The sequence below is a fragment of the Glycine soja genome, chromosome 11 (genome assembly GCF_004193775.1).
Source record: "Glycine soja cultivar W05 chromosome 11, ASM419377v2, whole genome shotgun sequence".
NCBI lineage: Eukaryota > Viridiplantae > Streptophyta > Magnoliopsida > Fabales > Fabaceae > Glycine > Glycine soja.
This window is the reverse complement of record NC_041012.1, coordinates 35,077,879-35,149,967: the sequence shown is the minus strand read 5'-3', so window position 1 is coordinate 35,149,967 and position 72,089 is coordinate 35,077,879. Positions and strand designations below refer to the sequence as shown.

The following is a 72,089-nucleotide window of genomic DNA, read 5'->3' as shown; positions in this document are numbered from 1 at the left end:
TTGCCATTTTCGTTGCTCTGTCTTTGTCACGGATCCGCCATTTTCGTGACTCGCTCTATACAGATCCGCACTCCATGCATTTCACATCTTCTATGTTGACTTCTCCCGTTGCCACCATGACCACCTTGGCCACACGGTAATGACGCAAGGCACCATAATCGTTGTGGCACGAGACATTGTAAACGCGACAAAGATCTCGACCTCATCGAAGGAAGAGGAAATAAATTTTCGAGCACATATCTTAAAAGAAGAAGCAATATGATGCTTGCATATTTATTGTTCGAATTCTGGGACATTAAAGAGAAATGAGGGTTCTAATCTTGTAATGTGATGAAAGATATGTGACATGAATTTCTTCATGATAATCTACGGTTCGTAATGGGTTGTTGGATGCAATTAATGAAGAGGTGAGGTTGTTCGTAATGTGTTGTTGGATGCAATTAATGAAGAGGTGAGGTTGAAAGGATGTCTATGTTGAATCGATTTGGAGAAGATGTGAAGGAGCTTAGTTTGTGGCACGGAAAAAAGAAGATGTAGTGGCGGTTGGGATTATCAGTGACAATGGCGGTGTTAAGGAAGATGATGGAGATATCTACGCCAACGACAAGAGATCCACTGACATCAGAAGTACAATGAAAATTAAATTTTATTGAAATTGAATTACTTTATTCAAACAAGAAAATTTAAATACAAGAAATTAAATTATTTCATTCAAACAAAATATTTATAAAACAAAAAAATTTAAATCAACGCAATTAAAATGTTATGTATTTAAATTTCTTAGAAATTTTTAAATCCTGCATCCAAACACATGGTACTGTTATTTCAAGTGGGAGGAATGTAATATACTACTTCATAACACATTTTTTTTTCCATCACACTATTATATTATCTATTGAAATTTATCTGAAACGCATTATTTGGGGTCATGAGGTCAGACCTGCTCCCTGTTCATTGGAGTCACATTCTCAATTTATTGAATCAGTATCTTACTACCTCAAATTAATTTAAACTTAATTTGGTATCACGCTAAATACAACATGATTTGATATGTTAAAATGCATGATTGTTTATTGAGTTTCTATGGTAACCCAATAAATTTGGGAGTTTTAATATTCTTAATTTTTTTAACCAATCAAATTACATGTCATCTTCTTATTACTTTTTTTTTGTTTTTTCAAATTAGTCATTGATTATTATCTTTTAAAATTTTAAACTAGCAACTTTTCAATTAAAAGTGATTAAAAATAACTTTAGAAGTCTAAATCCTAAAATCTTTTTAGTTACTTTTAATACTTTTTATAAAAAAAATTATTTCTTTTGTAAAATATTTAGATGAGTACTCTTCTTTGTTATTTTCTTTAACCTTAAAGATGTTTTTATTAATTTATACATAATTCACTATGTATTAATTACATTAAGGGGAGGACGAAATTCAGTGTTTTTTTCTAATTTCTCACTATGTATAAAAAATTTTATTTTGAAACCATTTTATTTATAATAACATAGTGTAGAAAGAAAACCAATAAAAAAACAATACAGAGACTTATTGAATACTAATGCAGATTGGATCACCACACAAAAATGACAGATTCAATCTTCGCATCAGGTGACAACTCTTTTGTCTCATAACAAACATGATCGCTCGTTACGCATTTGAGTTGATAGAAACTTGTCAAAAACAATAGTGGCGGCAGAAAACACCAGCAATAGACAGTTAGACACAGTCCTAGATCATCCAGGGGCTTACATGAAGCATGCCAAATCAAAATTCTAACACATCGAAAATATTTATCACATGGGTATCAGCATCAAAAGAGCTAATAATATATGGGAGGACCAATTTTTTTGCCACATCCACGCATCATTAAATAGTATAAATCTTCAATATCCACCATTAATTAAAAATGTGGAGTAATATAAATTCATTACCTCGTTTCTTCTTCAATCATGATTATTTAAACTACAGAAACAGCCATGTTACCTAGAAAACATCGGGATGAAAACGGCCAGGGATGGAACTACTTTGTTCAGCCTGCTTTAGGTGCATTGTCAATGCATAATTGTTTACCTCTAAAGCTCTTACCTGTTCCTGGTACTGCGACACTAATTGCTTCAAATGCTTCAACTCTTGATTTCTGTCTTCATATTCTTTCTGGCGTTCGTGCTGAATACCGACAGCACGCTTCAGAATCACGTTTTCTTGAATAAGGGCCTCCACTTGTTCCTTCAGCATCATATTTTCCTGAATTCAGTAAACCAAACAATGAGTACATCATATCACACCCTATGACATTTATTAAAAGGAATTGAAAGTGCATATTTGCTTGGTATTTGGGTTGACAATGACAATGCTGAGAAACATATACGCATAATAAATAACCTGGTGAATGTTTCGCTCTGTTTCAACACTTGCTCTTGCGCAAATGGACTTCTCCAATGCCTCTAGCATTCTTGAAGCTCGAGATTTGGCATCATCCATGTTTGAAGCATTCATCATTTCAATAACAAAAAGCTCTACCCATTCGGCACCGCTTGTAGGATACTTTAGTCCAGCTGCTGGATCATCAGAACCTGAAACTTCTGCATCACATTTTGCTCCACCTACAACAAAAAAATAGCCACCTATTCCCATCAATACCCCAAAATTTCAGTGGTATATATATAAATTCATACAGATTGCATATTTCTTATCCACATTTCTACTTTCTAGAATAAACACTTAATTTAATCCCTAAAGTATTATCCTCTTTCCTTAATTATATTTACAGTAAGCAATCTTCCAAGTAATAAAAATAATGCAAAGTAGTCTCCATTGAAAAATTCTTCAAATTGGTTCTAAACCATAGTAAAATATATCAGTTTAAGGACTAAACTGATGGACACTTAATACTGGATAGATTATTTAGAAGTGAGGGTCTAAATTAGTAATTTATTCCACATTTGACATACTGAGTGGCAGCACTAGTAGGATGTTGTTAGATATATCCCGCGTATTGATGAAAAGTCAAAACAGTGTATATAGGTGAATTGACAAGTTAGTGGACTTCTGGATACCAATTGGGAGAGCTCAAAACAAAACTATCAAAATCGTCGTTGTAGCTTGGAATTCAAAGAATGAGCATCGGAATTCCCAAGCTAGCGCATGTTTTAGAGTTGAGTTAGGCAAAAATTTAGAGTTTAAGAAGCTTAACAGATTCACCTTGCAATTGAGGAGGAGCAATATCAGATGCGATGGGAGTAGAATCAAGAGAAGGAGGCGGTGGTGCTCCTAGTCGGAGCTGGTTTAAGCTTCTGATAGCGGAGTCGATGTCGTTGCCGCAATCTTGGAGAGCTTTCTCGAGAAGGTGGTGGTCCATGTCAGGGAAAAGGGCGGCGAGGTGGTGGAGGAGGGAAGAAGGAGGAGGAGAGAGGTGAACGGGAGAAGAAGAAGAGGAACAACGGATCCTCTTGGGAGGAAGGTCTTGGAACAGCGCTGATCTCTTCCCGCACACTATGATCGCAGACATCTTTCGATCCTCTGCTCACACCGCCTCCGATCCGCCGCTCATGCAATCCGCCGCTGCGATCTCCGATTAAGAATAACAACAACTGGATCCCAAGTAACGAGCTCCTTCACACACCTGGCACTCTCTTTGTCGCTCTTGCTCTACTCACTACTTCATTTACACGCGTTAGCTTTTCTCTACTACTGTGCAGTGCCGCGTCAACTACTGTTAGTACTATTAGCTAAAAACTATGAAGACACACTTTATACCAAAGTTCCAATTTCCTAAGGTCGGAGAAAACACGCATTCGTGGGTCACATGATAAAAATTATTTGATAATTTATAAATCATTTAAGTAAATTATTCAACTTAAAAATACTTTTAAAATATCAACCGTCTGATGAAATCAAATATTCATATTAGATTTAAAAATAAATAGTTATTTTTTTCTTAAATATATAGAATATTAATAAATTTATTATTAAAAGATGAAAATTTAAATTTAGCTCCAAAAAGTAAAAAAAATACAACAAATTTATTTATCTTTTAATTTTCTTCCGCTGTCGGTTAATGAAAAAAGTAAAAAAATATAATCATCTTGTGTTGCTTTAAAATTTCTATTATGACAACATTCGATATTGACAAAATAAGTTGAACCTCATTTTTTTTAAGAATTAACTTAATAATGGTTGTATATTTTTGTTTGAGTCTCATAATTTGGGTAAGGTACGATCACATTAAAAATTTTAGAGCAATAGAGAAATTATGCTTATTAATCAATATTATTCTTATTATTATGTTTGTTCTATATGTTTGTTTTCCTATTTTTTTAAGTGTTTATTGTAATGTTATGCTTGTAACGATTAAAAAAAGAGAAAAAGATAAAAATTAAATTATATTTTAGGTAAATAGTCATTTTTATTCCTGAATGTATAGAGTGTGTTCCTTGAGTGTGTCATGTAGGTTTTTTCATTAACGAAAATGGATGAAAGTTAACCAATGGATAAATTTATCGCATTTTTTCCACTTTCGGAGATTAAAATTTAAATTTTCATCTTTTGAGGATGAATTTATCATCACTCAACACATTCAGAAATAAAAATGACGATTTATCCTAAATTTAGGGAAAGAATTAGTATCTCGTGCTATGATAAATTAAGATTTAAATCTCGAGTTTATATTTGGTGTAGATCTCAAATAAGATTACTTCGGATAGAAGAGACATGTGGAAAAAAATTAAAACATTTTATTATTATTGGTTAGAATTTACTAATAAAAAAAGAAACTTGCTTTTAATAAATAATAAAGTACGGATAAAATTTTATGCTTTCATAAGAATGTTATGTTAGTATTTCATAAGTATTAAATATATCTTATGTTTTTATTAAACATTTTTTTTTGAAGATATGATATTTTAAATAATTTGAATAATAGAAAATATTAAATATTTTTAATATAATCAATATTCTTTTAATTCCTTTTTTTATCATGTATTCACAGACAAGTATTTTTTTTTTAGTTTTGTGCCACTTCATCATTTTATTCTAAAATTGCAATCTGAATCATTTTTTCTATTTCGCCCATTCTTTGTGGAATATAACTCTCTTATTTCTTAGCTTAACCATTTTTGTCTGTAAAAAAAACATAGCTTAGCCATTTTTGTTTTATTGTAAGTTTGGTGACATTTCTGTTGGGCCGAAGAAAGACAGATGTTTCTTTTTCTTAAAAAAAAAAAAGAAGAGAAAAAAGGATAGAGGTTTTTTTACAAAAATATTTTATTAGAAAATGACTTTATGAAGATCAAATTACGTTACTTTTTTTTCTTATGTCTGGTATTCTTAACCGTTAAATTGCTAATATAAAATATTTACAACATGTTTTCCTTATTATTTCTTAAAGAAATGTTTGACTTAATGTTAATCCATGGACAAGTGCACAAAATTAGTATATCTCCAATTTTCAAGTAATTAATAAGTTGAATTCAAGATTTGAGAGATGAAAAATTAAAAATAAATTCACATAAAATTAAATTAATTATCTAAAACAGACAAGCAAGAAAAACAAACACTTGAGAGGGTGTGATGTGAAGGTTCAAAATGTGAATAGCTTCCCAAAACTACTCTTGATGTAATATTAATGATTTTTCTCTATTTAATATTATTCCAAGTATCACCTACATCATCTACTCATAAGTGAAAGAGTTTAATTTACCTAACCTCTCTTCTAATCCCTCAAGAGAATAAACTAAGTAAATTGCATTAGGAATAGAGATGCGTAAAGCAGGCTAACAATATCATTCTACCCCTAGACATGAATCATTTAAATGTTCTTACCCAATTTTTAGAAGATAAACATTTCTCAATGCCTAAATCCTAAAACAAATACATGAAATATGAGTGATCAGACCACAATAAGTGAAATTAAGCACAGAAAGAAAAAATAATAATTAAAATACCATCAAATAGATAGTAGGTAAGAAATTACATCACGAGCCTTTGGTTGCTAGGCTCCCAACAATGGAGGGTTTAACCTTTCATTATCATGAGAGGCTTTAAAATTGCAAGGGATTAATATGGAGGGAAGGAATGACTCCTAGGGGTGGATTTTCCTTATTTATGCAATAATCCTAGCCTTTGTTTCTTATGGAAAGCTCTAATCTCGTGGAGCTTTAGTGTTTAGTTGTGTGTCTTTTTCATTTGCTTCCTCCTCATTTTATAGATCTAGTTAGCTTAATTTTTATGCAATCTCGTGTGAATCATGCAGGTTTTGATGATGTAAAAAAGAATTTACTTGATAATGATTGTCATCATAAAAAAGAGGGAGAATGTGAATGTATGAATACAAATTTTTGATGATGTCAAAGTATAATCAAACAAGATTGCTTCAACAAACATTCAAGGTTAAGCAAACAGAGATTGCTTCAAGATTAATTCAAGGTAAAGCAAATAAGATCAAGAAAAAGATAAGACCTTAATTTATTTGTTAAAAGAATCTCACAGATTGATCAGTTTTAGCCTCAAACAATTATTTTCAAACAAATCAAGGTACTAGTAATCGATTACCGGAGACAAGATTTCAAATGAATTTTTCAAAAAGGTTTTAAAATTTGAATTTTAAATCTTGTAATTGATTACCAAATGTTTGTAATCGATTACCAATAATGACACTTCAGAAAATACTTTGAAAAGTCATGACCCTTCAAAATATAACTGTGTAATTGATTACCAAAATTCTGTAATCGATTATCAGTGAGAAAATTTCAGAAAAACTTTTTGAAAAGACACATCTCTTCAAACCATTTTGAAAAGGCACAATGGACCTATTTATATGTGTGTCTAACTTCGAAAAGAAACAAAGAGTTTTAAAGAGAACTTAATTGTCAAATCCTCTCTAAACAACTATTGGCCTAACGCTTGTAAATCTATTGAGAATTCTTCTAGGAACTTCAAATTGTATCATCTACTCTAAAGGAGAGAAATCTTTCTATTAATCTCATAAACTCAGTTGTAATCAAGAGACTGTTTGTCTCTTGGATTGTGAGAATCTTGAACACAAGGGTGAGGGATCCCAAGGTGTGTTCAAAGTCTATAAAGGATTTACAGAAATAGTGGAAAATTTCAAGTGGGTTGCTTGAGAACTGGATGTGGGCACGGGAAGTGGTCGAACCAGTATAAATTGAGTTTGCATTTCTCTCTTTCTTTATCTCAGTTATTATTATACTGTAATTTACTTTGTCTTGCGCATTTAAAATAACATTGTTAAATTGATTGTTTCTTCTTCTTCTGCATTCTGAGCCTATCATATATCATTTAAAGGGGGGGGGGGGGTTAAAATTTGTTAGTGAGAAATTTTGTAAAACTTAATTCACCCCCTCTTCAGTTATTGAGGTCACTTGTCCAACACCTCGCCCTAAGCGCGCCCGTCGCGCTTAGCGAGTGAGTTGGTGGTCATGTGCTTAGCGTGTCTTCACGTAATATTTGGTTTTTTCATGTGACTTTTGTGCGCTAAGCGAGTACTGTGCGTTGAACGAGAGTCTCTAGATCTTCAACTTCTCTTCCAAGTCTTATCCTGTGTTTCTGCAACAAAATAACACCAAAACACTATAAATTTATCAATTTAAACACCTATTGGACAAAATTTTGAATGATGTTAAAATTCTCATTATTCACATAAAAATAAGCAATAAAAGAGAGAAAATTTAACAATTTTTTATGATTTAATCATATAATATACATGTGCACCGCAATTATTACTTAACTTATTTTTAAAAAAATAGTTGTTTTTTTTTTAATATAACCCATTCTCAAACAGATGTCCAACGCTATATTTCTATTTTTTTTATGTCAACGCTATTTTTCGATTGTGGACATGTCTCGAATTCTATTTTGGAGATCATTAAAATTAGGATTAAACTGATTTATTTTATTTTAAAACTATTTAACAGAAGCAAAATGAAAAATATATATTATCATTCATCAGTACCAATTTAGATATTGATTTTCTATCTGTGATTAATTTTACCCGTAGATACTCATGGTACGGATTTTTTTTTGTTATGTCTACAAAATATAGGTGCTTTTAGTTTAATTAATTTAGAGTTATTTAGAGTGTGTTTGGAAATGCTTTATTATTTTTTTCCTTCAAGATACTTATTTGTTTTTGAAAATAATATTTAAAGATTTACAATTATTTAAGCACGATGTTCAACCAAGTTGAACCCCTTAACCTTCGAGATACTTATGGCTCCATGCTTGTCTTTTTCTTAAGTTTTCTACACATAATAAAAATGCTAGCTGCGGATGTGACAAATTTTAGTTTAAAATAAATAAATAAATGCTGAGAGAAGAGATTACATGAAAAGTAATCGCTCAGATTTTTCGACAAAACTTATTTACAAACAAAGTTAATAAATACTTAACAATTATAATATGATAAAAAAAATCCGCCTGTAGAACTGATATTGCAGCTGAACTTGAATTAGCAGGTAAAGAGTTGGTGCTGGCTTAGGCTTAGGAACAATGGTTGGAAAAGTTGAGAAGCATGAAGCATCTGAACACAAATGACATATTCTTTTAAGATATCTTATCTATGTATGTGCCTTTACTACCAATGGCGCCCATATATTGCGTGCCTCCCTCACACTATTGGCTGAATGCATGATGTTCATGTTTTGCAACCTCTAGTGCTTCACCGTCTTTGCAATACTTTCATAAGCACACAATAAATTACTCATTTTATTATACTTTTATGTATTTGATTGTGAATCCAATGAGAGATCCCAAGCTAATAGTATGTATTGTAGGGATTTTTGGGCCCTAGATAATAATGTCCCAATAGCTGTGGAGTTAGCACTCAATCCAACTCGAAAGGTGAGGCACATTTAATCAACAAAAGTTGATTTAATGGGTAACGATTAAACTTATATTTCACAAAAATATGAATTCAAATGTGACTGCGGATATAAAAATCTTGGTAGTAGCTAATTATAAATATTTTTGTATATGCTTTATGAACATGAAACTTGTTCTAATTCTGATTAATCAGACTGAATTTACCTTAACTTTTAATTAAAAAAAAGTTGTGACACATTTATTATTTATATACTACATTATATCTGAAAAAATTATAGTTTTGAGAGATTTTTTTCTTCTTTCATGCCAATTATTTGGCTTGCTAACTTTATCCCTCCAACAACAGGAATTGTTTGCCCCTATGATGACCTTGAGTGCCATACACTGGTCACTACTCCAAAACCTTCCTCCTTCCCTCATCCTGTGCGTGTCTCTTCTATGTGTTAGGGAGTATATGGTGGGGGTCCAAAGATTAGGACCCACAAACTTAGTGGGGGCAATTGGCATCACTCCTTTCCAACAAGGTTTGTCAAGTTGCAAGAACAGTGTAGAAAAAAAAAAAAAGAATAGGATCTCAAATTGCTTTTCATCGTCCCAAGCATCATAGAATACAATTTTGTATATAGTTGGTTGATGAAATGACCTCTCACCAAGCAACCTCTCCCTCCCTCTTTCCCCACTCACTCTGTCTTTCTTTCCCTTCTCCCTTAAATATACTCCTTCAAGAGAAACCCACCTATGCTAGACCCATGCTCATGTATCCATGTAGGAATCTATCCCACCCCAATGCCTAGAGAGAGAGAGAGAGAGAGAGAGAGAGAGAGAGAGAGAGTGATGGGATTGCACTCAAATATGCTCTTGACCATCTTTCTATTAGTTTTGACCCAACAATAATATGACCCTAAATTGTTTAATAAGTGTAACTTAATTGACGCCTAATCATAAGAGCTTTTGGTGGTGATGGCTTACATATCGCAAACTCCTTTTTCGGATCTTTTGTGCCAAGATGCTGCTTATACAACTAACATTAATCTTTCCGCAGATGAAGAAGAGGAAAGTGAAAGCAATGTAGGGAACGAAGTTCCCTGTGTTTGTTCAATAACCAATAAGGAGTTGTATGTTGTATTGCAAGCCACAATAATGTACCTATCCTTTGTCTATTATGGGAAAATTTTTCTATTTTCGTTTAATTCCCCCCCCCCCCCCCAGCTGATGAATCCCATTTTATTTCCATATTATTATTTTTATCTATTTTACCCACAATAGTTGCACATACACTCAACTGTTTACACATGACTAAAAGAAAAATAGTTACTAAGTATATATATGCGTGATTAAAAAAACAGCATATATGTGCATTTTAACTGTTATAAAGTTAATTGCACATTTTATTTCTCAATTAATACTAAAAGTGCATACATGTATTAAATAAATAAAAAAATAATAAACTAAAACTGCCTTAGGTTGAGAGTGTCTTTCTTCCCCTGATAAGAATAAGAATAATAATAATCTGTAAGGACTCTTCTAGAAACTATAGCTAGTGCAATATAATTGCTAAATACCCTAAACCCATTGTTTCAGTTTTTCTACTTACCACCAATCAACAAGAATAATTAATGAATCAATGATGAAACCAAACAACAAAAAATCTTTATACTCTGATCAGAAACCCCAAACAATGTTCTGAAATGCGTTATTTTCATTATTTATTTATTTTACTCAATCTTGAAAACGTCGGGTCTAGATAATGGCTTTTGTAAAAATTATTTTCTCGCCTTTTTAAGTCTATGTTAGAATGTGACATGTGGAAATTTAAAGACTTCTATTCTCAAAATAAAATTTATTTTTCATTTTCAGTTTAGAAATTCAGAAATATGTATTGAAATTTTCAAAAACATTTTTCCATGCTTGTTATACATTTTCTGAAGAGTAATGTTATTTTCATATTATTTTTTATCATAATTTTTATAATAAGACGAGGTAGAAAAAGAAGAAAAACATTTGAGACAAGATAAGTAATATGATAGAAAAGGATGCAAAAACAAATATTATAAGAATCACATTCTTTTGTGAATTATTGCTTTTATGGTACTGTCAAAGGTTTTATGATAACACCAAATGACTTACAAAACCCACGGGAGTAATATATATCAATTTTAAAGAATGATTAAAAAATCAAGTCAATATAAAAATATATTCTCTTATATATATATATATATATATATATATATATATATATCTTATATATATATATATATATATATATATATATATATATATATATATATATATATGAAGTGATACTAGTGAAAATACTCTGTTAAGCTAAGGAATTAGAACTATATGATGACAACTTTTTTTATGTTAGAGTGGAAATAATAAATATTAACCAGTATATTATAAATAATCAAGCTTAAAATATACAAGTTAATCCTGTCAGTTTCTATTTTTAAAAAAATATTACATGATTTAGTTGAGTGATCACGTAACTTTTTTTTTTTTATAAAAAAATTCACTATTTATATATAGTCGTATAACTTCGTTGTTCCTCTCTCTCTCTTATATAAAAGACTCTCCTCTAAAGATATATATAGAAGGAACAAAATATATTGTTATAAGTAACATAATCTATTATATTTTGATAACTGTAATTTTTATTGCTTCAATTATTTTATAACTATTTATTTCAATGTATCAAATTTTATAAAAATGAATAACTAATAAATATGTATAATTAATATATTTTTGGATAAAAACATTTAGTAAAAAATTTATTCGATAACTATTATTTTATGTATGTGATAAACATTTATTTTTGTATAATATAATTTATTATAAATAAATGTTTTTATGATATTTTATAAATATATTAGAATTACATTTATAATGAATAAATATTTTTTAATATATAAATCATATTTTTAATTTATAATAAATTGTGATTTGAAATTTAAATGGACAGACGGTTAAGAAAATCAAGTACACAAATAAAAAGGATAAAAGTATGATAGTTTAAGATGATTGTATGAAATATTTTTGTTAGTTATACAGAAAGTGTGTAAATTAATTAAAGATTAAAAAAGTAAGAATATAATTAATAAAAAAATAATTAACATGATTTTAAACTTTTTGTAAACCACAGATAAATATTTTTTTAAACTTGACGGTTAAAAAAGAACTGAGACAGTAATATTTTAGTAAGTAGATAAATAGTAAAGAGGCTAAATTGTTAAAAAAAATGAGAAAGTAATAAATTAGTAAAATGCAAAGGTGAGAACTGAAGATAGACCATAAAAAATGTCCAAATCATAATATTAAAGAAGCATAAAGTAAAATACTACTTGATGGTTTTTGTTATGAATAAAGTATGCATCCTACTGGTGGTGGGTATAAAGGATTGATGAATGAATGGCGGTGGAAGGCATGAAGGAAGGAGGCACTCCAAAAAATGCTAAAACTTTGTTGGACATGAGGTTTTATGTTGTTGTGTTTTGGTAATTTCAATTCAAGCAGCACAACGCAAAGGTAAAAACAGAGAGAGAGAGAGAGTGTCCCATTCCCATCCCCCACACAAAAGGTGGTGGGAAAAAAGTTCTTTTTGTACACACTGCGATGATGGCGATGATGATGCCTGCAATCTCCAACACAAACACAAACACAAACACAAACACCATTTCCTCCTCCTCCTCCTCCTCCTCTTCTCTCTCTTTTATCACTCCCTCTACTTCTTATTTCTCAGCCAGCCATGGTTTGCTTCTTGTTCTCACTCACTAGAAGGAACCCATGAATATGAAAGTTGTTGTGAGCATGGAGAACGAGAAGAAGTGCGGTTGCTGGGCTGTCCTCAAACGCGGCGTTAGAGGTGCGTGCAAACCTTCAGCTTCCAGAGACTCTCCTAACACTATCCCTCGAACTAGTCTCGTTTATGATGCAGGTACATATACTCTGTTTCCACGCTGGAAACAAAATTCACTCTGTTTTCTCCCTTCTTCATTGTGAATCTCAAAAACTAGCGTGATGCCACCCTCTCTCAAATGCTCCATTTGAGTCTTTTCCCGCCATATGAGTCTTCTCTATTTCTCGAGCTTCCTTCTGAATCCGCAATAAGTTTGCTGTGATTCTGGGCTTACTTCAAATCATGGAGTTTTCTGGGGGAAGCTTTTTTTTTTTTTGAAAAAATAAATGAACCTTTTGTGGCAGGCATTTTTATGGAGTTTAATTATGATGTGGGTTGTTAAAAAGATGGATCTTTTTCAGCTTTCTCGCTGTGCTTTCTCAGAACCCTTTTCTCCATCTTCCTGTTTCAGCACTATAAGCATAGCTAATTTCATCATTCCTTTGAAGGAACGTGGGGTACAAAGAGGAGACTAAACTAGTTCCTCTTGTAAAATTCTACTTTTCAATCCCAAAGAATTTTCTGAAAATTTGAAGTTTCAAAGATTTTGTAGCTGAAATCATGGATTTTGTGTTATGATGGCGCTTCAATTGCATTGTCAGATCCAAAACCAAGCTAAATGCAATTATCATCTATTTTTTATTTATGGATTAGTTAGAATTTCAAGAAGGAAGCCTTCACATTCTTTGTATTGATGCAGCAACCGAGACAAGATACTTGAATGCTAGCAATCGAGAACTTTGTCCTCCAAATGAAGCTCGATTATCTTCTGATAATCCTGATCCCCCACCTCAAGAGAAAAAGGTTCCTTGCCAGCTCCTTCAATTTACATTTCAAGAACTAAAGGCTGCAACTGGAAATTTCAGACCTGATAGCATTCTTGGGGAGGGTGGCTTTGGTTATGTTTTCAAAGGTTGGATTGAGGAAGATGGAACGGCGCCAGCGAAACCCGGGTCAGGGATTACAGTGGCTGTCAAAAGCTTGAAGCCAGATGGCCTTCAAGGCCATAGAGAATGGGTGGTTAGTAAAATATCTTCTGCTTTGGGTTAGTAGATTGGTGTTGTAAAGAGTTGTTTAGGATATGCTGGAGATTAGATCGTAACATGGCATTTTGTTGATGCAGGCTGAAGTTGACTTTCTTGGACAGCTTCACCATCCTAACCTTGTGAAACTTATTGGTTATTGCATTGAAGATGATCAGCGGCTTCTTGTTTACGAGTTTATGACCCGTGGAAGTCTAGAAAATCATCTATTCAGAAGTGAGTTTCTGCCTTGCCTTGCCTTTCTACATAGGAATTGTATGGATTGTTATATCCAGAGATTATACGGTAACAGTTTCTAGGTTTCTAGCACAAGTCAGTTCCTGCTGCTCGAATAATAAACCAAACCCAATGAATTGTTATGAAGTGATGTGGTTTGGTTAATCTGTGACTTTATGCAACATTGTAGAATACTTTCTTCACCAACGTATATTTTGCATTTCTTTTTCCCCATTTAGGAATATTTTTTGGAGCAATTAGTGATGGCTTGTATCACAATTGATTACTGCCTTTTTTTAATACAAAATTATCATTATCCAGCAAAATGTGATGTCATTTATCATAAAGTATTTCTTGAGTAGTAGCTAATGACTGTAAGTAAAAGAAAGAATTTATACACTCTATGGTTATTGGAAATAATCCATAGAATTACCGCATAAAATATCAAGTACTCTAAGGATATGAACAAGAAATTTCATGTATCCTATTAAATTTCAGTATGCTTTGAGAAATTTGCAGAATTTGTTTTCCTTCTTCTTTTCATGAGTTCATACTCTTTCCTGAATGTTTTCTGTATCACCTAATAACTTTTCCTTTTCACCCTTTATTTGCCTTCTCATTGCTTCCATATTCTTATTGATGATGATAGATCTGGAACACCTTACAACTACAATGTTCTGGTCCCTTTCCTCTTAATCATTGTATCTAACAATAAAAGTGCTGATTTTGCCTATATTTGAAGGAACCGTACCTCTTCCGTGGTCCAACAGGATTAAGATTGCCCTTGGTGCAGCAAAAGGATTGGCCTTCCTCCATAATGGTCCCGAACCAGTCATTTATAGAGATTTTAAAACATCTAACATCTTGCTTGATACGGTATGTGGTTACTTGAATAAGGTTTTCAGAAGCTTTTGTTTTTTTTTTTTTGGATTACTTATTAACATGTAGTGTTTTATAGGAGTATAATGCGAAGCTTTCAGATTTTGGTCTAGCAAAAGCAGGGCCTCAAGGAGACAAAACACATGTTTCTACCAGGGTAGTTGGAACTTATGGTTATGCTGCTCCAGAATATGTCATGACAGGTAAGCATGTAGCAGTAAGTAGCTTGAAAGGACAAAAAAACTCTTTAGTATCCAATACAACACAAGAGCTTCTGTATACGCTATGCTAATATTTGTATCATGGATTACAATTTCTGCTACGAAGCAGCACATTATGTAAAGGCGGCAGATGCCAATCATTCCAAAAGGCATCTGAATCATGTGCTGAGCTGCAATGGATATCATCTCAAGATAATTGATCTGATGTGTTTAACTAGTTTGCTTCTTTGTTTACATATCTCATTTTAACTTCAATACTCCCAACATTGGCAACACATATGCTTGACCTAGAATTCAGTGTGATCTGAGATAAGTTGCTTACAAGGAAGCAAGAATAGTTAACTCTGATGATACCTTTTGACTTATTTCTAGTGTCACATACAAGTAAGAGCTTGCAAAGGGCATCAAACTGTTCAAATATGCTTAGACTTATTAACATTCTTATGATTTCATCCCGTGCTCATCTATCCAGGCACCACAATATGGTGTGGATGGCTTTCTAAGACCTATGAGAACTAACCAATTGTGTTTCTTTTTTTTTTTTTTAACCAGGACACTTGACAGCTAAAAGTGATGTTTATAGCTTTGGAGTTGTGTTACTTGAGATATTAACAGGAAGAAGATCAATGGACAAGAAGCGCCCGAGTGGGGAACAAAATCTTGTTTCATGGGCTAGGCCATACTTAGCTGACAAGCGAAAACTGTACCAACTCGTGGATCCTCGCCTTGAACTAAATTATTCTCTAAAAGGAGTGCAGAAGATTTCCCAGTTAGCTTATAATTGCCTTAGTAGAGACCCCAAATCCCGTCCTAACATGGATGAAGTTATGAAGGCTCTGACTCCATTGCAGGATTTTAATGACCTTGCAATCTTGTCTTATCACTCTCGCTTATCTCAACAAGGGAGGCGGAAGAAGAAAGATGGAACTCCACAGATCACATACACACAATCCAAGAGCATGAGGGCTTCTCCCTTGAATACTGGCAAGCAGCATCGATGATGGGAAGTGATCCTCTTCTTTATTGCTGGCTCAATCATTGATTGAAACCAAGGTTGGAAATTGGAATGCCTCCTTTGTTGTTGTTGTTGTTGTTGTTGTTGTGTGGAGATGGACATTTCAAGCTTACATAATTTTTGAGTGTTTAAAATATGTCAGGGCCAGAACAATGAGGGAAGAGTGATGATACATTGATTTTATTTGGGCTCTTTTATTAGAGAGCTAACCATCAATATGAAAGAAACTTGCCATTTGCATTTGCTAATGCTGTATTTGAGAATTCCCCTATATGTATATGAAAGGCCTCACATCTCAGAAAGTCTTGTGCAGCAACCTCAATCAATTGCGTTTGTCAGTGGCAATAACATTTTGCTACTTTAGTGGCCAGATTTTTATGCTTTATTTAACATATATTGAACCAAATCATACTTCTAGTGTACACAAAAACTTGATTGCTACTATTAGTATTCCATATCTTCAGCAGCGTCTTTAATCGTATTACGTATTATTTGTTAGGAAACTAAGGTCACTTAGCAAGATAATGTTAAGTTGTTCAATATCTTATATTGTTTGATCACATATATCCGATCCTATATTCTAATTGGGTAATGTTAAAAATAACTATCCACCCGAATCAGTATATATACTTGATACCAACATAGAGAGCATATGTCTTTATGCATAGCATAATTGTCTGTGGACTGTATTCTGTTAATATCTGTCTTCCTTGATAATTTAAATTGGAAAAAGGAATCTGAATTTGCTTTAATTTATTCGTTTATGTAAGAAAGGTAGTCACAAAGTTTCCTTTTGATATCAAAGCAGCAATTATACATGGTCTGCTTACCGTCAGTAATTGAAAGTTATGCCATTTCTAGCACCAATCATGCTGTAATCTTTCGTAAGCTCACTCCATTCCTTTCCAAGATGCCTAGCATGAGAGAATAGGCTTCTGATTTATTTATTTTTAACGGGAACATGATTAGGCTTTTTTCTTTTCATTGACTTGACATATTATAGATAATAAAAGTGTCCCGACCAAATTGAGCATATTTTGATTGGCTATGTTGCCCCCATCTCTATAGTTTTGTCACATGCAAGTCATCCATTGCTCAAATTAGAAAATTCAAGTTAAAATGCCGAGGCTTATTAGTGAGAATTCACCTTGGTAATGATATGGGATTTGAATATATGATTATGCATCTAATGCTAACCAGTAACCACACATGACTAAACTTCTCAAAGAACAAAACAATTTAGCCATTCAAACTTTGTACCAAAAGCTCAATTTAACTAGAAGAATGGTGATAGCAACAATCAAACTTTTATTCTTTGTCCCAGAAGATTTTGAAACACAATGCTCTTGCAACTTCAAGTTGTTAAGTTCATACCCTTTAATAATTATTTTTTGTTTTTGTTTCCACAGCTACTCTCTTTCATCAATATTTATACTCAACAAAGGGTCCACCACAAAGTGGATCATGGAGGTGTTTGTTTTTTGGTAAAAGAAATGGAGACATCTCTGTACTCCTCATCCGTGTACTTGGTAGCAAGATTCTTTCGGTTACAACATACAATATTTACCTCAGCAAGATTAGAAATCTGGAACAGGACGCATGCTTGGTGAAAAACAGGTAAACATCCTCGTTAACTGGGGAGAAATGAATAGTACAATGGCAACCCAATCACTGTTCTAGGACCTGCCAAAAGTCTGTGTTATACATATCTTTATTATAGTTGTTAAAGCTACACTTACAAATCCAATTCATTTCCCTGCAAGAAAGGAACCCAGTGAGTGAATACCACCATATCGTGACAAGAAGCTAGAAAAGTAAAAGGCAGAAAACCAGCAATAATGCCTTCTCAGTGGTTACTTAGGTGGCGACGAAAACCTTTTTCTTTCCCCTTATTATACCAGCATGTGCATATCCAAGATAGTGGCAAGAAGAATCAGTGGGCAATTATTTAACATGTGGGTACTCAAATCAGAAGTAGGCATGGTTTAAGACCAAAACACATTACCTAATCAATATCAAAGAACGCATATTATGATTCAAATATTGGACAAAATATCTAGCTTATATGTTTGACCTTACCTTATCTTGTCACTATTAGGATAAAGCAAAATCCAATGTACGGTTCATTTTTAACCCCATGGTCCTTCAGGGTAATGAAAAATTAGGTATCAAATACAGTTAACTGGGAGGTTTGGACCTGGAAGCAGTGTGACAGACCTAACACGGCAATCAAACACAGATGGAAAAAGTGTAACATAATGATACCAGATTCCACCCCTTGCTTTTCTGAAACAATGAGCGTCTGGTTATATGGTTCAATGGGCAAAACTCCTTATCTATTATTACTGTTCTTTCTTTTTTTCCCCTTTAAGATAAAAGTGTCAGAATAGTGCATCATTTCTCTGTTCTTGTAAGATAGTCAATATCCTCTAGTACGTACCAGTTTACCACAGATGAAATACGGTGCCAGTTTTTGAAAAAATAAAAGATCTACGTATATTGATATTTTGTTCCCAGAAAGTTCATTGGAATCTTATCATTTTGAACTAAAATTAGACCTTCTGTCATGCATGATTTCTGCAAGAACTTCCAAAGTAAATAGCAGCAACCTTAATGTTTTGGGTCAATATAGTTTATTTTCATGAGTAAAACTATGCTACACCATAATCAAATCATTTATTGGCTTCAATATGATCAGGTTAACTTTCAGGGTGATTAATCATTCGTAGAGTTTGAATTGAATTGGGTTTTAACAGCAGGAAGTATTATAAAATTCATTATATTTTAGAGCCAAAATCTAGGTATTCAACTATACGGTGATCATCTTTATATAAATTCCAAACTGATCAGAATTCTACCCGCCACATTCTGCTAAACCTAATTATAGCCACAAATGTTTACACCTAATTATAACTATTTAACCAGCTCCTAAGCACTAGCTAGGGGATTTCCGTGAAAAGACTTGAGATGTTTATCAATCGAAAAAAGTGGCGTCAGAAAGATTCAAACCCACACCTAATTGAGAAGGTAGAAGTTTGTATTTGTGTGAGTTGTGTCAACCCGCAGAAGCTATTGCAGGGAATTTAACTTACCTAATAAAATCAACTTGAATTATGTATTTACTATATTGAGACTAAAATCATGTGTAAATTAAACAGTCGTTTTTGCTTATACGAGTCCGAATAAAGAGAAAAAAAAAAAGAGTGTATGCATATGAGTAAACTCTGTTATTAGAATGCAATAGTTAGCTTTAGATTACACTCAGTACAACTTGGGATATTTCTTTTGTGAAGGAAATTGCACTTATTGTACGTTTGTGGTGATAAAAAAAAAAGAAGAAAAAAGTAATACTTATCGGCATATCTATATATTTACACGTATTTAAAATGGATGAATTTTATTATCAATTAAATCATTGTTTCATGGAGAAAATTTTCGAATTCTAAACGATAATATTCCCCCAATTTATGATTTACAGAAAATATTAAAAAATCAATTTTTTAGCACTCTCTAATTGTTTGAAGACATAATTTGACAATGGATCATACTAACAATGAAGAATGGTGTACAAAGTAAAACTATAGGTGAGACACAACTTTGTTAACTTATTATTTCTTTCGTTTCATTTTATTTATCGTTTAATATTACAGTACATAGTATTAAAAATATAATTAATTTTATCACTTTTATTAAAATTATTCATATTTAGAAAATAGTAATTAATATCATCTTAAAATTTTAAAATGAAAGATAAATAGAAAAAAAATTCTTTAAAACCGATGTTGAGGAGAATTCTGCCGTCGCTGGCGAGGACTGGCTCTGTTGGTGAAGAAAACGACGTTCGAGAAGGAGAAGACACTGTCAAGGTTCGCCTCAGAGATCAACAGTGAGTGCATGCCGATCACCACGTCCAATGATGCATGGCAGGGTTTACGCCACCTTCCTCCATTGTCATGCCAGACCCTTGAGTTTGTAGCAGGTTAAGAGAAGGCTATATTGTTATGTTTTATTTTTATAAATAAAAAAACTATAGTTGCGATTTGTAGCCGGCCACCATTATTTGTAAATGAGATCATTGGAATTTTCATGCTAACAACACTCATCATCCTTAATTAGGTATAAATTATCTAATTGAGATATTTTAAAAAATTAGAGAACCTAATTGGAGTAGTTGGACTGTTTATCAAATTAATTTATTTAATTGATAGTTAATTTTTTTATAAAAATACTTTTACTAAAAGAGTTAGAATGTAACTGTAAACCTATTCAATTATTTAAATAAATCATCAACAAATTAATAGGAATACTACTGTAAAAATAACACTTTTTAATTTTTCTTATATAAGATAAATTTAAATATCCAAACTAACATGTATATAATATGAAATAAGTGACATTTCTCAGTTAATTAAAGGGACAAATTGAAAAAAAGAAAGAAAGAATATATGAGTGTTTTGTTATTCGAACTAAAGGACTTCAAACTTTAACACGGCTCTTATTAGCATATGTTTTGCTTCTATCTTTTATAGTGTAATTTTATTTTTTTTTGACTGTTTCTTTTCCTTCATTTACCAAAAACAACAAAAAAACTTCAAACTTCAAAGTGTAAACGCCGCGCTTAATGTGTGTCCAAGTGTGGTTCATGTCCATGGTGTAGCCAGTCCACGAATGATTACTAGTCTCCCCTAAAGCCAACATCCCTCCAGCCACACTTGAGGAACTCAATACATGGAGACTTCGTCATAATACCACTTAATTATAAGATCAATCATTTATCATTAGCTCCAAAGTTGGCTCCAGGAGCTTCATTAATTTGCACTGCTCACAGCCTCAATATTGTGCAACGAATCTAATAAAGAGTAGTAATTGATTTTTGGTCTCCCAAAAAACCAACAGTTTGATCTCTTCATTTTCAAATTAATTTGCCTAAACCAACTCTATTAAAACAAAACAATACTGTGCTTAGTTCAACTTAAACAGTAGCCCGAATCAAACATCAAACAGCAAACTAGCTATGTTATGAAACTGTTTTTCACCCATGCGATTACAAACCCAGGTCTTTATAACAAATATTAAAATTAATAAAATAAAAAACAATAACTTTTTGAATAAATTAAATTGAAGACAATTGGTTTTGTATACAGTTTTTGTATCCCACTAATTCGTATAAATAAGCATTCCCCATTCAAATTACTATAAAAGGGTTTACTTTGGAAGTTGATCAAACGATAGGGTCTTGCCCATATATTCTTGTATTCCATGGTTCTCAATCTAACAACATTTTCTTCACAAATTGACACAAGCCTCTAAGTTGTCTACTTTGTCACTTGTTTAATATGTAAAATACGACGATTACAAACTGTTCATTTCTTTGAGTACGAAAAAAAAAAACAAATGGAATTGAAAACGTATGTAAAAGTTCACATGAAAGATGAGCATGAAAAATAAAATTGCATATAGTAATTAATAGTATATATTTTCCAACTTTTGGTCTTTAATTAACCAAACATGCACATATAGCTTCAAACAAACTATAATAATATGTTATTGAGAAGAAATTCATAGAGAGTAGTGTCTAATTAAATACTAATTAAAACCTTCGTAACCCAAAAATAAGGAAGGAAAGAAAAACTGGGATCATGAATATCTGGACATGGTATATACACTATATACATATGTATGGCTACACTGTACAGATCGAGATCACTTCCCCCATTTGACTTTTGTACGTCTCATACTTATGTCAGATCACCTTGATATCAATGCAGATGAGAAGAGACTACGAGGGAGAACACACAAACACACACACATATAGATGCAATAAATTTTGCTTTGTGATTTCATACTCAAAATCAAAGCATTATTTATAACCAGAACCAAGTGAGAGAGAGCATATATGAAAGTGTATTATTACCTGTGTTCCATGAGAAAGATCTGTATACACGTATGGCAATTCTTATATTGCACTTGAGCTTGAGCTTCTCTGGATTTGCTGGTAGCACCAACTAAGATTGGTCCAAGAGGGAAATGTTTGTTATGACAAGATTAATCAATATTATTGGAAACATTTTGAAAAGAGAATCTGATGAGTTGGGATGAGTTGGAAAGCAACCAATTGGGGGGGCTCATCAATGATAAAGTGATATTGGCGCGGCTCAATCTGAGATCGTATTTTACTGCTTCTACATGTAAATCCGTCTTCGGATTGAACCTCACCAACATCGCTTTCTCTGCTTCCCATATCCCAAACATTATCACCATTATCATCATCTTCATATTCTCTCTTATATAAAAGATGAAAAACACATGCACAAAACACAAGTTGATCCGATCGAGCAATAATATTACTCCTCTATGGATATGATCTCACTTATTCAAGATCCATTTTAGAACTACGTTAGAGGGGGTTAATGAGAAGTTCAAGTGGTTTTGTTTTCATGGATGGCTCTCTCTAGCTAGCTAATGGCCTATCTACCAAAAAGGAAGAAAAAGGCGTTTCAACATTAAACAATATCCCCTATGGTCCCATTATGCACCTAATCACAATTATTGAATGTCCTTGTTGTAAGTAAAGCATGAATATGAAATGCGACCATGATGGTGGAGCTGGAGGAAGAAGGCAGTGATATAAGGTTGGTTGATGTTTAGGAACATCACTATACTAACCACACAAATTTAAATTCTTGATGGGAGTCACTATCAATGCATTCAGGTGCAACTATATATGCGCTAGCAGCATGCCTAAATGAAAACTAATAAAGTGGAAAGCACAAAACCCATAAATAGATTTATATTCCTAGCAAACATAAGTGGGTTCTCCACATACTAAATCACGGGTAGATGTAGATCAAAAACTGGGAAATATAATAGACAAAAGACAAAGGCATTTTTTTGTTTTTTGTTTTGTTTTTGGTAATTTGTCGATATATATATCCAACATACAGCTTGAACATTACTTGTAGTTGTAATCCACACTAACAACTCACGTTGATGACGATCAGGTGGAGGGTTTCTTTCTTTTCTAAGGATGAGTGCTACTTATTAACTAGGTTTAGAGATGCCTAAATAGACCATGAATACATAAAACATATATTCATGCATGGCTTCCAAAATAAATAAATAAATAAAAAGGAATGGCTTAGTAATGAATGATATATGTGACTATATAACCAAATGAAATGTAGGAGGAATTCAAAGTAATACTAGAATTTTCTTAGAGAGAAAGAGAAGGATAGAAGATATGAAGTGAGGATAGAAGTGATGGAGAAGCAGAGAATGTATATACTGGTAGGTTTTGCCTCGGGATGGGAAGGTGAAGAAGGTGAGTGGAATGATGTCAAGGGGGAGCAACACTTACTTTAGGGTTTGTCATGCTTAGTTTGCACTCAATAAAATCAAGCTCTTCTGTCTTTGCGCATGCACCTGAAATATTCTTCACACACACACACACAAATGAAACACGTCCCAAACAACTCTTTTAATTGTGCCCTTTCTTTCTAACATTAATTATTGTTTTTAACTAGGACCCTTTTTAGATCATGCTCGTATTTGATTATGCTTTTAGCAAGAGAGAATAAGATAGTTGGCTTATATGTACCCTGGCTGGAGGAACAAATCATGGTTTCCTAAAAATATCCACCCACAAGACTACTATACCATATTTAAATGAGTAATTATAAATCAAATTGAATTCCTTTTAATGATCCTTGATCAAGGTTGTGTATATAAATGTAATAGTCTCATGTGTTAATTAATTTCTTGCATGATATTGAATCCCATAGGTACTAAAATGTGTTGCATCTTACATGGCACATCCCTTTAATTTAGACTTTTAATGACCAACCTCTCTCTGCCATACAATATCTACAACATGGTCATGAACATGGATTAATATAAGTAGTACATGTTATTACAAGGTCACATTGTGTGTTGTAATGGTGGGAAGAGAGAGAATTGAATATATATATATATATATATATATATATATATATATATATATATATATATATATATATATATATATATATGTGATAACAGAGTACAGAATGTCAGCGAAGGGATTTTGTCTTGAAAGAAGTTAGGGAACTTAGAGTTTGCAATCTTTGATACAAAGACACACAAGAAATAGGCAACAAGCAAAAAAGCGCGCGGGGACACCGGCGCCAAAGCGGGCCTGCCTTGAGCCTGCACTAGGAGACACTCTTCTTGGGTTTTGCTTATAACTTTCTTTCTTTTTCTTCCATTTCTAATTGTCTTCCTTTCTTTCCATATATTCTTCCGTCCATTTGAAGGTTTTGGGAAGTGTAAAAGACCCTTTTGTAAAAGAAAATTCGCTAGCTAGTACACTCTCATTTTGTGTACGAGGTAAAAGAAGGATTAAGATAGAATTAAGGTTTAATTAATTATAATTTTATATGATTAATATCTTTTAAGTTTCTATAGTTTGAAAGTGGTTTTTTTAATTTTTATAATTTATATTTTAATTCTTTTTAATCTCTATAGTTTGGAAGTGATTTTTTTAGTCTTTATAATTTGTATTTTTTTTTAAAGTTGTCTTTTTAATTCCTATACTTTATATTTTAATTTTATTTTAATCCTTATCATCAAAATATGAATAATATTATCAATTATAATTAATTAAAAAAATATTAACAATTAATTCGTATAGTTAATTTATCGCAAGATAATTTATAATAAAAAATAATTGATAATTTATAACTAATTATTTTTATATATATTTTTTGTAATAAGGACTAAAAGGTAATTAAAATATAAATTAGAGAGACTACAAAAATCATTAAATTATAGAAACTAAAAAATAAATAAAATACGATAAGGACTAAAAAATTACTTTTAAACTATAAGGACTAAAAGAGAATTAGAATATATATAAATTATAGGAACTAAAAAATCACTTTAAACTATAAGAATTAAAAATATATGAATAGTAAAATTATAAAAACTAAATGAATAATTTAACCTAAAATTAAAAAAAATAAATGGATGAGCAAGAAAGTAAAAAATATAATTTATACATTAATAAAGGAAGGTTATTGATTTTAACCATAATTACTTTAGAAGGCATATAAAGAATTGTTCTTAATTTTCTTTTCTCATGTGCCGTGTATAGATTTGAAGATGTTAAATGATCATTATTCTTGAAAGAATCTCCTGTATATATCTCTCTCTCATGATTTGTGGCGATAAGTTCGCGTGCGAAGTGCCCAAACATATTCCCCCACGCCTTAAACCATTGCCATTTCTCATTTCTTTCCTCACCAGATCCTAGGACTTTCCATTCCAACTCCTCTTTCTTTCTTTCTTGGGTTAATTAAAGGCTGATGGGATGGTCAAAAGGTACCTAGCTAGCTCATGAACTCTTGGGGCTTTCGATATCATTTCTTTCTTATAAGTACACTTACATTAAATTCTAGCCTCGTGCATGGTTGAAGTGTCAAAAGTGCAGGGGAAACATAAATTCCTCAATGGTCAGAGGTCAGAAAAGAATATGTTGCTCTTTTAAGTCTTTCAATTCTATTTGATCAAAAGGTGGACATTGGACAAGGACACCACCCATTTTCTTATTATAACGACTGAGATTTCTAAATGCTTCGCGGGGACGTGTTGGCCCTCCTCTAATGAGGAAAGCTAACATGCTTTCTCAAGTGTTACTGTTCAAAGGAATATCTCAATCACTATATATGTAAGCTTTTGTATATTAAAAAAAAAATACTTTTTCTTGTCATGATGCTGCTCTCTTGAAACTTTGACTATTTATGTTTAGTAAGTTTTTCTTTTTCGTTTGGAGGGAAATTTTGGTTATTTAATAACACATTTCTTTATGCCTTTATCCTTCTTAATTCTTCTTTCTAACATATTTTTAAAAGATTATTAAATGACAAAGAATAATATTTTTTTTACTGGGCAAAAAATAATGTTATTTACACATATTTACCTTTTAATTATGCGTAATTTTATCTCATTTTTCATTTGTTTATCCTTGATAGGGGATGGATTATTTTTTTTATTTTAAACATTAAATTTTAAGGAAGTAAAAAGTTGAGGATGAGGGACAACCGTAACTAAGGAACTTTTTTATCTTAGTGGAAAACACTTAATTATAAGGACTAGGCAGTAGAAAGAGCAAGATATCGGAATCAAATATATATGGGTCTTACTGATCATCAGTATATTTAGAATATTAAGTAATAAACTAAAAAATAGTATTTATCATGTAAGAACATAGATTAGCGTAAAAAAATCATAAATAATATAAACGAAGGAAGAGAATCAAATGAAGAGATTGCATGGAGAAATGGTAACAGAAGTTACCGGGCGTTAGGAATGTGACGGGTAAATGTTTCAGTTATGCATGGCAATCAAGTCAATATCTATTGTCTGTTTGCGAAGACAGTAAAGACACACGAACTCTAGTTGCTTCCCCTTCCTTGTCCCTCTCTCGGTTACCATGCATCATTTCATTTTCAAGTGGTGAGTGGACTCTCTCTCTCTCTCTCTCTCTTTTCACTTCACACATGAATTGAAGGGGGCATGCATGCAGCCATAACTCCCTTGAACGTTACTTAATTCCCATTATATATAATACTAACACCACTTGCTCTTCCTCTCTTGATTAACCATGCATGGATATATCGTGACTGCCAGAAGTTTGAGGGTTATAATAAGTTTGAACACACACACGTTCTTTAAAATAAATTTAAGATTTAAGCAGGGGCTGATAAATTCTAAATTTCTAATGCCAGAAGCTGGACTGAACCATCTTCAAATTTAGAAGAAAATGGATATGGATACGGTCGCAAAATGAAGTTATTATCTTCTTTTTTTTCAATCTGTCAAGAGTGCTCTAGACCTCATCCGAAGCCACTTTACAAGTTATGCTTTACAAATTAAATATATATTACCTGAAATTAATTATACTTTTATGTAAAATAGGATGCCATTTTAAATAGTAATTTATTTTGAAATGCATTATATAAAACCTCTATAGTACAACATATCAAAATATATACATTTTCTTAAACTCAATTTTAACTTGGTGCTAGTGGGATCATGACTATCTTCACAAAATAAATTTTAATAACAAAATAATAACCCAGTTATTGTAAATCATCAAATCCACCTAAACCCAATTTAACGCCATTTATCAGATCATTGTAATCTATTAACGAATTTTCATATGTTAATTCCATCAGTGTACTTGAAAGTTACATATAAGTTATTTTCATAATTAAAGAATAAATGTGGGTAAATTATTTCCATAAGTTATCCTAGAAATTATGGTCATATTATAAGTTTTTTTATACATATATACAAGCAATTGTGTCATAAGATAAGGTTCAAATAAGTTATGAATATGTTCTTCTAAATTGTGTGGTTTATTTATTTTGTACCTTTTTCTTTCTATTTAAAATAAATTATATCATGTACAAATTTACAAAAAAAAATGGAAATTATTTAATAAAAATAAAAAGAACTTTTAGATATATGTGTTTATTTAAGAGAACTTCTCTTTTTCTATCCCTAAATTCAAAAACATATTATTAAATAATTTTTAAAATTTATATAATCATTAAATATTTTTAAGTTTGATTTAACAATTCTCATGTTTAACTTTATCTTAAAAATAAAGATTTTAATTTTTACTCTGAACAAAAAAAAAGTCAAACTAAACACTATTCTAAGTACTTGATAGTCCATATCCTGCGCAAAAATTCTATTGCATGGAAAGTCAACATGACCCAGAAATCAATCAATTCCAGTTTGTTTAAGGCCCATATGGCCTTATTGACCATAATTCAATGTGACCATAGTGGCAAAGTTCTGTCAACTTTCACTAGAACACATTTATAAGGAAAAAAAATCATTAAAACAAGTGGTGGCCAAAGAATTTTTTACCTCAATAATATAAGAAAAATTATCTAAATAATACAACATAAAAATTATTTACACAAATAATACAAATCATTGTGCAAGGTGAGAAATCGATTGCCCCAAACAAATTTATCACATTCATTTTATTTTTTTATTTTTCATTGTGAAATCAATTTTTCAAGAATCAGGACATGATTTTACATGTTTTTTTTTCTATATTTGTTCTTGGGAAACCGATGTCGTAAGGCTTATTTTTCTATAAAACATAGTTTAGAATAAGTTTTTTTCGTTTTTTAATTTTTTTGTTAATTATTTCAGTTTTATTTTTTTATTATTTTTAAATAGTTTTCTAATTTTCCGATAGATTTTAAAAAAAAATTAACTGTATTTTTTTAATTTATTTTTTTAAAAAAAATTGTTTTAATTTTTTTAGTTTACTGATTTATATATATTAATTTATAAAAAAAATATAATTTAACTAGACTTATGTAAAAACTTGAATATAAAATACATCTTTAAATTGATTAATAGACCAAGTTAAACTTTTAAATAGATTAAATCAAAGCTAAAAAAAATTATAATTGATAATATAGGATAGGCTAGCCAGACTAAGGAAATTATAGTATGTGTATCGGTCATGATCCAATGGTGGGTTATGACACTTCCAACTCAATAATTCATAATGCACGTCCATCAAGTAACCCAATGTGAATTTAACATAAATTCATGGCTATATGCTTTAGATTCACAAGGTCAACTAATGTAAAGCATTTATTGTATTTGATACACCTAAACATTCACTTGATTATTGAATTCATATAATTGTAGGATTGATAAATGTTAATGACACACACCATGGGACACCGTTAGGGTCCATTGATTATATATTTGATCGTGTACCTTTAACGGTCATCATTGTCAAAAGTTCTCCCAACGATTTTAGTGACATGAGAGTTACGCTTAAGGTAGTCAACTTTAATTTGCTCTCTAACTATTACATTTTTACTTTTCGAATATTCATTCATGAAATTTTTAATTTCAGGATCCTATAGGGACTATTGATGCCACTATGAAACGAACAATCATAAAAGGTTAAGATTTTAGCCCATATATGACGGACATTCATGGTGGTTTTGTCTTAGTTCTGTGACACATAAGTTTCTTACTCTTGCTGTTAATTTCTTACTTTTTGTGTCATATAGAGTTTATTTTTTATTAAATTAAATGATATATTCTATAGACAATTGTGTTTTGTCCTTTTCCTTCTCACTTCAAATGTTATTTGAATATTACACTATATAATGTTGTCAAGGTAATGTTTTTGCATTTTAGGTTATCAATAATTTTGGTATTCACACATTTACATTGTATATTCATATGTTGCTAATATTTGACGCGAAGTGTTTACAAAAGAAAATTGACATCTTGTCAAACGGTGTCTGTTTTATGCATGTAACATGTTATCAAGTGTGTTTCATCAATGATTTTATCTTTTATGCTTCTTTTTTATGATATTGATTATGTATGTTTTAAAAATTTTATGTGTAATGTTGTTTTTATTTTGTGCATGTAATATTGTTTTATTTTATGGATTATCGTTTATATACTAAGGATTTGAAAAAATAAATATAGAAAGGAATGACACATTAATAAAATTGTATGATTTCATTTAAGGATTTTTTTAAGTACTATTATAGACTAATTCATATTTAAGTACTCATAGTTTTACACCAATACAAACTATTAAAATTGAACATGTTTTATTTATTTAATTTGTTTTGGTAAAATAATAAGATCACTTAAATATATGCATTTTCATAAATCTTTAACTAAATTATATTTATATCAAGTATTCAAATACATGCATTTTTCTTAAATGTTATTCTACATAAATTCTATTTTTTATAATTTAATATATATAAATTAGTGAACTAAAAAAATTCAAACAAATAAAAAACAGTTAGTTTTTTTAATAAAAAAACAAAAAAAAAACTCAAATAAATAATAAACAAAAAAGGTTAATTTTTGAATAAAAAACAAAAAAAATGAAAAACAATTTAAAAAAAAAACAAAAAAACTCAAATAAATAAATACAAAATAAAACTTTATGAATTGTGTTTTAAAAAAATTATTATGACATCAATTTCTGAAAAACTCATGTAATAAGATCATTTTGAAAAGAAAAAATAAGATGTGAAATCAATTATTAGGGAATCAATTTCACGACGAAAAAAATAGAACAAAGGTGAGAAATCAATTTATAAATAACCGATTTCTCACCTTGCATTGTAATTTTTATCATTTGTGTGAATAATTTTTGGGTTGTATTATTTAGATAATTTTTGTTTTTATTTTTTTGTGAAAAATTCGGTGGGCGAATCCTCTACAATTGCTGAAGCTAGTGCTAGCAAAGGAACAGTCCTGCAGATTGCTTCTAATGAATCTAGTCTATCGTGAATCTAACAATCTGTTGTTAATTGAAGTGATTAGAAACAGAGAAAATAAATGGGACTCCTACTAGACATTTGGGAGGTGTAGACAAAATTTAACCAGTTGGGATTTCTTTGAATTGGAAAGCAAGGGAACTAACTACTAAATTTACCCATAATCTTGCTAATTAAGGGTGTTGGACTGGCTAACTCGATTCATTTTGTCCTATCTCATTATTAGTCCACTGAAAATCGAGACAAGCATTGGTGAACTGTAAGTTTGGATCCATTAGGGGTGGGGTAGCAAGCCAACCTTAACAAAAAATAAAAATTTATTGGAATTAAAACCTATATTAGATTAAAAATATTTTAAAGATGATCTGATTAAACGAGATAAAATTAACACTTTTTGCTTATTTCTAAACTTGAACATAACTTTCCTATAAGAGAAATTGATTTTATAAAATAGACTAACAATAATAATAACAAATGTGTACATTGAAGAATAATAAAAACTTGATGTCAATCATATGGACTCTATAAGTGACATTTCAAATGACTTAAGTTAATAACATATTCTTTTAAAAAATATTGTTGGTTCGAGGAACAACCCGTCCTCACATGTCAATAACTAATCAGGTTGTCAGATTGGACCAAGCGGTTTGAACCAATTTGAGTGGGTTAAGCAGGTTGTTCTGTGTCATCCTTGGAATTCAGTAAAGAAGTCATGCATCTATCTCATCCTCTTGCCACTTGTTTAATCTTCCCTGCATACTCAAGAAAAAGACGTCACCACCATACATAATCGTGCGTTGCTCAACATAAACAAATGTGTTTGGATAATTCACAAGCAACATAATGACACAACAAATTGCATTTTTAAATGGTTTGTGTTAGAGAAAATTAATTTGAATAAAGTGATTTTTTATAAAAAAAAAATTACTATGAGAATTGATTTAATTGCCAAACTACTTTTTTTATTAATATATAAATTATATTATAATTTAAATTTGTAATAAAAATATTTTTAAACATGTAAATTATATTTTAGATTGATTTCAAGCAATTTATATTATGATATAAATTTCTTTTTAATTATTGGTAATTTTAAAAATATATATTTATATTCAATCTAAAAATAAGATCCTGAAAATGCTTTTGTAAAAAAAATCCTAAAAATATTATTTATAAAAAAATAACACCTAAAAATACTCTCATTCAATATAGTTGTTTTTATTTATATAGAGAAAAATTACAAAAACATTTCTATTTAAATATAATAGAAAATTATACTAACTAACATTAAAATTTTAAGAATTACACTTTTTATTTTATCTAAGCACCCACGTAATCAAGTAAGGAAAGGCCTATAAAGACACTTTGGCGCGCACACACACCATCACCACCATTTCACCACAACTGTAGTGAAGAACTTCTCTCCTACGACTTGTCTTAGAAGATATGTGTATCTAGTACTAGAAAAGAGACACAATTTTTGCTTGAACGCTTCAAGAGAGTACCATGAACACCAAAAGTCAAAAGAGAAGAAGTGAGTTCTTTAGGGATTTTATACTTGGTTAATGTAGAAAAATAAGATAAAATATCTTGACCGGGGTTTGAAAGAGTTTGGAAGGGAATAAGACAACCGGGGTTTTGCTAAAGTGAGTGGTTGAGCATCAGTATTAATACTTAGGCGAGGATAACTAACTTTGGGTTGATGCCAATTACTAACCAAAGTGGCCTTTTTCTAATAAGCATCGCTCTCATCTTGGTGTGGGATGTGGAGAATAAATGGTAAAGGTTGATCCTCTCAAAGGCACAAGGTGATGCAATACACAAGATGTTTAAACACTTCTAAGGACACTACTTTCTGATTAGAATGTTCTTATAATGCGTGTTCACATACAAGGCTTGATAAGTGAATTGAGGTCACATTGGGATGCATTGGCTAGGTCTCATCAGGATCACTTAAAATACAATGTGTCTAGATTAAGTGATTTTTTTAGAAGACAACCAAGCAGTTGATATATGTATTCTAAGTAGTTATGCTCCATCCATAGAGGATAGGATACAAATATTTTATGTAACTCATTTTTACTTGCTCTTGCCATTATGGCTGATGTAACCTCTATTGCGTTTTATTATAATTTTTAATAGTTATTGGGGTTTATCTCTATCGTTTTTTTTTAAAAAAAAAAGTAACTTTGGACTAAACGTTACTTTTTTTTTTTTGGAAGTTTTAAAAAATACTATTTCAATTGTAAAATATCTTCAACCAAAATAATTTTCAAGATCCATTAAATTTTTATGCGCGAATTAAATAAAAAGTATGTAACAGAAGTTTCTTAGTAGGCGCCAAGGCGGTGGTGAAGGACTGAAGGGCGAAGGAGAAGAAAAGAAAGTTCAAGAATTCAGGTATCAAGAACACTGGGCCGGTGGGCCCCAAAGGAAAAAAAATAGTATTAGTAGGAAAGGAAATCCATTCATCTCAGCCGTTTATTTCGGATGCTTTAACCATCCAACGGTGCACATTCCGAAAAGCGAATTTCGTAGCCGCGTCGAAGACAAACGAGTAACAAACAAACAGCACAAGCGTCACGTTCTCTCCATTCTGTTCGTTTTCCCGCAACAGGGATTTTTTCCTTCGCTACGAAGATATCCCTCTTTCTTTCTCATAGTTTTCTGCGAAATCGCCGATGCTAGAATCGGAGCTCCACGATTTATCCGACGACGCCGATTACGCCGCGTCTCAACAACAAGTAAGACTGTCGCCCTTTCTAACTTCGTAATTTCCTGTTTTCTTTTGGTTCTTTCAAGCAAATTGCATGTCAATTAGGGTTTCCGCGATTCAATTGAATACTCCAATATTGCACTGTTTTTTTTATATATATGTGTGTGTGTGTATATATATATATTTAACTGACTTTGCGATTATTTTTATTTGATTGATTGGGATTAGGGATCTGCTAGCGTGATGCTGCGTAGTGACAGTGCCAAACAGAGCTCCCCTCGGGAAGGTGCTGAAATTGTATTTTTGAAGGACAATGTCGCAATTCATCCGACTCAGTTTGCGTCTGAAAGAATCAGTGGAAGACTGAAATTGATTAAGCAAAGCTCGTCCTTGTCTATGGTAATCGTTGGTTGGTTTTTTCGTTACTCTTTGGTTGGCAGTGTTTTGTTATTTATTCTTTTTGCATGTAGACTTGGATACCTTACAAAGCGCATAGTTCAGAGGCCAGGCTGTCTGATAAAGGTAGTTTACATTCTGGACGACTTTGCTGCCTTGTGAAATATGCTCTATATGTTGATTTTGTTCTACTTTCTTGTTTAGACAGAAACCTTTATATCATAAGGGCGGTGCCCTTCACAGACATCAGGTCCATCCGGAGGCATAATCCTGCTTTTGGGTGGCAATATGTCATTGTTGTTCTATCATCAGGTGAATTTCTGTTGATGAAATAGTGGGTTTTATATTTTTTTTGTTTTTGTTAAATCATGGTTTTGTTCTCTATCGGTCTATCCTGCTTTCCATAAACCAGGTAGTTTATTAATATTGTGTATTTAAATCTCCATGTGATTTACTGCAATGTTATGAAAACCAATCTAGTCATTGACTCGATCGAGGTAGTGAGTTGGTGGTCCAACCGGTGGGTTATTAATTGATCCGGTTTGGTCTATTATATATTAAAAAAAAATCAAAATTATATATATATATATATATATATATATATATTATAAGTATATAACTAATATTATTTGATTAAGAAAAATCCATTTGTACTCCAAAATCCAAAATAACAATTGAAGTATTAAAGTTGATACACAAGTACACAAATAATAATTCAATAACACAATTACATAAGTCCATAAATAAGTTTTAAAATGAAAACACAAATAGCATCAACATGACAACATCCATAATTTATATCCAAGGAGCCAATGTTGGGTCAACTTCAAGTGATTTCTCCATCAAAAGAACGAGACTCTTCACTAATATTGCTTTCATTTGGATTAACATCTTCCTTGGTGTTGTCTGGTGGTTGTGGCAAATCATCATCCTCATTTTCATCTAGATTTAATTTTTCTATGGCAACATCATTAGCAATTAACATAAGTACGTAAGTGGTACTTAATAAATACTAATGTTATAAAGAAACATACCAATATCATCTGAAGTTGATTGGGTGGATATGTTTGCAACATCATTACGTAAAACCTTCACCTCTTAATGAGTTAAGAATGGTGGTGACTCCTCCAACACCCAATTAGAATGGTCATCAAGGGTTTCCAAATTGATTGGGTCATAATTTTGCTGCCTTATTCGATTCCTAAATTCATCAAAATGCTCATATATCAAAAATAAAAATAAAAATAAAAATTCAAGCAAAATAGGTAAACAATCAAAGCATAATCAATATAATAATACCTTTGTTGTAACCACAAGTTGTAACGAACATAAACAAGGTCATTAAGCTCCAATATCGTGAAGCTATGAATCCCAACACCTATCAAGGACCTCCAAGTAAGGCTCCACTTTCCTCTTATTTCTCTAAAACCTCCTAACCATCTTCTCTCTAGCCTTATACATAGCTTGGTAAAGAAAACCCATGGCAGGTTTATTTTCACTGTAAACAATACGTAACACACGAAACAATGGCTTTGTAAGCTTCACAATATCAGCACATTGTTTCCAAAAACGAGTCCAAGATTTGTTCCACAAATTTTTTAGCTTTGGAGTCTTTGACATAAGTTGAGCCTATCCATTCCCAAGATGTCACCATAGCTCTCAATGCATCATTCTGAGCCAATATGCTTTGCAAGGCAATGAAATTAGTTGCAAACCAAGTTGGAGCTGGACGAAGTATATCTCTCTCACTTGTATGTTGTCTCATCAAGAATAATCCATAACGAACATAACAAGAATAATGAATGAATAATAGGGTCTTCATCTATTTCAAATGTATTACTTTCGTCAGATTTTTCTTGCACTTTTCTTTTCTTGTTTTTTTCAAACTGTTCAAGTAGTTGCTTCATTTGATGTTGGACATCAGCAGGAACCTTCTTGCAAGCCTCTACTTGGCCTTTTTGTCCAGCCAAGTGAGCCTTAAACCTATTAATACCACCTTCCTTAACCCGTTTATCACAATAAATACACATCATTGTCACTTTTGTAGCACCCTCATTAATTTGTTTACAATGTCCTCAAGCTAGATCATTTTTCCCTCTAACATTCTAAGAAGTATTTGGAGTGGATGCTTCTTTAGAAGATGGACCTTCAACAAATGACATCTTCAAGTCTAATTGCAAACATTAACAATCAAAGAAATTCCAAATAACTAAAATTGTAAAAAGACTAACTTAATTAGTTAGTGATCATATATGGTATTTAATTCCAATTAAGTACGTTAACTTGGATTTTCAGACCTTCGTAGCTATGCAAACTATTAGAGAACTGGATAGTGGATATACAAAGATTATACACATTCTCAGCACGTCAAACATAATTGTTGAATTGAGACCCAAATTCCATACATGTGTCTCTCTAGCTTTTGTGCATTAAATTTATAGTGACAAAATCAACAAACTATTAAAACTGAGCATTCTTGTACAAATAAAATCTTTTTTGGAATGCTTGAGTGGACACAGATAATGGCACGTGGAAATAATTAATGTAAACTAAGAGTGGTATCATCCACAATTATCATTGTAAGTGAAAAAGGAATGGTGGCATTTCATCAAACATGGGTGCTGTAAAATAAAATGCAAGGAAACTTAGCATCATGAATAACAAACAAAGCACTCAAAGCATTAGAGCAGCATATAAAAAAAACATTGAATTCACTTCATAACCAGCAGGCGAACTCCAAAGCTGCAAATTTTTTATTTTACATTTTCAGTGAATCAAAGAAGAATTTTGTAAGGAAACAATTCCAATGGTTTGCATTAGTAGTTTCTGATGTGCCACAACTTGGATTACAAGACTCAAGTATCTCAGCTAGCTTCACTGTATAGAGTAAATTCCATAACTGAGAATATCCAAGCAACAAATAGAGTTGGAGCTAGGTGAAGGAGAAGTGGAGAACTCACCACCACTGGAAATGAGACCAAGGTGCGGCGGTGAGTGCAGACCCAGGTGTGCAGCGTCGTGGCGTTGCGGCGAGTTGCAAACCCAAGTGGCAGGTGCACGGCGACCAACGAGTTGCAGACCAGGTGCGGTGGCGAGCTGCGGCGACGAGTTCGAGCGTGAAGAATGAAGATGAAGAGAAGGGGTCTTTGGCTGCAGCGGCGAGATTTTTAGGGATAGTGCCAATTGCCAAACACTCAGTCTCAAACGCACTGAAGTTCTTTTTGGGTTGATAATAATGAGACATCAAAACGATGTCATAGAGGTGGTCCAATTTTATTTTTTTGTGTGCAGAGCCCAGTCCGGGTTTGTAAAACCAGCCGGGTCGCCGGGTTCCCTCAAAACCGGCCAGGTCATCCTGGGCCACATGCATGAACGGTCCAATAGCAAAATCGGTTTGGTTAGGTCACCGGATTGCTGTTGAACCGGTCTGACCGGCTGGTTTATAACACTGATTTACTGTGGTGCATGAACGTAGGAATAGAATAACTTTTGAATAACTTAGGAAGAGGGTACTGCAAGATACTTGTAATATGATAGTTGAAAAATAAGATTTAGTGTATTTAAAAATTTGTTATATAAAATATTTTAAAAATGACATATCTTTCCTTTTTAGTCATAGTAGTCAATAGCGCTATACTGCTATAGCAAGATAACCAAGCAAAGTCGCCCTGGGTCGCTTTGGGATTCAAATAGCAGAACTGCCAGAGCGGTTTTCAATATCGCACATAGCCAGCCAAAATAGCAGCTTTTCGCATGCTATAGCAGCACTACCATGATATAGGCTTCAAACATAGCTGCTGCACTCGGTTGCTGGCTGTATGGTTTCTCTTTGAAGATCTATTAGCATTATGACGCATTCGTGACATGATCTCTGTTAAATAAGTAGTATTTTAAAGTATTCTGGATAACAATGATTTGGAAAATAAGATGTTTGTGTTTGTTTGGAGACACTATTTATATCTATGGCAGCTCTAGATATTTGACTCAGTCTATACCTTAAATTCTGTGTTCTACAATTCAATCTTGTGTGAATAAAATTTTGCAGGACTTGCTCATCCTCCATTATATTTTTATAGTGGAGGAGTCAAAGAATTCCTTGCTACAATAAAGCAACATGTTCTTCTTGTGAGGTTAGCCCCAGATTGCATGCCCTTACAATTTTTATTTTTTTTCATTTAATAATGCAATAACCAATCTTTTGTAGCTAGTTGTTGCCACTGCTTTTGTTTCTGTGGATTTATAAATGGTGTTTTTGTTACACTGTGTTCTGTGTATGAAATTGATGAACCTACAATTGGGCATTATTTGATTGTCAGCAAAATGATTTTTATGACATCACCATGTATTATGTGCAAGACTTGACCATTCTTAGTTTTGAGCAAGTTATCAGGTGTGTCACATTCATGACTTCCTTATAAGCACAGTGTTTTTGAAATGATGGAGAATCATCATCATGCCTATGTTTTATGCATGCAGACTGAGACTATTTACAGATATACACTAGTCTTTTCCTCTTTTATGTGCATCAAGATCACTCTTTATTGCTGGCATGATTCCAATAGAACATTTACACTTCGAGATTCTTGATCATGTTTATTGCATCAAGAATAATAATATTATATTTGCAGCACATTTCTATCATTTTTTTCTTGTAAATTTGTTATTATAATCTTATTTGCATGCTGAATATATACATATTTTAAATTCTAAATATCTCTCTTTCATTTCATGTTGTGCTGCATTTTAGATCTGAAGAAGATGCCAACGTATTCCTTGTGAATGATTTTCAGAATACACTGCAGGTATGAGTGGTGTGATATTCAAGTGGATTTGTTTGTTTTTTACTACCGAATCATAGATTCATGCTATCCTTTGTGATAGAAGACCATGAGTAACTTGTTCCTCTTTTATTTTCATAGTCCCAATGTTATACTTGTTCTTCTAGCTAGAAAGATGAGAAGAATGAAAATGCTTACATCTAGAATTCCCTTAGGTCTCTAAAGTCTCTCTTGTTATTATGCCATTTTAATTGCACTGCTAAATTCTCTAAATGCTTGGATTGACTTCCAGAGGACTTTGTCTTCCTTGGAGATGCCCAGAGCTGTTCCCCTTACATGTGGACCTTCAAATACGTCAGTTGATGAATCCATTTTGATTGAGAACCAAGAAAGGGCTGATAATGGTGCCAATGATGGAAGATTTAGTGTTAATCAGTTCCACGGGAAGCCAAGACATAAAGTAGATCCTGCTCGAGACCTCTCTATTCAAGTTTTAGAGAAGTTTTCTCTTGTCACAAGATTTGCCCGTGAAACAACTTCACAACTTTTTGGAGAAAACCAGAGTAATGGATTTAGTCCCATTGACAGGAGGACCCATATCCAGACTAACCTTGATCACCCTAAGAAGTCTTCCAATGTTGAGGAAAATACCTCTGATGAAAGTCCTGTTGCCTTGGATTCTCAGGAGGTAACCTCTTTTTCTTTGGCCTTGCTATTGTAAATTTTAGCTTACTATCTGATAGTAAACTTGTGTTGTTAGGCGCAAAATTATTTTGATTAGATATGTTTGGTGCCTACTTTGTTGATATCTTCTACACTGAACATAATTAACTTCCAATTAACCTAATTAACTTCCAATTAAACCGTGAGATGGCATTGATAATCATGAATCTACATGTATGTCTAAGGGTCCCCTGTTGTGTATAGTTTGGTGGAATGATGATATACATCTTCATTAACATAGGAATTCTTTGCTTTATTTTCCTTGTATTTTTTGGAAACTGATGCCCTTATGAAGCTTCTGGGTTACTTTTACAGTTTTATTGGCTACTAGCAATATAGTCAAACAAAACACAAGGTGATTTAACTTGTTGAGGCAATATGAATCGATAAGTGCTTCATTGAAGAAAGACATTAATATTTGAAAAGGAGAAGACATTCATGGTAAAATTTGGAGTATTTTAATATTTTACAAAACCCAGTCCCAAAGACTAACAACTAGCTTTTCAAAATTTTACCATCTGTAGCATCTCAATCAACGTTAAACTTTGTCGAATCTCTATGACATGGATCAATTACGTAATAATGTGAATGCTAGGTCGTTGCCCGGAAGCAACGCGCTGTATGGCTCGAGTACAGTGTCAAAAGAGCAAGAGCCGCTGCATCGCCGCCCGGATGTAGTGAAAAGTAAGCAAGGGTTCCCACATTTTCGTGAACGGGTGTGGGTAAAGAAGCTAGTTCATGACAGGAGGATTCGCTTTGGTACATGGAATATAGGCACACTTACTGGAAAATCTATGGAAATAGTGGATGTTATGGTGAGGAGGAAGATCAATTTTATGTGCCTACAAGAAACTAAGTGGACAGGTGAAAAAGCGAAAGAATTAGACAACTCGGGATTTAAGCTGTGGTATACGGGAAAAATCCGATCAAGAAATGGGGTAGGGATTATTGTGGACAAGGAGTGGAAGAAGGATGTCGTGGATGTAAGAAGAGTAGGAGATCGTATCATAGTCTTAAAATTGGTAGTGGGACAGGACACCTTTAATGTTATTAGTAGGTACGCACCTCAGGTTGGGTTAGCAGAACACTTTAAGGTAAAATTTTGGGAGGATCTAGAAGGGGTACTTCAGGATATACCCCAAGGAGAGAAAGTTTTCCTAGGAGGGGATCTCAATGGACATGTAGGTAGCGTGGCTAGAGGTTTTGAGGGGGTGCATGGGGGTTTTGGCCTAGGGGAGATGAATGGGGAGGGTAAATCCATCTTGGAGTTTTCGGAGGCTTTGGATCTTTCTATAGCCAATACATGGTTTAAGAAAAGAGAGGAACATCTTATCACTTACAAAAGTGGAGGGACATGTTCTCAGATAGATTTCTTCCTTATCAGGAAGTCTGATAGAAAGTATTGCTTGAACTGTAAAGTTATCCCGGGAGAGAGCTTGACTACCCAACATAGAGTTTTGGTTATGGATGTAAGAATTAGAGATAGGGCAAAGAGAAGAAGTCCTATGGTAGCACCAAGGATCAAATGGTGGCACTTGAAGGGTGAGAAACAGGGAATCTTTCAACAAAAGATATGGGAGGGTTGGTGTGGACAATCACAAGGAAGTGCAAATGATATGTGGAACAAGATGTCCCAAGGGATTATTAAAGTGGCTAAAGAGACGTTGGGTGAATCTAGAGGTTTTGGACCTAGGGGTAAAGAATCGTGGTGGTGGAATGAAAATGTTCAGAGCAAAGTTAGAGTAAAAAAGGAGTGTTTCAAGGAGTGGTCTAGGTGTAGAAATTCTGAAACTTGGGATAAGTATAAGATAGCTAGAAATGAAACCAAAAAGGCGGTGAGTGAGGCAAGAGCCCAAGCTTTTGACGGACTATACCAAGCTCTAGGAACCAGGGACGGAGAAAGATCTATATATAGGCTTGCTAAGGGTAGAGAGAGGAAGACTAGAGATTTGGATCAAGTAAAGTGTGTTAAGGATGAAGAAGGCAAAGTCTTAGTGCATAAAAAAGATATCAAGGAAAGGTGGAAGGTGTATTTCCACAACTTATTTAATGATGGATATGGATATGACTCTAGCAGTCTAGACACAAGAGAAGAGGACCGGAACTATAAGTACTATCGTCGGATTCAGAAACAGGAAGTAAATGAAGCGTTGAAAAGAATGAGTAATGGTAAGGCGGTGGGGCCAGACAACATACCTATTGAAGTGTGGAAAACTCTTGGAGATAGAGGTCTTGAGTGGCTCACCGAACTCTTTAACGAAATTATGAGGTCAAAACGCATGCCGGAGGAATGGAGGAGAAGCACGTTAGTGCCAATCTATAAGAACAAGGGGGATATACAAAATTGTGCAAATTATAGGGGAATCAAGCTCATGAGTCATACCATGAAATTATGGGAAAGAGTGATCGAACGGAGATTAAGAAAGGAGACTCAAGTTACTGAGAATCAATTTGGTTTCATGCCGGGAAGGTCGACCATGGAAGCGATTTATTTATTACGGCGGGTGATGGAGCAATATCGCATGGCCCAACAAGACTTGCACTTGATTTTTATTGACTTGGAGAAAGCGTATGATAGAGTGCCTAGAGAGATTTTGTGGAAAGCTCTAGAGAAGAAAGGGGTTAGGGTCGCATATATTCGAGCTATCCAAGATATGTATGATAGGGTATCGACTAGTGTTAGGACACAGGGTAGAGAGTCAGACGATTTTCCCATCACAATTGGTTTACATCAAGGGTCAACCCTTAGCCACTACCTTTTTACCTTAATTCTGGATGTCCTCACGGAACAAATCCAAGAGATAGCGCCGAGATGCATGCTTTTTGCAGATGACATAGTCCTCCTTGGAGAGTCGAGGGAGGAGTTGAATGAGAGGTTGGAAACTTGGAGACAAGCTCTAGAAACACATGACTTTCGCCTAAGCAGAAGCAAATCGGAGTATATGGAATGTAAGTTCAACAAAAGAAGGAGGGTTTCTAACTCAGAGGTGAAAATAGGAGACCATATTATCCCTCAAGTCACACGGTTTAAATATCTTGGGTCTGTAATACAGGATGATGGGAAAATTGAAGGGGATGTGAATCATCGCATTCAAGCAGGATGGATGAAATGGAGAAAAGCATCGGGGGTGTTATGTGATGCAAAGGTACCGATCAAGCTAAAGGGAAAGTTTTATCGGACTGCGGTAAGATCGGCGATTTTGTACGGAACAGAATGTTGGGCGGTCAAGAGCCAACATGAGAATAAAGTAGGTGTAGCGGAGATGAGGATGTTGCGGTGGATGTGTGGTAAGACTCGACAGGATAAAATCAGAAACGAAGCTATTAGAGAGAGGGTTGGAGTAGCGCCTATTGTAGAGAAGATGGTGGAAAATAGACTTAGGTGGTTTGGGCATGTAGAGAAAAGACTGGTAGACTCTGTAGTGAGGAGAGTAGATCAGATGGAGAGAAGACAAACTATTCGAGGCAGAGGAAGACCCAAAAAGATTATAAGAGAGGTTATCAAAAAGGATCTCGAACTTAATGATTTGGATAGAAGTATGGTACTTGATAGAACATTATGGCGGAAGTTGATCCATGTAGCCGACCCCACCTAGTGGGATAAGGCGTTGTTGTTGTTGTTGTTGTTGTTGTTGTAGCATCTCAATCAACAAGTTGGCAACATGTGCACAGCTTTGGAATTTAAAAGGTGTGCATATTATTGTAAGCTGCTAGGATTTGTTCAAGGTCATGCTGACTGTATTGAAAATTGTCTGATATTTGCTTGTCCATGTGGTAACTTGGTAGCATCTGTAAATTTGTGTTGATATAGCTGTTATGAATAGTCTGATTGTCATGGAGATAATATCCTATTTAGTGTCTATTGTTATGAAGATTTAGGATAGTGCTCATATTTGAAAAAAATTATTGGGCCTTTTTCCCCCTGTTCCTTTTTACATTGCATAACATTAATGACATCGTCTTTTGTTTCTCTTTTGGCAGTTTGATAACTTATCACTAGTATGGGGAAAACCCAGGCAACCCCCTTTGGGTTCTGAAGAGGTATGAGCTGTATATTTTATAAAAGATATTATTTCTTATCTAGGTTTTTAACATCATCATATTATATATATGAATTTGTCTTGCAAATGTTCTTGTCATGATGATTATTGATATTGTAAATGTGCAACTTTTGCTTATTGTTGCTTTTGCAAATGATGCAATCTAGAAGGATTTTCCCTTCTTGTCAATGACTGAACCAAAAGTTAGATGGTCAGTATGATGGTTTTGGTTTAATTGTTTGCAAGCTTCAATTAACTTTGTTCTTTTGACTCCCCCCCCCCCCCCCCCCCCCGTAAATATATAAACATTTTTTTTCTTTATCTTAAATAACATGCCTTTAAAAAAATCTTTAAAACATTAAATTCTATTAAGATTTAACATCCCATAGTAGTTGAGCCAGCCCACAAGGTACCCAACCTTCTGAGCAGTTGCTTCTCACATGATCTATGGGACATTAAAAACTAATATAATTTAACTTTTTCATTCTAACCCAAAGGAAATTGTGTTACAAAATAAGCTTTATAAATGAAAATTAAAAATGGCTGAAACATCAAGGGGAATATTCATAGTTTACCCTAATAATTTAATTTTTACTGTGATGTAGTAATATCAGGCCAGAAGTGGGACAACTTTGTGTTTTAGAAGGGAAAAAAAAGGAACTTAAAACAATTTAAACTGCATTATGAGGGAGTTTCTTATCCCTGTAAATGTGGACTTTGAAATGGAAAGAAAGCAGCTTTGACACATTTTTACATGTGCATAGATGGTATACTTGCATGTACTAGTGTCTTTGACAATCATGGACGACGCCAAATTCTTACCATCACAATTTGTTCTGTATGAAAATTCAATCAGTTTTTGTTCATTTTTTGATCTGGTTTATATTTTAGTTTTCATTAATTTTGAAAACTTAAAGGGTGTCATTATGGATAGACTTCTGGTCAATTCCTTTCTGTGCACTTTTGGATGGACAATTTTGAGGGGAAAATGGTAGGTGGGTAAAATTTTCATTTTTGAATTGAGAATTATATGAAAGTGTTGGAAAGCTGCCGTAATTGTGTCACCCTTAGCTTCTTTGGGGGTTGTCTTAATTGCAGCCTCAAGGTAGTGGTTTAATCCCACATTTACTAAAGATATGGCTTAAAAAGAGTTTATAATTATAAAGCTTGAGCAATCCTCGCCTCGCAAGCCGGTTTTGCGGGATTGAGTTAGGCCCTAAGACCAATTTCTAAGATAAAGTTTATATTAATGAGCAAGGGATTAGAAGATTTTATGATAATCTATAATTTTGTCTTTCATTAATTCATTCTAAATAATTTTTTAACTTAGAGAATATTTTCCTGAAATGAAACATTTATAGTTTCTTCTCTTTCCCTTCAAAACCTCCTTCTCAAACATACCATTGAATCATTTTTTACCATACTTTGCCAAAAAGGAGCATTCTGAAGCTGAGGTGACAGCTTATGTGTTAGTTTTGGTGTGATGCCCATGAGGCAATATTGAAATGAAATATTTTTCTAGCTACAATCATTCGACTGATGTATGTTTCTTATAGCTATGCTAATTGCAAGAATTGTTGAGGGATACCAGTCATGTTATTACATAAAAGATTTATCCTGAAAATTTTCAGATGCTTGCTAATTATTATTGGGGTTAAACATCTGCAGTGGATTACCTTCATGGATTCTGAAGGACGAGTCACAGATTCAGAAGCTTTGAGAAAAAGAGTATTTTATGGTGGACTTGACCACAAATTACGAAATGAGGTTTGTGTATGTAATGTGTTTTAGGCTTAAGCATTTTGATTATAAATTAAAACATGTTCTTCATCTGATAAAGCTTATACCTAAATGATAGGTATGGGGTTTGCTTTTGGGATATTATCCATATGAATCGACATATGCTGAGAGAGAATTCCTGAAGTCAGTTAAGAAGTCAGAATATGTGAACATAAAGAACCAGTGGCAGGTTTTCATTCGCTCTTACCATTCTTTTTCATTGACGTTCTTCTCTTTCTGCTTTCCTACTATTCTCTTGAAGAAAAAATTAAATCATAAGTTGGGTGCAACTAATTATATGGAGGCCTGTGTCCCATGTAATACTTTTTATCCCAATTTCATGAGATGATCTGCAATACCTTCAGTTTATAGTTTGCCAAATATGTAAATTAGTTCCATGCTTGAGTTTACATTCATAAGCTGTTAAGTGTATTGATGCAAAACTGATGATAAAATATCCAATATGGGTGTGAACAAATTAGATTTCAGTCAAAGATAGCAAAACCATTTGTGACCACATTGCACTTACATCAGGTGATTTTTTTTTTCTCACATGGAACCAAGTTTGACTCGATTTTCCTTAGTTACTGCTAGCCACATTGAACTGGGTTATGCATGCGACCCTAAAGAAAATATGAAGCTGATAAATGATTAAATGCATACCCTAACCCTGCCAGTTACTGAAATATGATGATCTGAAGTCTGAACCTGGATTTACTCATCTATTTGTTGATGCCAAAGTTTGTTTTCTTTTTCAATCAATACCCTTGTGATTTGGGCATGTAGAGAAGATGGTGGAAAATAGACTTAGGTGGTTTGGGCATGTAGAGAGAAGACCGGTAGACTCTGTAGTGAGGAGAGTAGACCAGATGGAGAGAAGACAAACAATTCGAGGCAGAGGAAGACCCAAAAAGACTATAAGAGAGGTTATCAAAAAGGATCTCGAAATTAATGGTTTGGATAGAAGTATGGTACTTGATAGAACATTATGGCGGAAGTTGATCCATGTAGCCGACCCCACCTAGTGGGATAAGGCGTTGTTGTTGTTGTTGTTGTACCCTTGTGATTATGAATTCTCGTAATGGATATTACTATCTTTTTTTACATTGTTTTTCTGCTGTAATTCTATATGCTCTCAGCTAAGCCTTTTTTCAAATTATAAATTTGTTAAGTATTTTTCTCCGTAGAGTATATCCTCAGCACAGGCTAAAAGATTCACAAAATTCAGGGAAAGGAAAGGGCTTATTGAGAAAGATGTGGTAAGCTGGAAACTAGTGCAACATATTCCAAATTTAAATGACTACAAATGAAAAGATAAATAATTCTTATTTAGTTTTAATTATCTTGTATTTTTGAAGGTGAGAACTGATAGATCGCTCGCTTTCTATGAAGGCGATGATAATCCAAATGTCAATGTTCTGCGAGATATCCTGTTGACATATTCATTCTACAACTTTGATCTTGGTTATTGCCAGGTAACTATGCAGTGGATCTTGGACTTAATTGTATCTGTTGTTAATATCATATATCTTGAACACCAAAATTTTGATCTTATCCTTTTCGGAAGTTATGAGCTCTCTTGTTTGATTAAACAAAGAATATTTTATGTATTCACTACAGCAGGGAGGAGTTTCTTAATAGCTATTATCTTTTTGAACCAAGTGTATTTTGAAACCATGAATCATTACGCTTCTTTATTGTTTTCATATGCTGTCTTCCTCCCTTTCTCTTGTTTGATTAAACAAAGAATTATATTGTATCCCTTAAGTGGGAAGGAGTATCTTATTAGTTATTATCTTTTGAACCAATTATATTTTGAAACCATGAATATTATGCCTCTTTGTTTTCATATGCTGTCTTCCCCCCTTCCTCCAATTCAAAAAACTGGTTATAGTTGTGGTCCTTGAGGATTATTATCTCATAAGGTTAGGAAATCTTATATACATGCTGTTTTACAGGGAATGAGTGATCTGCTATCTCCAATATTGTTTGTGATGGATGATGAATCAGAGGCATTTTGGTGTTTTGTTGCTCTAATGGAACGTCTTGGACCCAATTTTAATCGTGATCAAAACGGCATGCACTCTCAACTTTTTGCACTATCAAAGGTTTTTCTCTTCTTTCTCCCCTTTACATGCCACTCAAGTACACCGCACCATTAATTTTTAATGATTAGGTTGTCATGTTTTTATTGGTCAATTTTACACTATGCTTGCCTTTAGTGGCCTTATTATTTGAGAAATGATACTTGTACAACAAGTTGTACAGTAAAATATACAACTGAAAGAGAGAAAGAGATAAAAGGGACAAAATTTGAAGTTAAATTATAATAAATGATAGGATTGAGGAGAGAGATACACACAAAGTATGATGTTGTATAAATTGTTGTACAGCTTCTTATATGTGTATCATATCTCATTATTTTAACACGTGTACATCTTAGTGGGGAAAGGCTTGGCTGTTGTTGTATATGCACACAAGCTTATTATGAATTCGTCTTGCAAGGTGTCTGCATGTCCAGAGGTGTGCTTAAATAATTTAGATGTAGACCTGAGAGATTAAAAAATGAGGGTATTGCGATGATTTTCCATAATTTTTTGCTAGTTATAAAGAGGTTGTGCTGCTGGCTTTGACCTGCTTTGTTGATGTAACTAGCTTATGATGATTCCTAGCTTTTAGTGTCCTTTACCATTCCGAACTAATACATTTATTTGTTGCAGTTGGTGGAGTTGCTGGATAGTCCATTGCATAACTATTTTAAGCAGCGTGACTGCTTGAATTATTTCTTTTGTTTCCGCTGGATTTTGATTCAATTTAAAAGGTTAGATTCCTTAAATTTCTTCGTTTGTTACCATTCAATAACTTTTGGTACTTGACTATAATACGTATGATGTTAATATTGCTGAGCTTGTGTTTCAAATGTAGTTATTTTCTGCTTACCTTTTGAAAATAGTTTGGCTATACCATAACACAGAAGGCAGTTGACTATAATTAATAAAATCTTTTTGTTGGATAGAATCCAAAGATCAAATACACCTCTGCAAACTACTTTCAATTGCAACTATTAATTAATCTGAGTTGCTTTCTTTTTTTGGCCAATATTCTCATAGTTTGCTTACACTTCAAAATGTGTGACTGTTAATCAACGATGAACAAAATTTCATAGGTTTAATAAGTCTAGTCTCTTTTTCTCTTGATAGTAGTTTCCTCAACAGTAATAGAGAATGTTAGAGATTACAAGTTAGGTGATTTTATTTGCTGTTTCTTCTGATGGAGATTAGTGATTACATACAGATCCACTTGATATTAAGTCTTATTAGTGTTTTGTAACCAAAAAAGTCCTATTAGTGTTTCCGGTTTGCAAATTGCAAGTCTGGCAGGTCTAGCCTTGCCTAGAGTTATCTAAAACATTTATCTACAACACATACTTAGACAACTAAACAATATTGGTTGTGACATTTCAGGGAGTTTGAGTACGAGAAAACAATGCGCTTGTGGGAAGTTTTATGGACACATTATCCGTCTGAGCATCTGCACCTGTATGTATGTGTGGCAATCTTGAAACGATATCGTGGTAAAATAATTGGAGAGGAAATGGACTTCGACACCCTTTTGAAGTTTATTAATGAGCTAAGTGGTCACATCAACCTTGATGCAACCCTCAGAGATGCAGAGGCTCTATGCATATGTGCTGGTGAGAACGGTGCTGCTCGCATACCTCCCGGAACCCCACCATCGTTGCCTGTTGAAGATGGTTCTTTTTACGCCCAACAAGAACAAGATGAAATATTGTAAATAAATTCACATTTATAATAAATTGTTTGGTGATACTTGAATATATCAACCTAATTGTGTATTTCCTCATTCCAGTTTAAATACGTTGTTAGCATATTAAATGCATTTCTTTAATCATATTTGTTGTCCTTTGATTCTAAGCGCATCATTTCTCCTTCCTTCCAATCTTGAATGCAAAATAAATTAAAAAAAACTAATTCACATTAATTAAGAAAGTTAACATTATTTAATTTTAATAACCTTATTTAAAAAAAAAATCTTTTGTTAAACTATCATTCAACTTGATCTTAAGAATAAAAAGTTATTAGTCACTCATCTACCATTTTAGCATGATTCAGGACACTGAACTATGAATTCGGTTTTCAACTAACCATGAGAGTAACTAATGTCTAAAAATGAGTATTGCGTATGAATAATCTTTATTATATCTTTGCGATGCCAACCTTTTCGGCACATCTTGTGCTATGTTGTACCATATCATTGATAAAGTTTTGCTTGTTGAAAAAAAATGGATAACCCCACAATCATGTATAAAAAGAGAGAAGAACATACATCCACTTCACAATCAAAGATGTGGCGGTATTTATTGTTTGGTGTGAGTGCAAAAAATTTGGATTATTGAACTCGTACAGTGAAATATAAATTGATAGATTTGAAGAGTTACTGCAATGAGGTTATAGGATTCTTGAATAGGTCACACATTGTCTAGAATAAAGTTTCTATGTCCTTACACCAAGACATTGCATTTCCTGCATATCGTCTCTTTGGTGGAATTTCTATTAAGTGTTAGAATGCCTTCTGTAGATACGAATTTATTTTTCACACCCCGTCGGAGAAGTTCATTGCCATAGAAGAACCAAGACTTTGACTTACTCAGAAGAGCATTCCAGTCAATGTTCACTATGGAATAGTCTCAGGCATTTAATATATATAATATATGGCGTATCAAGTGAGGTTTTTTTTTTTTCCCTTTTAAACTCACAGAAGATTTGCACTTTGCAAGGTCTTTTTCTTTTTCCATTTTTCTATCTTGGAGGTCTACCTTTTTATGCTTTGCCCCCGTAGCGGTCCATGAACCTTGTGGGCTTGTACCACTTGCTTATACGGTTGTCTCCCCATCAAACAAGGCCCTTTGTCCGACCCCAACTAGAAAACTCATACGGCAATTGCTTCATGCACCTAGCATTCTTCTAGTACACCCAGCAAATTATTTTGAATTCTGAAAGTACTCTGCTAATAAACATACAGATTCAAAATCCATAATAATAAGCTTACGAATTCATAATTCATAAGTTTTGCAATCCGTAACACATAATTCGTACACGGATTGGCAATCCATCCAACCAATTGAGCTAATAAGCCAATTATGTCATAAAATAATTAATATCGCTATATATAACACTAAAATTTCTAATATATATTTAATGCACGTGTAAATTTACATAATAAATTTTGTGACAATTCATTTTGATCTAATAATTAATTGTTCTACATATATAAATTTTTATGAAACCTATAATTTTTATTTAAAATTTATATATGTAAAAAAATACATTATTAGATCAAAATTAATTATAATAAGGCCAAAAACTTATTACAATTAATTTTGATCTAATAATGTATTTTTTTACATATATATTTTAAATAAAAATCATAGGTTTTATAAAAATTTATATATGTAAACAAATTAATTGTTACAAATTTTGTTATGTTGATTTACATGTGCATTAAATATACATTAAAAATTTTAGTATTATATATAGCGACATTAATTATTTTATAACATAATTGACCTATTAACTTAATTGGTTAGAGCGTCGTACTAATAATGTGAAAGTCACATGTTTAAATCCTACTTGAGTCATTAACTTGTAAAATATTAAAAAAATCTATATTTATTACCAGGCTTTTGAAATTTACAATAATTTGCTGGGTGTATCATGGGCCTTACATGTTCTTTTTGTCTATTTTGTGTTGTTATCCTCACCCTTATTTTGACCCAAAAAAAAAGGAAATAAAAGAAAATACACATCCTCATTCCACATCCTTATGGATAAACTTTTCTGGCTGTAATTGTTGGTCATTTTACGTCTTATTGCTGAGGAGATGCATTTATTCTCTTCGTCTTGCAAAGTGATGGTGTAAAATATGTTTTTTAATTTTTTATTATATTTTGATGTCATCATTAAGTAAATAAAAATATTAATCAAATGAAATATTAAGTTGGTTTTATTAATAATTTGTATAGCTATAACAACTTACATAATTAAATTAGTGCAGCGAAATGTCAATCTAAGAACCGGCTAAAATTGACCAAAACTCGACAACTTATGCAAGTGAACCAGAACTAGCTAGTCTAAACTGTTTTTAAAATGTTTTTTACTATATATTTTTTTAAAATGCTTTCAATACTATAACATTACACACACACACATCCTTAAGATAAACTTTTTATTTCGTAAAATATGCAATACAGTTTTTTGTATTAATATATATGTACTATTTTTATATCAATTATTGAATATATTATATAATATTAAAAAAATGGAATAATTACAAGTTCAAAACATTGACAAGGACGATGAATGAAATTTGAATAGAGAAACCGAATCTTCTGCGATTTAAAAATTGATGGATACCAAATTTGCAAAGGACAGTAAAACCAATTAATAGTCCCCACTATGCCTCATTTAGGTTGCCTACATTTTGCGGCCAAAAAGGATGAAAAAGGAGATAAATAAACAATAAAATGTGAGATTCACGTTTTATACTTTAATTTAAAATTTTCTTTTCAATTCATTTTTTTTTTCTCCTCTACCGAACGTGCTGAAGAACAAACTTTCTTCCAAGTTACTGTGACTGTCTTCTTTTGGTTTGCATCTCTGTGCAAGGTCCAATTACTTTACGTCACTTCCTCACTACTGCTCCATATCCAAGTGACCGTCACTAACAAACAACTCATTAATTAAGGACCTGTTGTTGGAGAAATTAGCCTCTGTTCAATTCTGAGTTCTGACCATGAAATAAAACGAATAAATATTTCAAGTTCTGCTGAGTTTCGCTGTCTGTAATTCTGTTTGATATAAGCGGGAGAAAAAAAAATTGAGGTAGATTTTTCGATTTTTTTATTTGACAGAAATGCAAATGAAACTAAGAAGAATGTGTTTTTTCTTTTTGTAAAAAAGTGAGGAGAATATTAAGATTAAAAATAATATGTACATTCGGTAAAAAAAAAAATATATATATATATATATATATATATATATATATATATATATATATATATACCATTTAAAGCTATCACAAGTGATTTTTGTAGTATTTTGTGAGTGTTTTAAAGGTTAGATTAATATTTTAGTTTTTTAATTTATTATTTAGGTTTAAATTAATTTTATACTTTTTTGTTTAATTTGATTTTCTATTTTTTAAAATTAATTCAATTTCATCCTTTAAATTTTAAAATCAATTCATTTTTTAGAAAAAATGTATATTTTATGACTATTTAAGATAATGATGATTTTGAATTATCATAAAATATGATTTCTTACGATTTAAACTGAATGATCAAATTAAATCGATACAAAAAATTAGATAATCAAATTAAACTAAAAAAAATAAAAGATCAAATTGAATTTAAAAAAATAAAGGACTAAAAAATTAATTTAAGCTATTTTAAAAATTCCTACTTGTTTCAAAACATGGAAAAATTTTCTTTTTTAAAGCCTTTTATTATACAAATTTAATTGTCTTAATTATTATTTTAAAACCTTTTCGACATTAGATTTAATAATCTTAATTACATATTTTGAATTAATCATATTTATAATTTCCTTAATAATGAGATAATGCGAAAGTTGAGACTTTTCTTTTGTGCCTATAAAATGAATGTTCACTTTATTCTCTCTATTTGGATTTTGAGTTTTTATCTTACTTGTTAGTTCTAATATTCCGATCAATTCGGGATAAAGTTGTTAAATCTTTGAGAGATTTACATTTTACGTGAATAAATCATTGAAGAAAATATATTTAACACACGTTTCAGGCTAAGAGTTGTTGAGCTATTCGAATAGGAGATTAGATCAAGGGTTGTGTTCATTGAAGTTCTTGCTTATGAGATCATGTTTCATGATTTGACTTGCCTACAACAATAATATTTACAATAATTTAGTTATTATTTGTTTCATATATAATCTCAATCACATTATTTATTTTATGTACACTTTTAGTTAAACTCATGACATGTTAATAAGTATACACTAAATATTAATTTTGATTACAAGTTTTCATGTAAAATTATATATGTTTTAAAATTATTTTTTTAATATTTATTATTCAGACAAAAATTGCATACTATAAATTCACATTTTTAACCTTATTCAAACTAAAATAGCCATCCAACCTCTTTTAAAAATATTTAATCCAATTAGGTGTGAATAACTTGAGTTCAAGATTTATAATGAAATTAAAATAATTTCAAATCAATTAAATAATTATAAAATACATATCCAAACATGCATTTAATTAATCAATATCAGTATCTGGAGACTGGTCTAGGGTACAGGCCAGTGATGTCCAGCAAACTTTGTACCTTCTGTCTTGAGAGGAAGCTCAAATGATCCGATCCTTTCAGAAATTTCAATCAGTGGCGCCTAACACCCAAGCCAATCAATTAACTATTATTCCCTGCTGTCAGCATGATACACAAAAAAGAATTGAAAACTACCAAATTATAAATGAGTGCTCTAGTTTTGCCTGATGTGGCTGTTTCACACTGAAAGCTCCTTATACTTCTGTTTGGCCTCTTTAGCTACCCACTAAACAGTAAATACAAAATGCAAACCCAATGGAGTGAGGAGACACACTTTGAACCACTCCATACCCTATGCACCCTACCCTCATAGGTCATGCAATATGTCAACACATGAACCCTAACTTCTCTCTGTAATTCCTCACCTTCCAACTGCCCAATCCAAAGGACAACCAAGTATATTCATACATTTATGTAGCCTTTGGGTTTCAACTTTGACGGTTTCATCTCAAAGTGGTCCTCCTTCCGACTTCTTGTTGGGTTGGACAATTGAAACTCATGTCTTGAATTGCATGCTGTTTTGTTTGTTTGACAGGGAATTGATAGAGACACCTTGTTTGATACTCCTGTCATTTTTTGTAAAAAAAAAAAAAAGGTTCAAATTCAGAGACACGAGACATCTTTAATATTAGGACGCTAATGACATGTTGAAATTGCTAGTAGAATCCTACTTAGAAGTTATTATTGAGCAAAGATATAAAATGAATTGAATGATTAAGTGAGAAGAAAAAGATCGCAGGTATAATTTTCTTTATTAACAAAATTAGTATTTTAACAAACTAATATATTCGAACTATCCAAGATATGTATGATAGGGTATCGACTAGTGTTAGGACACAGGGTGGAGAGTCAGACGATTTTTCCATCACAATTGGTTTGCATCAAGGGTCAACCCTTAGCCCCTACCTTTTTACCTTAATTCTGGATGTCCTCACGGAACAAATCCAAGAGATAGCGTCGAGATGCATGCTTTTTGCAGATGACATAGTCCTCCTTGGAGAGTCGAGGGAGGAGTTGAATGAGAGGTTGGAAACTTGGAGACGAGCTCTAGAAACACATGGCTTTCGCCTAAGCAGAAGCAAATCGGAGTATATGGAATGTAAGTTCAACAAAAGTAGGAGGGTATCTAACTCAGAGGTGAAAATAGGAGACCATATTATCCCTCAAGTCACACGGTTTAAATATCTTGGGTCTGTAATACAGGATGATGGAGAAATTGAAGGGGATGTGAATCATCGCATTCAAGCAGGATGGATGAAATGGAGAAAAGCATCGGGGGTGTTATGTGATGTAAAGGTACCGATCAAGCTATAGGGAAAGTTTTATCGGACTGCGGTAAGACCGGCGATTTTGTACGGAACAGAATGTTGGGCGGTTAAGAGCCAACATGAGACTAAAGTAGGTGTAGCGGAGATGAGGATGTTGCGGTGGATATGTGGTAAGACTCGACAGGATAAAATTAGAAAATGAGCTATTAGAGAGAGGGTTGGAGTAGCGCCTATTGTAGAGAAGATGGTGGAAAATAGACTTAGGTGGTTTGGGCATGTAGAGAGAAGACCGGTAGACTCTCTAGTGAGGAGAGTAGACCAGATGGAGAGAAGGCAAACAATTTGAGGCAGAGGAAGACCCAAAAAGACTATAAGAGAGGTTATCAAGAAGAACCTCGAACTTAATGATTTGGATAGAAGTATGGTACGTGATAGAACATTATGGCAGAAGTTGATCCATGTAGCCGACCCCACCTAGTGGGATAAGACGTTGTTGTTGTTGTTGGTGTTGTAATAATTATCATTTTAAAAAAAAAGATTTTTAGAGCTGTAGTTACTCAAATTTAATGGGTAATTATGTGGAAAGAAATGACCGAAAGAAAATTAATGAGAATTAAACAAATATTTAAATTAAAATAGAAAGAAAAAGATGTAGGTGATGAACCTAGATCCACACAAATTTTTGAAAATTAAAATTCCTCTTTTCCTTCCTATTTGAACACCGTCAAACCACCCCTAAATATTTGGGTTAGTGTTGCATCCAACTAAACTGACGTGTTAAATTCAATCTATCATTCATGTAACTTTTTTTATTTTTGCATTGGAATGTGTAAAGTTTTCTTTCAACATCCTTCAAACACACACTTAAACATTAGAAAATCTCTCTAAAAAGGGTTTCTAATTAATCAAGTAAGGATAGTAGGATCAAGGGATTCAAACTCGTACACATGAAAAGAGTGAGAGTAGTTAAATTTTTAATCATTTATGTGATATTTACCTGATATAGTAGTATATATCATTGGTGCATAATAGAGGGGGTACACCGGCCCAGATGCCTCGTGTGCATGTTGGGGCATCACGTGAAAACCCCTTTACAGGCTTCTAGCAATCACTGACAGCAACAGTGCAGTGTGATTTTGCGAGTCTAGGGCAGGGGGCAATGCTTCTAAGGTTGAATATTGTTGGGACTTTAGCTTCGTGCGTGGCTCAAACACAGACCATAAAACAAGAATATTCAATCTCTCCGATTTGTTGCATGATTAAGCATCTGAATATATTACTAACGCGCATAGGGAAGGGAAACATTTTTCATTTTTGGTTAGTTTCTGTCTAGCAATAATTTGTTATTGCTTTTTATTCATTTATCCTTGCGAGATAGATTCCCTGTCTGTTCCCTTTGTCGGTCTTTTATTGATTTCTGCATCCGTGTCTCATTCTGATGTGAAAAGATAATGGGCTTCTATAAACTTTTCTAATGATTTTTATGTTTTTAATTATAAAAAATGTAAGAATTTATTGCATGTCATGTAATTGCACACTAAGATACGGTCCCCTATATTAAATTATGTATTAAAAGAGTGGATCTTTCGAGCGAACCGCGTGCGTACCTCACTACCTCGATTCCTTCTGGCATCAAACTTCTCCTGGGAATCCATTTTGATAAGCACTATGAATGTCACGTTGAATGTAATACTCAGATTGTCTAAATCATTAGCAATATGAATGTAATCTTAGTGCTAAAAATCTTCTATAATACTACAAGTAATCTTTTGGCTAACTAATGACGTATCTGATCAAGGACCCTTCTTTTTATTTTTTATCATAAAATTGAAGATTATGTCAAGTTCTTAACACAAATTTGCATATCCATCTTTTGAAAACATGCTGTCTTATGAGATAGTAGTAATTTTTTATGTTAACGTCTTTTAAGTTGTTATTATTGTTATTTATAATCTACTAATTAACTTCTTTATAAAATATCTCAATTGCTGTTTTTTTTATTTCGAGGTACAGGTTGATTTAATTTAATTTAATCACAAATTGAGGTGGATCCAATGGCGGATTCAACATTCAAGATCTAATGGATATAAATTATCAGTGGATTCAATTATATAAATATAAATAAAATAAAATATAAAAATATAAGGTAAACCCACCCTGTTCTTCAAGCCAGCAGAGGAAGTGGGCGTTCACTTTGCTTTCCAACTCTGTGACCCCGTAATGAAAGCACACGTTTATGGAGCGTAAATGCAACGCTCTTCTTTCATCAAGTCCCGTCTATTTTCTTTGTATTGTATTTTTAATAACGAATACATATTTTAATATATATATATATTTTAATCAGGTCCAAGAGTTTAAAATTAATTATATCAAAAATAGTTTTACTCAACTTTAAAATAAACAAGATCAAACTCAAAAATGTAATTGTATGTTTGATAAACAAATTCAAATCCTGTTTATTTTTGTTAGAAATTTAATTCTCGTAATTTTAATAAATAAAAAGCATGTATTCCCATTTGAATTAATAATTGAGATTAATTTTGACATAGTTTCCAATTTTATTCAATGTTTTCTATGAGTATTTCATTCAATTACTTAAAATCAATTTTATCTACCCATAAAATAAATTATTCCTTAGGATTTTATTTATAAAAAATTGATGTTTTTGAAAATAATTAATTCAATTCGTTACACTAATAATAATCCAAAATTAAACACTTTTAAAAATAGTAAATACTATGTCAGGTGTAGTAATGATTTATTGAAGAAATTATAGTGAGTTTAAACTGCAGTTTCATGTCGTCACAATTACGTAATTAATCCATAAAAGGAAATGTCCAACCAACGAAATTTTATATAACTTTAAGAAGAGTCAAACTCATATTCATAAAAGAACATGAAAAATTTCTTTCAGATCTTTCGCTATTATTCGTAATCTATCGACATCTAACAAATATGTTTTTGTCCTAGTAAAACAAGATCGATTAATTTAATAGAAAATAGATGTTAGGCGAGTTTGCGTAATAATAAATAAGCAAAAGCCTATGAATGAGTTGAGATATGAAGAAATTAAGAAAAAGGCATAATTAAGGACGCCAGTAATGGAAGACGAGAGTAGAATCTAAGCAGTGGAGGGAGCCAAATTGAAAGTTGAAAGGTACAGAACAGTGAGTAGTATAATACTCTATTCCAATTTATAAGAATACTAAGTTTAAAATAATATTTAATTTTTTAGAAGAATTAATTTATAATATTTTTTGTATTAATCAGTTTTAGAAAAAAAAATACTCTAAATTTAAAGAATATATTGATAAATAATTAAAAAATAAAATAAAATACTATCAATTATATTTTAAAAAATTATTATTATTAAATAAATGAATTATTTATAAAACTTTAATAAAATAGATAATTAGGTGTTATAAATGGGAAGGGATAGAAGGAGAAGTGGGTTGGTGGGTCGGGAAAAAGGGAAACATTGATAGGGACAGCTTAGACTTGTCCCCAACACCTTGTCCCCATACCCGCCAGGCCAACTTAAAACCCTCATCCCCAGCCCTCACTCTCTCTCTTTTCTTCTTCTTATTGTTCCATACCATACTAACAACAACACATTGCATCATTTGCTTGCGTTGAATGGAGCTTCAACTGGGTCTCGCTCTCTCAACCCATTCTCGTGCCTACGACCAGCCTTTCAGCCACAAAAAACGTACCTTCTCCCAACTCATGATGATGGAACATGCACCACCACCACACCATGTTATGCTTCCTACTCTGTCTCTCCTCCCTTTAACTCCAAGCCACCATGTTGTTGATGATCACCATAGCCAATGCTCTAACATCACCAAGTACGTACTTCTAGGCCTAGCTACTTCTCTCTCACTTGCTAATCCCGTGTTGTTGGGTTGGGTGCTTCAAAAACTCCATCCATCTGTGTTTAACTTGTTGTTATTATTGTTGTTGTTGTTTTATCAATATTTAGGGATGAGGAGGAGGAGGGTGTAGTGGGTTGGCCACCAGTAAACCATTGGAGGAAGAAACTTCATGTGGAAGAGGTTGTCGGGAATAATAATAATATTGATCACATGGTATGGGTTGATCATCGTCAAACTCATAGTCTCCAAGGATATTCATCGAATACTCTGTACGTGAAGGTGAAGATGGAGGGTGTGGGGATTGCACGGAAGGTTGATCTCAGTATGCATCAATCATTTCACACGCTCAAGGAAACCTTGATGGACATGTTTGGAAAATGTAAGTATAAACTATATATGACAAAGTTCATCCATGCATGCCCTTGTTCAATTCCAGTTAATTTATTAATTAGTCGAGTTCAAATTAACAGGTCATCATCAACAATCATACAACTATGAACTTGCTTATCTGGACAAAGAAGGTGACTGGCTTCTCGCCCAAGATGTACCATGGAGGCAAGTGCATCCTACCTACCTATCACCTTAATTAATTTCTAATTCTCAACCAAATCAAAGCCCTATCGATTCATTCATAATAGTTAGAATTAATGTTTTGATTGAAAATCTAGCAAAAATGTATTGATACCATTAGCAGAATAGTTATCGATATCTTGGACAGAAAAACATTGATATTTGATATATAGTATACTATTTTCCAAGTTTAAGTGTAACCAACTAATATGTTTCGGTTCTGTTCTGCAGAAGTTTCGTTGGGTGTGCACGACGACTCAAATTGGTGAAGACCAGCAGATAAAATGCCAACATATTTTCAATCTTGACTTTGTCAACTTCTCCTTTTTGGATAATTGTATCTAATCCAGCTTAATTTGTGTGCATGAGCATAACAACTTCCTAGTACGCAGTTTTTGTATGAAACATATTATTAACGTTTTGTTACATTAGTCAGTAATTAACGATATTTATGAATATAATATAAATACATAGTTATAGTTATCACCTGCGCGCATACACATTCATATTTATACTACTTTCTCTGGCTTCTGTCCATGTATTCTTTTACTTTCGGGAGAAGGTTATATTTTTATTTGTTTATTCAATTTAAAGTTTAAAACTATAATACATATTTTTTAAAGCATAGTCATACGAGCTAATCCCTCTTATTATTTCCGGTAAATTACTTACAACGTGTTTGGTATGAAGTTGAATGTCATTTGATGTGCGTATAACCAAAGCAGCAGTACGTAAAAGGTTGTTTCTGTTTAATGGATTTGGATTTTAAGTTGAACGCACTTGAAAGATACTAATCCAAACATATACTTCGCGCGTGTCTGGGATGACGTTACTGCAGATCATATTCGTGATCAAAACCATAATAGATGTGAAGCAACTCAGAGTTGCTTCTGATTTTTTAGCCTTTCACCACGATTTTGGCCTTCCATCTCCATTTCAACCCATATCCAAACATGCTCTTACACTTCGTATGTATGTATTGATGGTATATTTCATTATAGTTCAATGATTTAGAATATCATTTCTTATTTGATATCTTTAAATTTTATATTCTAAGTTGTAATTGAATCTATTTATTAAAAATAATCTATTGAATACATTTCTTATGTAACCATATATATGTTATAGTGGATTTGAATCAAATTTTGCATCTTATTTCAATGACTAAGATTTAAAAATACATGACTTTTTTTATTAAGTGGTCATTTGCTCACTAACTAACTTTTAAATTTCAATCCTAATCATCAAATGTATGGTTGTATGGTCAACATTTATAAATTTAATGTTTTCACAATAAGGAAGTTCTCATTTGATAATATAAAAGATAAACTCATGTGATTTTTTTAAATAATCATGTAATCATTAAATAATTTTTAATCCTAACACACATATAAGAAATTAAATTACACTAGTGTAACTCGTGCATTTTAATATTTATCAAATGTCTTAAAGCTTACTGTAGACTGAGATTTGTGAATGCCTTAGCCTGGAACAGGGAAAAATAAGTACAATTTGATGAAGGTTACTATGGTAATCCATTTTATTTGTATCCCTGCTCTAGATGTTGAATTTTTCTTATAATTTATTTTCTCGTGTGCCAGTTGGTGTAGTGAACCTTGGGCCTGGCCCTTTTCTGTTTTGTTGGTTTATGAGGCGGCTTTGAAAATGGTGCCATTAGGAACAATGTTTAGTTTGTAAGCAAATTTTCTAACGGCTATTGTAGCTCCTAAAGAAGAAAAAAACCAATATAACTGGCTCATCAGGTCTTGCTGCAAATTATATAGTTTAGCAGTGGAAAACTTGCAGAATCGGTAGAGTTTTGGGGATGAAGGATTACTATAGAAGCCTTCCAAAAAAAAAATAAAGGATTACTAGAGAAATTTGATGCATGACAAGAAGAGATTTGAAATCCTTTTTTGAACTCCTTCGACAAATTTTGATTAAAGTATCTGTTTCAAAATCAGGGAACTTGTGGCTGAAGGTATGTTTGTCTGCATCAATATCTTATTTCTGCTCTCTACTGTGAACTATGTATTGTACAAAATTTGCTTCGATAAACTCAGTTTTCAGACAAATTTCAGTTGCCTCCAGGGTTTAATTTATACAATATTTCTATGTTCCTCGGTCATTGGATATTTGAACAGTGTCTTGGTTAGAATTATCTGGCTTTGTTTTTCCAATTTGATATTCAACATTCTCTGTTATTAAATGTTCGTGCATTTTATCTTTATTCAATTCAGCTGGAATTGATTTTTCCTTCACTTAACTTAAACTATTTTGTATAATATTTAAAACCACAAGGTTCTTAATTTGCTTTCTAACATTTTCACTCAATACAGGCCCTTAAATTCTATGCAAATCAAAGACAATAATTTGATCAACTGGTGGAGATTTCTGTTGTTACTTTGGTCATAGATGGTGGCTGTGAAAATGGATTTTCCCTTTGTTCTGCCATTGTAAGTTTTATACTTCAAAAAGATGGAATTAAGTAAACCAGAGATATCTATAAACAGTATGTGCTGTGGAATTGGCTTAGGGTGTTGTTTTCCAAAAATACGATCCCACAGGAGATTTTTTATCTTGTTTCTACAATTCCTCAACTGTTTCTCATTGCAGATTTCTAGCATTACCGCACCCTGGCCTTGCTTTATATAGGCATTGCATTGACCTGGAAACAAACCTTGCATCAATAGGAGATAAATAAATGGTTTCGTAAATGCCAGGAAATTATAAGAATCTGCACTTGCAACTTGTGACCAAAATGTCAGCTTGTGGCAAGATTACTATGGTATGGAGACCAAGTTAAAGGCTTTTCTTTTCCTTTTTTCCCGGGGTACAACTACTGCTGAAACTGACAAAATATGTCTTTAATCGGTCTCCTATTATTATTTTTTTAATTCTTTGTTGGGTTTGGTTTGAACTATTGTTTAGCAGATAGTTTATCATATGAAGCATCCATGACTCTATTTTTTGGAGTAGATTATGCAGATGGAACATCAGAAAAGGTCACTGCTGTCTATTGCGTGCGTGAAGAGTACTCAAAGATGCTAGTGAATTTGTCCCTTCCTCAGATATGTCATATGTGCTATCCAAATTACAACCATGGCGATTGGAATTCAATTTTGAACACTTTGTTTATTTGATTTTTCTTCAGAAATTTGTTGTTTTTGACAAGTCTAGTCTAGACTCAAATTTGTTTTTCCTCCACAAGAGGTGAGGAATAGAGCTTCCACCTCTTCTCCCAAAAGCTAATTAACTGTATTATACCCTCGCACCCCTGTATGCATCTGTTGGGTAATGCTTATGAGAAAGATGTTTAGAGGTATCGTAAGTATATTATTCCTATACACAATGGTGCCAGTGCGGCAGTGCTTTTAAAAGACATTCAAATATAATAGTGTCAAGTAACCGTGTGCAGGCATATTAAGTTGCAGGTGGAAAAATGATTGCAAGTAGCAACAACAACAATTATGGTAGATAGTATTCTTTTTGGGAAGGGGGGACATACTGCTAGAAACATATATAAAAGGGAAAGAAAAGAAAATTTAGAAGAAAAAAAAACTCAAGGATTGCAATCTCAGTTAGCCACTCCCTTCATAAAATATGCACTAAGAGCACAAAAGCCTTTCCACTGAAGTCTCACCTCATAGTTGATTGGGGTGTACACAAGATGGTGATGAATATAATGCTTAACCAGAGAATGCTTTCATTAACCTGTATGACAGCTTAGAACGAGGCAACTGAGATCCAGCTAGCAGAATTGACCAACAAAATAAAGTTAACACTTAACATTGTTGGTGATGATGCAAGTGATACTGACTTGGTGTGATCACAAATTATAGAGCTCGTAGAGGAGAGGGGTTGTTCCATAGAAGTAGAAAGCCATTGTTATTGATTAAGATGATCGATATAAATGGGGAACGTGTATTATAGGAAGCATGGAAGTATCTTACCGGAACTAGAGTTAACAGTTAGGATGGTACCATTCAGATACAACTAAGTGAAATAACAAACTAAAAAGCTTAACTAACAACTATCAGTTGTATAACTCCTGTCGTTTCTGAAATAATTCAAAGAGGTTTGGCCTTGAAAGAGTGGAATGATTGGAATATAAAGAATTGTGAAGTGTGGGTTTGAAAGAGGTGAGAATCGTAATTATTTTCGTCCAATTTTTACTCTCTCTTCTCGTTTCTTTTATACTCATTTACATATTGTAGTCTCTTTTGTGGCTCAAAGGAAAAGTAATCAATTTAGAAGTGACAAGGTGGTTAGGATATTTAAGGGAGGAGAGAAAGTCACTTAGTATATATTCATGGCAGTATTATACTGCCAGTACTGCCAGTATAAGAAGTAGAGATATTTTTCTTGAAATAGAGTCCCTAACTCATAAGTGGTTGTTTGTCTTATGTCATTTTAAGCATTAATTTTGAATTAGTGGAAGGTAAAATAGATTTTTTTTCTTCAACGAACTAACCTAGACTCTCTTGTTAAAAGAAATTCTTAGTGAATCTTGTCATGTTTTGTTTTTTATAATCATTGATATTTGCTGAGTTTTTAGTCTTTTATTTGTTTGACTTTTTTCAATATTTGTTTGTAACTTAGTTGTTTGCAGTTAAATTAATATATATATATATATTTCAAAGATGTGGGACAAGCAAAAGAAAAAAATGGAAGTTATTATTAATTTTAATTTTTTTTAAAAAAAACAGAAAAGTTATAATTATTTTTTAACTCTGGTCACATTATTATTCACTATACTGCACTAAGGCAACCCGGTGCTTTTGTAGTTTTGTTGACTTGTAATTCATGGACGACAACATGCATGGTATGTTAATATACAATTTTAACTTATTTTAGTCGCCGCGTGCTTTACACATTCAAAAAATCATCCAATCCCCGTGGAGAGAAAATAAAGAGGAAAACAAAGTGAAAAAAGAATAAAAGAAAGAATTAATTTAAAAAAAAAAAAAACTGAAATACTACCACGGCGTTAAGACAATTTTCACAAAAGTATTGTTGACTATTGTTGATTACTAAAATTTCACCTTACTAATAGTATAAGATTAAGATTTAAGGTCACTTGCCGCCCATGCATTCCATGAAATATTAATGAATGATACTAAATATTTAATATGTAATTAAAAATATAATTATTTTTTACCCAATTTTAATTTAATTATATTTAATATGATACTAAATATTTTAATAAATGATAAATTTATATATATTAAATATTATTAAATACAAAAATACTAAGTACAAATTTAAAAATTTATAGTTTAATCAACTTCATGCATCGGAAGGAATCGATATAAAATCTAGTATTTATTTTTAATTTAAAATCCTATAAAATTATTTTAGTTAGAAATTGTTTAAAATAATTTTATGAAATAAATACTATTTTTGAATAATATTTATATTATATAGTTGAAATGTTTATACTATAAATTAATTTAAATCTAATTAATTAATATATTTATTATAAAATACTATTTAATAGCTTTTATATGAAAATTTAGTTAGTTAATATTTATAAAATAAGGTTAAATTTCATTTTTACATAATTATATAATAAATACTTTAATATTAATTTATCAAATATATTTTTAATAAAAAAAAATATTACATACGAATAATATCATAAATTAAATTAATTGTAATAGTGTTTAAAAAAATTTACATAAATACATTTAAATAAATTGTATAAGATTCTCATGTTTGTTTTTTTTCATTATAATAAAAAATTTAATTGTTTGTAATTGACTTGATTAAAACATATACAAGTGTGATAATAATTAATTTATTTGAGTTTTAAATATGGACATATACTTATTCTAATTACCTTAATCATATTTAAATGATTTTTATGAACTAAAAATAGAAAAAAATATTTATAATTTTTTATATCAAATATATAATATTTGCTCTCTAACTTATTTTGAAAATCAAGATAAAGATAAAATAAATATATATTTTAAAACCTTATTAAATATATTTATTCTAATCTTAATAAAAGATATATTTGTTTGATGGATGAAAGATAATTTAAGATCAATTTATTAGATATAATTAGATCATATTATTTTATTAGATAAATTTAAAATATATTAAATAATATTTAATTACAATTGATTAATTTAAAATTGATTAAATAATATTTTATTAAATTTGATTAGATGAATATAAAATTAATTAGATAATATTTTATTAGATTTTGATTAATGAATTGTTTAATATAACAATATAAGTTATGTGATATTATATAATTGAATAATATATAGATTACATTAGGACTTATTTTATATAATACATATATCAGAGTGTGACTTATTTATAAGTAATATAAAAAATAACAGTCTACAATTTTAACTTATTTCAGGGGACACGTGCTTTACACGTTCAAAAAAATCATTCAATCCAACAGAGAAAATAAAGAGGAAAAAAAGTGAAAAAAATAATTAAATAAAGAATTTAGTTAAAAAAAAAAAAAAACTGAAATACTAGGACGACATTAAGACAGTTTTCATAAAGTATCGTTGACTGCTTACTAGTAGTAGTATAAGAGCCGCTTGCAGCCCATGCTGACTTGCAATCCATGAAATGATTCATTTGCAGATGCTTTTATGATCAATTAAAGCATGTAAGGTTACTGAACCTATCAAAGCAAATAAAGTAATATTCCTTCCGATACTGAACGTATTAATCAATCCTTAGTATATAATAAAAATAAATGACTACTTGATTAGAAAGATAAATAATTTATTTAAAAGTTATCTATTTTTTTATAAAACTTAATAAATTAATTATCATATAATTTAAAACGATAAAAATATATATGTACTTTCATCGTGACAATGAGTTATTTTAGATATTTCGAGAAAATTACGCTTCAATAAGATATTATATATATATATTTTTATAGGTTGCAATAAGTTGTTAGGCGAGTCAATATCCAATAAGATATAATTATTTTATATTATTTATTTATTTATTTATTTGTATTTTATAAATACTATTTTTCCTTTGAAAAAAATACTAAAAGTGGTAACTATTATGCTCATAATAAGTGACTAAGAAAATTCTTTTCGTCCAGGGGCTCTAGCCCCACCATTGCACAAAAAATAAGAGACTATAATAAAAGAGTATTAACATCTATACTAATAATAAATAAATAAAAACTTGTATTGATATACATATTTTACTAGATTATTTTATCTTTTATTAATTTTTTAAATTTGTATTACTTCTCTCTTGATAATTACCCACTACTTTCATATTGTTAGTTACATTTTTTAACTTTTAAATTTTCTTCTTTTCATTTTTATTTTTAGTTAATATAAGTAAAAAGACACAAAATGTCTCTCTCCCCTCCCCTAGTAATGATAATAGCGATAATAATAAAAATAAAATGATTATAAACTTAAGAGGAAAAAAAATTGAGATTTGATTATAAATAAAATATTATATATATTAAGTTATTAATTTTTATAATAATTATATTCGTATCAAATAACATATATAATAGCTGGTTTACTTTATTAGTACCTAAACATTAAGCCCATAATTTAAATGGTTACACAATTGTAAAGATAAAAGCAAAGAAAAATATTTATTTTATTCTAGAATTATTTAGTCTACTCTTATTTTTTATTGTGCTAATCACCAAAGCGGTAAGTTTTTTAAATTCGAACGAGTAATCTGTAAGGTTTAATATTTTGAAAATAAGTTGTAAAATTTGGAACTTTATGTCATAATTAATTAAATCAATTCAAAGATTAAAATTGTCATACAAAAAATAAATAAAATCAAAGATGAAAGTTGAATCGCCATTGCACCTTAAGAAAGAATAATCTCGAGACAATTTGTCGGTTATGAATTAGACAACTTTGTTATACTCCTATCAACTATTTTTTATGGGGATAGCTGGTACCAAAATTGCTAATATATATTCCAATGCAGTAAGATAGATCCATGGAATAAGAAAATTATTTCTTTAATTTTCTTTTACAGCTTGAATTGCCGCATCATTCCATCAAATATTACAACATAACAAACAAAAAAAGTAATATTAAACCACCTCAATAATAAATAAAATGATAAGAGGACCACGTCAACTTCACAAATCCCAACCAACTGATTCAATACAAGTTATTAATATATGATTAAGTATTCAATCCTTAGAAGAAGAAAAATATTTTTTTTACCAGATTTTACTTATATTAAAAAAAATCACAAATCAAAGCTTCCAAATCTGGAATGGAACTGTTTAGTGGTAATAATAGAGTTAATATTCACTTTACCGAAGATGAGCATAGCTAGGTTACAGATTTATCTGAAACTTAATGTGAATATATTTAGATATAGATATTATAGGATTTACTAATTAATATGCATGTCTTATTTAAGTCTTTGAGATTAAATGTACGTAAGAAAATAATTAATTGTTTTAAAGTATATTGGTAGATTTAATTAATTTTAAAAATTATAAAATTACATTCATGAATGATTATATTTTTAATGCAGTATGTTTAAGTTTAAAATGTAATAATTAATTTAGTTGAAGGAATTTTTTAACTTATAAGTTTACCAATTATGACCGCCCGCGAGTAATATGGGCTAAGGAAGGAAAAATTTCATTTGAGAAATTAAATGGAGAAATTATTTTTATTAAGATACTTAAAATTTACTGTCTATGTTTTTATTTTTACTCTTTATAATGAATTTTAGGTTAAATAGTGGTAATGAGCCTAGTGTTGGTGTTGCTATCGAGAAGATGAACGTGTTATGTTGGTGATGGTGATGTTGAAGGTGTTGGTAACCATAACAGTATACTATTATTGTCCTTGTCTTCTCCCCCCCCCCCCCCCCTTTCCTCTGGCTCTTTCTTTCTATTCCTACCAAGGATAGGATATTTACACCACCACCAGTGCACCACCGATTTTCTCTACTTTCCTCTCCCCTTCCATCGCACTTCTCGGCCTTTCTATGGATTCTTCTCTTCCATTTCCGCCAATTAATCCTATCTCTTCTGCAACTTCTCTATGGTATTTCTTTCTCTTCTTTAGAATTATTTAATATTTTTTGTTTCATTCGATGTGGGGCAATATGCCTTCTTCACAATTCCTCCGAGAGGTCAATTCATTATTTTATCCTTGAGGTTTTCCATTCTATAGAGATAGATTCTGAGGAGGGTGGATCGGATAATTCGTTTCTCTTTTTGTTTGGGGGGGAATCCATTCAAATGATTCCTTTTGGGTTCTCTGTGTTCGGTTTTAGAAACAGCTTGATTCCAAGTTTCCGATTCCGTTCCTTTATGATTTATAACCCGGGTTTAGGAACGGACTATTATTAATTGCTATTTATTTAAAAGTTAAAGCCATTCCTTATACAGGAATGTCATGATACGAGGAAACAATAAAAAGTTGGAAATATTTGTGTTAGGTTAAATGATAGTATTCCTTTAAAGAGTTATGCTACAAGTTAGACAGATTGATTCATGATTTATTATCATTGACGATATAAGTGGACGACTTGGATCATAAATTTCTACAGTTTTCTTATTAAGAAAGCATACTCAAGGATCCTCTGTTCATATTTTCTAACTCTTTATGGAAATGACTTCAATGTGAGACTACTTAACAACCGCAAACACACCTCACTGCTTGGAAGTTTTGGTATCTCCTGCTAACAACTACAATATCTAGTTTCAAAACTCCCTTCTTTACCTGGAATTCCATATATGTAGCTTTGTGATGTTTTTGCATGTACTAACTAGATCCATGCTAAGAAATTCACTTTTCTTAGTAAAGTGTTTTCATCTTTATTATGGGGACTTATAATGCATTTTCATAGAATTTTCATTTCATATAATGTTCACATTTTATAATTGTTTTTAATCCCTTTTGTTGAAACTGCTGCAGGTGAACATGGTCTTTCTGAAACTGGGGAAATCCGTTAGAATATTAAATGTTTCCCCTTCAAGTTCGAGGTTTGGCTCCCCGGCCACACCTCATTTCTAGGCAAAAACCTCCCATGTTCTTTTGCGTGGTGCTTCTATTACTGGTGCCAATTTGTATGATTGGAATTTTTATCCATGGCCAAAAGATTACTTATTTCTTCCGACCACTTTGGGACAACCCCCCTGCCCCCTTCACAAGTATACCTCACTATTATGCAGAAAATGTCTCTATGGAACACCTTTGCCACCTTCATGGCTGGTCCCTCCGTTCCGAGCCTCGCCGCATTTTTGATGCTGTTATCTTCAGCAATGAGTTAGACATGCTTGAGATTAGATGGCATGAACTTTCTCCCTATGTATCAAAGTTTGTTATCCTCGAGTCCAATACTACGTTTACAGGCATTCCAAAACATCACTTCTTCGCCTTAAACTGGGCAAGATTTGCCTTTGCCAAACAAAAGATTGTCCATGGCATTCATCCTGGCAGAGTTGCTGTCCCCGGATCACACGAGGACCCATTTGTGCTTGAGTCAAAACAGCGTGGGGCAATGAATGCATTGTTATGCCGTGCAGGCATTTCCAATGGTGATATTCTTCTCATGTCAGATACAGATGAGATCCCAAGTCCTCATACTTTGAAACTGCTTCAGTGGTGTGATGGGATTCCTCCCATAATGCATCTTGAACTGAGGCATTACATGTACTCATTTGAGTTCCCCGTGGACTACAGCAGCTGGCGCGCCACTGCCCACGTCTATGGTCCCCAAACACAATACCGGCACTCGCGCCAGACGGATGTAATTTTCTCAGATGCAGGATGGCACTGCAGCTTTTGCTTTCAGTATATTTCAGAGTATGTGTTCAAGATGACTGCCTATAGCCATGCAGACCGCGTGAAAAGGAAATATTTTCTGAGTCATTCAAGAATTCAGGACAAAATCTGCAAGGGAGATGATCTTTTTGATATGCTCCCAGAAGAATACTCTTTCCATGAGTTGATTAAAAAAATGGGGTCAATACCCCGTTCAGCTTCTGCTGTTCATCTTCCTGCCTACTTGATAGAGAATGCAGATAAATTTAAGTTCCTTCTTCCTGGAGGCTGCTTAAGACCCCCAGAATAAGGACCCTTTTTTCAAAGTATCACATAACTTAGATTTGCACTTTAGCTTTAGATTTTGGTAGGATACATGACATAGCACTAAGTCTCGTAGTTTTATCATTGTTCTTGAATATGAAGCAGAAGGTATAAATTGCATGTAGAAACAGAACATAGCACAGTCACTATACATTTTGTAGCTGTAGATCGAAACTCATCCCGCTCACATAACTTTTTGTTAAGTGTAGGAGATAGTGGGAAGAACTAGTAATGTGGTGGCTTAATAAACAAAGACCTTCAACTGACAGAAATGGTGATAAAAGAAAATTAATACTTTTGTGGTTTTTGTGCTTGTTATGAAAGCGGTTTATTTTCACGAATGGATTGGAACCAGAAATAAATAAATTTCATTTGTCAATTATTATTTCTCTAAGAGGGTAAAAGACATATAGAAATGTTCGAAAGAATTGCATATATTTTTCTTTCTTTTTATCCTTTCTATGTTCTTGAATCTTGTTCGCCGCTTCTATTTTCATTTTCTGGAAATAGTTATTTTATAATATTATGATTATGGTAAGATTAATTTTTCTAAAGGACAAGTTCAAGATTTTGATTTATAGTTGTCATAAAGTCATTGTAAGAATAATTGGTTAATTACTATGAGGTAATTATCCAAAAACATTTCTTGGAATGCAAACCAAGCGTAACAATGTTTTTGGCGATGATAATAATTTTTTTTTGCTGCTGTAACGAGAATAAAATATACTAGCATAGAATATTCGTTCTTTTTTCAATATTTGATGCATGAGGGCTGATATTTAGTACGAAAGGCTTTTATGCACGATACTACACATGTAAAGCTTTTTAAGGTGAGCAAGTAATTACTTTGGATTTAACGGAAATCAAAAGAAGATCAAATATTAAATGCGTAACCAATCAAAAAACATTAGTCAATTTTTGTGCGGTCATTCTTCGTAAAGTTAAGCATTTTCCTTATTTTAATTGATTAATTGTTTGTATTAAATGCATATACCAAACATAAGATAAGATTAAGGATTACAGAAAATTATCATTGTAAAGTATTAAATGCATATTCAAGTATTTCTACTTAGATATCTTATCTACTTCTCTGCAAAAAAAAAAAAAAAAATCTTATCTACCCATATTTGGAGTATATGTAACATATTTTAAAAGATTGAAGTAGTAGCTAAGTATATTTTTCTTAACAAAAAAAAAAAAGCTAAGTAGTATATTTATTCTTTAGTTTAACTATTCAAATTTGAACTTTATACAACTAAGTATTAATTAATTAATTCTTCTAAATATATCAAGGCATAAATAATTAGTTGTCATATCTTCGGTTGAAATTATAATTGATAATGAGATTAAAATTTATAATATTTTGCGTACTACTCAAATTCTTCCATCATTGGGCCGATACTAAGTTGATAATTCATACCCTTGGAATATCAAAATTATGGTAAAAAAAATGAAAAATATAATTAGTCAGGAGTAATGGAGTAGTTTTTTTAGCCTTGGCTTAAATGGTTAGCTCAACAAATTCCTTCATGATGATAGCACCAGTTTGTGTTTCAGTTGGCTCTTGCTTGTTGGTTATTGTGGAAAGATAGAAATAATCTTGTATTTTCAAAGAACTCAACGCTATATATTAGTGAGAAAGGATTTTTTAAAAGCAGGGGGAAAACTGGAAAGCGTACACACATTTAATTATCCATTTCAAAGTTTAAATGTCAAATTTAAAATCTTAACTTAGATTATAATAACTCAATATAATATATTTTGCAGGAATTACTTACTAATTCAAGTTCTATAAAGACTAAACTCAAAGATCTACTTTGTCAGTTTATTGCAATTTTCTTACAAAAACTCTTGCTAACGTAATTATATAAATACAGAAAAACATACGATATTAATAACGTTGGAGAACTTTGAAGAAAGACACTCTTTATATTTTCGTTCTTTTTAATTACATGTCAGAAAGTACTCTTCCTGCAAGGGGTTTCTCAAGGGATTTTGAAGCTTATACATGTCAAAAAGTACCA

The 72,089-nt window shown here is 32.0% G+C and overlaps 4 protein-coding genes and 1 long non-coding RNA gene across 9 annotated transcripts; 3 read left to right on the top strand and 2 right to left on the bottom strand.

Annotated features, from left to right (window-relative positions):
* Positions 1-1,710: 1,710 nt before the first annotated feature.
* On the bottom strand, positions 1,711-3,736 carry LOC114377533. Of its 2 annotated transcripts, none has more exons than XM_028336084.1 (3): positions 3,203-3,736; positions 2,417-2,604; positions 1,711-2,245 (listed from the first exon to the last, which is right to left on the bottom strand). In XM_028336084.1, exons 1-3 carry the CDS (start codon positions 3,507-3,509, stop codon positions 1,985-1,987), a joined length of 756 nt encoding a protein of 251 aa, XP_028191885.1. In that variant the 5' UTR covers positions 3,510-3,736; the 3' UTR covers positions 1,711-1,984. The 2 variants fall into 2 exon arrangements, with proteins under 2 accessions (XP_028191885.1, XP_028191883.1); XM_028336082.1 differs by having other exon boundaries at positions 2,384-2,604; positions 3,203-3,717.
* Positions 3,737-12,246: 8,510 nt separating this feature from the next.
* On the top strand, positions 12,247-16,493 carry LOC114376881 (probable serine/threonine-protein kinase PIX7). Of its 2 annotated transcripts, none has more exons than XM_028335193.1 (6): positions 12,247-12,701; positions 13,435-13,754; positions 13,858-13,993; positions 14,736-14,869; positions 14,952-15,075; positions 15,646-16,493. In XM_028335193.1, exons 1-6 carry the CDS (start codon positions 12,623-12,625, stop codon positions 16,092-16,094), a joined length of 1,242 nt encoding a protein of 413 aa, XP_028190994.1. In that variant the 5' UTR covers positions 12,247-12,622; the 3' UTR covers positions 16,095-16,493. The 2 variants fall into 2 exon arrangements, with proteins under 2 accessions (XP_028190994.1, XP_028190992.1); XM_028335191.1 differs by having other exon boundaries at positions 12,247-12,773.
* Positions 16,494-17,396: 903 nt separating this feature from the next.
* LOC114376882 lies at positions 17,397-23,541 on the bottom strand. The gene is made up of 2 exons (XR_003659020.1): positions 22,023-23,541; positions 17,397-17,864 (listed from the first exon to the last, which is right to left on the bottom strand). It is a non-coding gene; the product is annotated as an uncharacterized LOC114376882 (long non-coding RNA).
* A 9,406-nt stretch (positions 23,542-32,947) lies between these two features.
* On the top strand, positions 32,948-48,803 carry LOC114375834 (TBC1 domain family member 15-like). 2 transcript variants are annotated; one of them, XM_028333696.1, is made up of 15 exons: positions 32,954-33,188; positions 33,389-33,559; positions 33,631-33,682; positions 33,761-33,868; positions 37,602-37,686; positions 38,304-38,358; positions 38,627-39,022; positions 43,039-43,098; positions 44,766-44,864; positions 44,956-45,066; positions 46,064-46,135; positions 46,235-46,351; positions 46,835-46,984; positions 47,597-47,697; positions 48,341-48,803. In XM_028333696.1, exons 1-15 carry the CDS (start codon positions 33,126-33,128, stop codon positions 48,669-48,671), a joined length of 1,971 nt encoding a protein of 656 aa, XP_028189497.1. In that variant the 5' UTR covers positions 32,954-33,125; the 3' UTR covers positions 48,672-48,803. The 2 variants fall into 2 exon arrangements, with proteins under 2 accessions (XP_028189496.1, XP_028189497.1); XM_028333695.1 differs by having other exon boundaries at positions 32,948-33,188; positions 33,631-33,868.
* A 9,247-nt stretch (positions 48,804-58,050) lies between these two features.
* On the top strand, positions 58,051-70,406 carry LOC114374030 (beta-1,4-mannosyl-glycoprotein 4-beta-N-acetylglucosaminyltransferase-like). Of its 2 annotated transcripts, XM_028331616.1 has the most exons (5): positions 58,051-58,375; positions 58,510-58,781; positions 58,873-58,957; positions 59,204-59,244; positions 69,054-70,406. In XM_028331616.1, the coding sequence occupies exons 1-5, from the start codon at positions 58,164-58,166 to the stop codon at positions 70,049-70,051; spliced, it is 1,608 nt and encodes a 535-aa protein (XP_028187417.1). In that variant the 5' UTR covers positions 58,051-58,163; the 3' UTR covers positions 70,052-70,406. The 2 variants fall into 2 exon arrangements, with proteins under 2 accessions (XP_028187417.1, XP_028187416.1); XM_028331615.1 differs by lacking the exons at positions 58,051-58,375; positions 58,510-58,781; positions 58,873-58,957; positions 59,204-59,244 and adding an exon at positions 67,731-68,016 and having other exon boundaries at positions 68,893-70,406.
* Positions 70,407-72,089: the final 1,683 nt, after the last annotated feature.

Coding starts and splice junctions, on each gene's coding strand:
- LOC114374030 (XM_028331616.1), top strand. CDS start 58,164: ATGGAGCTTCAACTGGGTCTCGCTCTCTCAACCCATTCTCGTGCCTAC. Junction 58,782..58,872: donor GATGGACATGTTTGGAAAAT/GTAAGTATAAAC, acceptor TCAAATTAACAG/GTCATCATCAACAATCATAC. Junction 58,958..59,203: donor GCCCAAGATGTACCATGGAG/GCAAGTGCATCC, acceptor TCTGTTCTGCAG/AAGTTTCGTTGGGTGTGCAC.
- LOC114375834 (XM_028333695.1), top strand. CDS start 33,126: ATGCTAGAATCGGAGCTCCACGATTTATCCGACGACGCCGATTACGCC. Junction 38,359..38,626: donor ATTTTCAGAATACACTGCAG/GTATGAGTGGTG, acceptor ATTGACTTCCAG/AGGACTTTGTCTTCCTTGGA. Junction 47,698..48,340: donor ATTTTGATTCAATTTAAAAG/GTTAGATTCCTT, acceptor GTGACATTTCAG/GGAGTTTGAGTACGAGAAAA.
- LOC114376881 (XM_028335191.1), top strand. CDS start 12,623: ATGAATATGAAAGTTGTTGTGAGCATGGAGAACGAGAAGAAGTGCGGT. Junction 12,774..13,434: donor TAGTCTCGTTTATGATGCAG/GTACATATACTC, acceptor GTATTGATGCAG/CAACCGAGACAAGATACTTG. Junction 13,755..13,857: donor AAGGCCATAGAGAATGGGTG/GTTAGTAAAATA, acceptor TTGTTGATGCAG/GCTGAAGTTGACTTTCTTGG.
- LOC114377533 (XM_028336082.1), bottom strand. CDS start 3,509: ATGTCTGCGATCATAGTGTGCGGGAAGAGATCAGCGCTGTTCCAAGAC. Junction 2,605..3,202: donor TGCTCCTCCTCAATTGCAAG/GTGAATCTGTTA, acceptor TTTTTGTTGTAG/GTGGAGCAAAATGTGATGCA. Junction 2,246..2,383: donor CAGAGCGAAACATTCACCAG/GTTATTTATTAT, acceptor TACTGAATTCAG/GAAAATATGATGCTGAAGGA.